General features: G+C 37.3%; 3 protein-coding genes and 1 pseudogene across 4 annotated transcripts; 2 read left to right on the top strand and 2 right to left on the bottom strand.

Moving 5' to 3' along the window:
- Positions 1-5,715: 5,715 nt before the first annotated feature.
- On the bottom strand, positions 5,716-7,266 carry LOC149049619 (uncharacterized). Its single transcript, XM_089197181.1, has 3 exons — positions 6,716-7,266; positions 6,607-6,635; positions 5,716-6,197 (listed from the first exon to the last, which is right to left on the bottom strand). Exons 1-3 carry the CDS (start codon positions 6,736-6,738, stop codon positions 5,905-5,907), a joined length of 345 nt encoding a protein of 114 aa, XP_089053307.1. The 5' UTR covers positions 6,739-7,266; the 3' UTR covers positions 5,716-5,904.
- A 10,678-nt stretch (positions 7,267-17,944) lies between these two features.
- Positions 17,945-19,705, top strand: LOC113666162 (angiopoietin-related protein 7). The gene is made up of 3 exons (XM_027181922.2): positions 17,945-18,172; positions 18,478-18,861; positions 19,280-19,705. The coding sequence occupies exons 1-3, from the start codon at positions 18,046-18,048 to the stop codon at positions 19,573-19,575; spliced, it is 807 nt and encodes a 268-aa protein (XP_027037723.2). The 5' UTR covers positions 17,945-18,045; the 3' UTR covers positions 19,576-19,705.
- Positions 19,706-29,205: 9,500 nt separating this feature from the next.
- Positions 29,206-49,330, top strand: LOC113666164 (uncharacterized). 2 transcript variants are annotated; one of them, XM_027181925.2, is made up of 7 exons: positions 29,206-31,698; positions 44,272-44,420; positions 44,566-44,889; positions 45,419-45,706; positions 46,736-47,017; positions 47,861-48,000; positions 48,459-49,330. In XM_027181925.2, exons 2-7 carry the CDS (start codon positions 44,306-44,308, stop codon positions 48,633-48,635), a joined length of 1,326 nt encoding a protein of 441 aa, XP_027037726.2. In that variant the 5' UTR covers positions 29,206-31,698; positions 44,272-44,305; the 3' UTR covers positions 48,636-49,330. The 2 variants fall into 2 exon arrangements, with proteins under 2 accessions (XP_027037726.2, XP_027037725.2); XM_027181924.2 differs by lacking the exon at positions 29,206-31,698 and adding an exon at positions 35,156-35,260.
- Positions 49,331-50,867: 1,537 nt separating this feature from the next.
- On the bottom strand, positions 50,868-53,280 carry LOC149049618 (uncharacterized; annotated as a pseudogene).
- Between the last annotated feature and the right edge of the window lie 12,884 nt (positions 53,281-66,164).

The raw sequence follows: 66,164 nt of genomic DNA, 5'->3' as shown, positions 1-66,164 counted from the left end.
CAAAACCATGTTTGTATTCATCCCAGGTGCGGTTGATATCAACAGAGCCATACAATAAGTACATTTGTGTCAGCCTATGTGTGTCGCACCATCTTTTAGAGGGCAGTAATTAAAAACAAAGTTCTCTGAAGGGACAGAACGCAAGGAGATGTTATCCAATCCGATCAAATTTAAAGAGCTCACTATTCCCAAGAAAGGATATCAGGAATGTTTTCTGCCTATAGGAGGAATTCCAAGGTGCAAGGTGATAATTGTTGGGGTGACATTTTAGAGCAACTGTAGCAAATGCTACGGTGGCCCAGAGAGGACATGGCACTTTTTTTTTTTTTTTAATCGCGCGATAAACCTCATTTATTGATTCATACACAATGTAATCAGAAATATTAGATAATCCACACTTGTTCTCAGACACTTACAGCCATCTCCGCAAGTGTCTCTCAAGATTTCGCAAAATCAAGGTTTACTGTACTGGGCCCAGCTGTTCGAAGGCTGGTTAGCGCTAACCCAAGGTTAACTTTTAATCCGGGTTTCTTTATTCCTTTGTGGAGAAGCCCTCTCGGAATAATTTTCTCTCTTCCATTTTTTTTTTAGCATAACATAATCAAATTCTTCACAAAAGGAAGAACACTAAATTTCTTGTTTACGCCTTAAGATTTCACACTAAACCTGGGTTTACTTAACCCAGCTTTGAACAACCCAGCCCTGATTCGTGTCGTAGTGCTGTAGAAGAACTGCAAAGTATTTCTCAATGATCTTTTCACGAAAATAAAACGAACTATTGACCTCAAAACATACCTCCTCAAACTGTGGCAGCAATTGTAGTCCACGGAAACAACGTGCGTGACAGTCGATTATGTGAGACCTAACAATTTATCGCGCGACAGTTTAACATTTATCGGGCGATAGATTCCATTTATTGCGCAATATTTTGATTTTACCACGCGATAAAAAAAAAAAAAAAAAAAAAAAAGAAAAAAATGGCATGTCCTCTAGGGGCCATCGTAAAATGCCCACATATCTCAAGAACTTTGCGCAGAGAAAGTTGCAATGAATCCCAAATTAATCATTTATTCAAAACTCTGGTTCCGCCAAATCTTCTATACGCTTTAGCTGTTTAAGGTGCCTCGGAATCTGACCTCTCCTCATATTTATTTCGTAATTGCTTTTAAATTATCCAGGGGCGTCCAGGAGTCTAAATGAAAATACCTTTGAAATATTGATGACATTCCCTTGGTATCTTCTTATTTTATCTTTCATCTAAAAGTTGGAAAGTCACAATCTTTCTTCAATTGTTTTATTTCTTACTTATTCGAGAGGACATAACCACTAATTAAACCATGGAAAGTTAGGAGTTAATTTCTCCGCACGCAGAGCAAGGTAAATCTGTAAATACGAATTTGACAAAATGTCTAATTTTTCTTATGGAAGTGATTCGAGTTAAATTGAAACTTCCCTTTAACTCATAAGTTCAGCTTTTTTTTTATTACACGTCTTTGGTCTGTTAAGTGAAAAAATAGGCAGTCTGGGACTGCTGTTATTACTAAGACTAATGTAGCAAAATATCATACTTAAATTCAAATGACTACATGAAGAGCGACAGTTTATCATAAACTGTTCTACTGGACTTAACTTTTGTCACAGTACTAGGAAAAAAAGTACAGATTAATCAGATTAATTCATGGGCACATAGTGGAATGAAAATTATCTGCAAGTGTTCAGCTCAATGTCCGTTAGGATGCAGATAGCCTACATGACAGGTGCTAGAAAGGGAGAGGTAAGTAAATGGGTGCGCGCAAAGACAGGAAGCGTGATGGGAGGGCGGGGAAAAGCTTCCTTTCCTTTTCCCTCTCGCTCCCCTCGCTTCACGCGCGCGATCTTTTTCTCCCTTCCCTTTCCCTTTCTACCGCCTGCTATGCAGGCTAGGATACGAATGTTTCAAGTTTTCTACTTGTGGTTTTGATTGTTAAATTATATACCAGTTTGATTGGTTTTCATTAACTCATGAAACACAGTCTATTAGCTAATCTGTAACAATCAAATTACGACAAAACAGTATAATAGAAAAACAGTGTACTGTGGAAAGTGTAATCATTTAGTGTATTCCTAGGGTTAATGAAAACCACACTGTAACATGCCTATTTTAACAGAGCTAATACACAGTGACATAACATAATTTTATTTCAACAAAGCCTACGACATACTTTAACATAGGTAACATAAGTACAACAGGAACTGGTGAATAACATGAACTAACAATGATCCTTTAGTTACAGCATGAATTGCTGAATAACATGCATTGATTGATTTGGGTTTCTCAAGTTAATGGAACCACACCATAAAATGCTCATTTTAACAGAATTAACACAACATATTTCAACATAGGTAACATATGTAGTTACAGAAGGAATTGCTGAATAATATTCACTGACTGATCAACGATCATTTGTCTCTTTCCTGCATATAGGAGAAGTTTTTCAAGTTCTTCATGAGAAATATTATTTATGTTAGTATCATTGTTGATTGACACTAAGAAACTTTGCAAGCCATCATTGAGGCATGTGAATGCTTCAAGTTTACCAGTTGTTGTTTTGACATACTAGTTTGTTATTACATGCTGATTTTAACATAGAAGTTTTACAGCGTTCACATGTAACTATATCTTTGTCAGCTACTACTTGAACTGTAGTATTACAGACAATACAGGGCCCGGTTGTTCAAAACTGCGATTAAACTAATCACCGATTAGGCCTAATCGGCGATTAAATTTCTTAATCGTGGTTAGTTAATCGTTGGTTAAAAAACGGTTGTTCAAAGGGAGATTACTCGGTCGATTTACTAATCCGCGATTAAGCATAAAATGAATTTAATTAATTAATTATAATTTATTTTGTGCCAGTTTACGTCATAAAATTGCCGGAAATTTATTTTTGTCAATATGGCTTCTCCAGCGAAGAAAGTGCGGAAAGCAAACTTTTCACCCGCTGAAATTTCCGTTTTAACGGAAAAATTTGAAGAAAATATGGACATTCTTTAAAATGAATTTACCAACAGTATAACAAATGCAAAAAAAAACAAGATTTGGGAGGAAATCTCGGAGGCGGTAAACGCCGTCGGTGTGACAGCAAGATCAACGCAGGAAGTACGAGACAAGTGGAAAAACCTCCAGAGTCACGCAAAAAGAGAATTCAGTTCCTTTAAAAGTGAACAGAAGAAGACAGGTGGTGGCCCTGCTCCCCCGAACCCATCAGAAGCCAGTTTAAAAATAATAAACATGTTCAGTGACACACCGTCATTTACTGGGTTACAGGGGTTTGAAACAGATAAGTTTATAAATGGAAACATTATTGTAATATCTCTGAATGTCCATACCTTGCATAAAATGTATACTTCGCTAACAAACACAAAGCAAAGTGAAAATTAACGGACTTTAGACTTTTGCTTCTTTCTTATTTTCTTTAACATGTACTCCCATGTAAACAAAAAAACAAATGGCGTTGAAGCGCAAAGCAATGAGGACTTGTTGGAGAGCGGAGAGAGGATGATTGCGGTTGGTTTTACGACGAAGATTATCTGCCAAAAGGTCGGTAATATACTCTATAGACTCCTTTCCAAAGCGATACCTTGCTCTTAATTCTTGGTCTGTATATCCGTCTATCGTGAAACCGATGCTCCTAAACTCTCTTTGCTTCCTTTTTCTTCGCCCATCAACACCAACACAACCATACAACAAGTCAGCCATGTTGTGATTTTTATTTTTTAATCTGCCGATTAAGGATTTAATCCACATAGCGAGCAGGGTTAGATTTAACCCTTGGTTTGATCGAAGGTTAGGAATAATCGGGCTTTGAACAACAGAAATTAATCGGCGACTTAAATTTAATCGGCGACTTAAATTTAATCGGCGATTAGCCTATTTAATCGTGGATTAGCGCTAATCGCAGTTTTGAACAACCGGGCCCAGGGCCCGGTTGTTCAAAACCGCGATTAAACTAATCACCGATTAAGCCTAATCGGCGATTAAATTTCTTAATCGTGGGTTAGTTAATCGTTGGTTAAAAAACAGTTGTTCAAAGGGAGATTACTCGGTCGATTTACTAATCCGCGATTAAGCATAAAATGAATTATATTAATTAATTATAATTTATTTTGTGCCAGTTTACGTCATAAAATTGCCGGAAATTTATTTTTGTCAATATGGCTTCTCCAGCGAAGAAAGTGCGGAAAGCAAACTTTTCACCCGCTGAAATTTCCGTTTTAACGGAAAAATTTGAAGAAAATATGGACATTCTTCAAAGTAAATTTACCAACAGTATAACAAATGCAAAAAAAAACAAGATTTGGGAGGAAATCTCGGAGGCGGTAAACGCCGTCGGTGTGACAGCAAGATCAACGCAGGAAGTACGAGACAAGTGGAAAAACCTCCAGAGTCACGCAAAAAGAGAATTCAGTTCCTTTAAAAGTGAACAGAAGAAGACAGGTGGTGGCCCTGCTCCCCCGAACCCATCAGAAGCCAGTTTAAAAATAATAAACATGTTCAGTGACACACCGTCATTTACTGGGTTACAGGGGTTTGAAACAGGTGAGTTTGTAAATGGAAACATTATTGTAATACCTCTGAATGTCCATACCTTGCATAAAATGTATACTTCGCTAACAAACACAAAGCAAAGTGAAAATTAACGGACTTTAGACTTTTGTTTCTTTCTTATTTCTTTTACATGTACTCCCATGTAAACAAAAAAACAAATGGCGCCCGAAAAGTCTGCCTTGCTCTTAATTCTTGGTCTGTATATCCATCTATCGTGAAACCGATGCTCCTAAACTCTCTTTGCTTCCTTTTTCTTCGCCCATCAACACCAACACAACAAGTCAGCCATGTTGTGATTTTTATTTTTTAATCTGCCGATTAAGGATTTAATCCACCTAGCGAGCAGGGTTAGATTTAACCCTTGGTTTGATCGAAGGTTAGGAATAATCGGGCTTTGAACAACAGAAACTAATCGGCGACTTAAATTTAATCGGCGATTAGCCTATTTAATCGTGGATTAGCGCTAATCGCAGTTTTGAACAACCGGGCCCAGGATGTTGCCTGTTTAACATGTTCTCCTAGACACTGTCCTTCTACAATATTATCTTTTATCTCTTTTGATGTTAGATTAATGTCATCAATGTCGTCTTGAAGCTCAACAGTGGAAGACTAATCGGCATTCAAACACTTGGTATCATCAAAAATTTTTACTGCGACACGTTTAAAGAGATATGACTTTCCTTAATCAACTTTCTGAATCATATCTTCCCATAGTGCAAGCTTGATGCTTTCAGTATGATCAGCAACAGTGCAATCAACGTGAATATGAAGACGATCTTCGTAGTAATGAACACTACTTAAGCAGTAGTGAAAAGAAGGCCTGAAAAAAATTCAGGCCTGTATGGGACTTGAACCCATGACCTCTGTGATACCGGTTCAGTGCTCTACCAAATGAGCCAACAAGCCAACTGGGAGCTGGTCGCTATGTTGGTTCCAAATAAACTCGTGAAGTGGTGAATAAACGGCTGTGAATATATGAAGGTCATATACTTGAACTGCGGATAAAGACGTGAATATGAAAGCGATCTTCGCAGTAATGAACACTACTCTTACACCACTCTTTTCACTACTGCTTAAGTAGTGTTCATTACTGCGAAGATCACTTTCATATTCATGTCTTTATATCCGCAGTTTAAATATATGACTTTCATATATTCACAGCCAATGCAATCAACTTTCATCAATCTTTGGCCATTGAATATGACAGGTTTACTTTCTTCATTTTTGAACATAACTTTAGCACGTACATCCACAGTTTTGAAGGGGTCAGTTGAAAAGGCTTTTATTGTAATTAAAGAAAAGGAAACATCTAGGTTTTAGGTGAAATCAGTATCTGTAGGTGCTACCTTTGCCATTTTTGTTATTTTAAATTCTTTGCAGTTATTATTATAAAAACGTGAGCTAGGTAGTCTTTTTAAACCTGAAATTTTGATGGGGGATTTCTGTTGTTTTGCTTGCTGTAGACTGGTTTGCTGTTTTGGATCGTAACATACTGCTCGGATCTTGTCAGCTTGTCCTGTTTGGATTGTGCAGTTAAAGAAGGGTACTCTTGATTTTTTTCCTGTCTTTACTGGAGAGAGACCATGTACATAGCCTTTGAATTCTATATCTGAAAATAATTGCAAATAACAGCTAATACTCAACTACATAATAAATACAAACAGCATTGAACTTGTGGACTAGTATATAATCATATATAGATAATGTTATAAATGTACATGTAGGTCAGGTATTTTGTTATTTAAAGCTAAAGAGCTTGGAAAGCTAAAGTTTCAGTAAATTAAAACACACTGTTCATGTGTCAGGTTTTAAAACTCCATTCTAAAATGTTATGGCATGGAGTGACTTCCTTCATCCATTATCAAAAGGATTATTTAGTAATAGTTATAAACAACGAAACTACACAAAGGATTTCAAGGATTTCTTACACATATGAATGAAAACTTCTCTTATAAAAATTTTTGATCACATTGCCTGTGAAGGCATTTTAACTTAAGTTGGCATAAATATATATTCACCTTCTGCAACGTTTTTACTTGGAGATTTCCTATTGAAAATAAAGAGAGAGAGATAGATTTTAGTTAAGTATACATGAAAACACATAATTTATCCTCTATACATACTTACCCTAGTGAGGCTGAATTGGCCATGTTGTGAACAACTCTGAAATAAATTGTAAATACAATAATTATTCTAATTTTTCCTTAATAGTGCTTTGACAAGCTTTATTGATGCAATACTGGATATGTTTATTCAATTATGCAATTATGTTATTTGCTTCAAAGCAGTTTCTTAAAGCCCAAATTGCTTTGTGGTCTGAAAAATAGGTTTCTAATATTTGAAAGCGTGCTTGTGCCTCTGGTAAGTTAGTGTATATATGGTCAATACAAGTATTACTGTCAGTGTTACTACAGAAAACTAACTGCCTATAGCCATTGTCTCTTATGAACAAGTTGTAAAGTGGTGTACGCCGTGAATCACTGAGCCAGTTTACATTGAAGGCGCCCATAAATATGTTAAATTGAGTTGGTAGAGAGTTAAATGTCTCTTCGATAGCACCAGATGCTTCTCTTATTGATACTGAAGGTGATCTGTAGACTGCTACAATTGTTACATGAGGGATCATCATGAATCTCAAAATAGTTATTTCTACAATATTTCTATTAGAGCAATATGGATACTCGTGATAATAGTCAGCTCGACTATACACTGCTATGCCTCCATATGGTCGTGCATTTTGTGAATGTCTTGAAGAATTATCATTTCTAAACAATGTGTATTCTTCATCTTTTATATTAAATACAAACTGTCACTGACAAATTGAGAACACATTGTATGTGAAAAAATATTTACATCAGTATTTGAATAATTGAAATCTTTACGAAAATCTTCTATGTGTCTATGTTATGATCTTGCATTAGGGAAACATGCTTTAAAACTAATCTGAGACACATTATAAACTGGAGTTACTGAAAGAGACAACTTCCCTTCACCTCTTAAACGATCCATTTCTGTTTGGACATCACAACTAACAGCTATTTAATTTCACATAGATCAGTAATAAAAAGGCCATCTATAGTAGTAACCCTACTAAGACCAACATAATGTATATGTGGTATTGCCCTTCTAGTGTCAAAGTTTACTACAATTATAGTTTCAGTGTCACCTTGTCATCTATGAATAGCATGTACCGTTCTTGGTAAGAAGAACATCTTCCAGGTAAGTCCCTTCTAGTGTCAAACTTTACTACAACTATAGTTTCAGTGTCACCTTGTGATCTATGAGTAGTTCTAGCAGCAGCAGGTCTAAGTGCAAATTGTTTTCTAACCACTTGTAGCGATCTATTTCTACCTACCAGGTGTCCATGAAGGTTCAATACCCTGGACATGCAACTTTCTTTTATCATGTCTGGTTTTCTCTCCAACTTCAGCACGGTTAAACTGTACCCATATCATACTAAAAGGTTTGCCTGACTGATGTATTTGTATTGATTTGATAACATTAGTAGCACCATTCGTCATACCATCATCTGTTCTAGTATTGAGAGATCTTAGTCCTTTCTCCCACTGCTAACCTTGGATGGAATGTAACTGTTCAGTTTTCTTGGGGTCACTTGGCATTTGTTTCAATATTCTGTCTTTGAACTCCAGTGACCGAGCAATAATTACACCCTCTTGAGCCTTAATAAAGTACTTTTGACCTGACAGTGCAATATGAACCTCGTTATTAAGCTCATTTACTTTGTTATTCTGAACAAACAAGTGTGGTGCATCTCTAGGGTAGTTAGCACTACTTGGTAAAATAAGCCTTTTTTTCAATTACATAATGTCTTTGTTAGTATGATTACCTTCTCTTAACCTGTTTAACATTTCGGCAAATAGTTTACTCTGTCTTTGCCTCATTATTTGATTCAGTTCAAACATTTTGAAAAGCTCTTGCCAGACATTAGGGGCAAGGATACCATATTCATTACTTTCTATATGTTTGAATATATAACCATCCATTACAGGCTACAGTTGAAATAAATCTCCAATAGCAACGATGCTAACACCACCAAAGGGTACTGAGCTACCTTTCATATCTTTTAGTCTGTTGTTGAACTGTACATTGAACATAGTGTTATCAACCATAGATATTTCATCTATTAATATAAACTTAACACCGCCAAGTTTACATCTTAGTGTATTAAGTCTACTTGAGTTCAGAGGCTTGAAGATCTTTAATGACTGACATGCTGTTATGGCCAGAGCGCGATGAATGGTATTGCCTTTAACATTTATATGCTGCTTTACCAGTAGATGCCAACATCTATACTTTCAATTCTGAAAAGTTATCGCCAGCCCTACTATTGTAATACTTAAGTGCTGCTTGATACAAGGCCTTGGTAACATGTGATTCACCTACACCTGCACCTCCACTAAGGACACAGTAGAATGGTTCATTCCACATTTTGATTAAATGCAAGACATATTAGAAGAATTCCTTTTGTTCTTTATTTAACATCTGTACAAGGTGTCTGTATTAACCTTGTAATTCATTTATCAGCAATGTTTCAGTGTTCAGATCAGCTGATGGTATACCTAAATCATCTGATAAATTATAGCTTTCATTAAAGTCAGGATGCAAGTCCTGGTTACCTTCAGCTACATCTTGTTGTACAAGATATTGTGTACATGGTACAATAGTATCACATGTGTCTTCAATTCTACTCATCTCCTGTTGTATTTCACTGAAATCTTCATTACATATAGCATAATGCTTCACTTGTTCATTGATTGCATAACATAACAGCAGGTACCGTTCTTGGTAAGAAGAGCATCTTCCAGGTAAGTCGGTTTCTTCATTTCTCCATGGTGTAAGCAGCATTGTAAGTTCATGGTAATTTTTTTCTGGTTCAGTTTCCTTATTCAATCATACACTCCTTATTATTCTCGCTTTAGTTCTTCTTTTAGTTTTGCCAGAAGTAGGTAACTTGCTATGCTCATTATCATCATTCTGATTATCATCAATGAAAGCCTCCAATGGTAGACCATCTACATTCACTTCATTTGTTTGTTTCACATATGCTTTTTACTACAATCATACCAAGCCACCCAGTTTGCCAATGTTAGGTTTTCTAATTTTGTTGGGCTTTTACAATACCGCTCTAACAATCCACTGATACAGATTTCTTTGCATTCATCATTCATGTCTTCAATTTCATTCATTGGTTTCAAAAGCTCTACCCTCTCATCAGGGGGTGACGTATAAATACTATAAATACTATATGTACTATAAATACTATAAATACTATATGTCGAGATGCTTTTCTCATAGGCAATTGTAATACGATGTACACTGCTTTGTGTGTACTGATCTACACATTATTAACAAATTTACTATTGATATCTCTTATTTGTTGTCTAATGCTATTATTCCTTTTTTTTTGCCTTAGCACAAGCTTCCCTCAAAAGTTCACTCATTCCCTTCTGACCCTTTGATATGTAATTGACTATGTACACAGCACATGCATATACATCTAGTATATACTGGATATCCATGTTGGCCCGCTATGCACTAAGACAAGCAGGGTTGTAATTGTTTATTCGTAATTCATTTGGATTTCTTTTTAAAAATACAGTAGGAGTGTTAAGAGATGACCTTATGGCACGTTAATATTTTTCTTCTGTCACACTGATGTTGATGAGTAACTGATCAAAGGAGATGTCTTCTCCTTCTTTCATATTATTTAGATACCTTTTAATAGTCTGCCAATTACCTTTGTGCATTTTAAATTCATTATCAGCTGGATCTTCATCTAGAGGATAGAGTATCATGGCGTGTTTCATTGGCGGCTGTGGACAGTTGAACCTACATTGAGTTTTGGTATTCTTACGGCATATATGTGAATGTCTATTCTATTAATGGTTCGGATGCGTTGCCAGCTGTTTTATCAAATGAAGGTTATTATTTCTCCACACGCAAGGCTTTTCCAGTTCTTTTATATCTTCCGTATTTTCCTTTGAGGTTTGGTGTTGAAGTATTTTCCCGCACGCAAACAGCCTTAAGTTAGTAAATACTAATTTGACAAAATGCCTAATTGTACCTAAATAAGTTATTCGAAGTAATTTTAAATTTTCCCTCAGACGCTTATGTTTGCCTTTTCGATTAAGAAGTCTTTGGTCTCTTAAGTGATAAAAACGAGTGGGTTGATTTAAATGGCCGAACTCGTGTTCGAGGAAGTCTATTCTGCATTGACCTTGGTGACGAAAATAAGTATGTCTGCAGATCCATTTCAGGCAAACTACCTGGTAGAGTCAGTGTTGCTAAGGATCAGAAATCTCTGACGATCTTGTTGAAGGATTGACCAGACCTCATTCTGGATACTGTTGCCCGAATAATAAGCATCGTGCTTATAAGAACTATCAATGTGCACGAAAGTTTTAGGGTTACTTTTTAGGGTTACTTTTTAGGGTTCGATTCCGCTTTCGAGGAAGCACTTAAGTGTCTATCGGAATTTAACATGCCTCTTGCATTAAAATCGGAAAAAAAAAGAAGCAATTTCTACACAGGTTTTGGAAAGGATCAACTCGCTGTGTTGCCTACTGGCTTTGGGAAAAGCCTGAAACTTTAGATGTTGGTTCGTATAAAAGAAATCATAAAGAGAAATCTTCGAGCATAGTTGTCCTTTGTCCGCTTCAACGTATTGTTTATGATAAAGTGGAAGAAGCATCTTCGATCGGATTAACGGTAGTTACGGTCACGGACTGTCGTGTGGAGGACATAGAGAGCGGCAAATATCAACTCATATTTGCGTCAGCAAAGAACGCTTTGGTGAAGCCATTTTTTCTGTTGATGAAAAAAAAGCCACATCATTTCACCAGAGTATGCCGGTTTGCATCAAACAGATTATGGCGCGTAAACCTTCGAGTGCTGTTGTTAGTGCTTTAAGTATCGTATAGTATCGTGCCTTCAAAGGCACCTGAATCATCAAGGTCGACTGCGTAGACAACGCTGTTTTTCTCACCCAATGTGTACAGCTCAGCATAGTTCTTTGCTGAAGTTAAAAACTTGTTAGAAGTTTCATGAGCTGAGTTAGTCATGCACGTTCTGCGAAAAAAAAAAAAAAACGGGGTTAGGGGAGAGGAGACGAAATAAAATCCTGCTTTAGCCGGCGTTTTTTTTTAAGATCAAGAGCACTGATGGGTCGTTAATCCCCCTTAGGAGGTTATCATAAATCAAACAATACATTCCTAGTTTTATGTACGGAGGACGCCCATGGCAATGTTATTCTATTTTAACAGTCATATTTTGGCGAATCAATCTGACTGATATTATCTTTAAACGATTTAATTCACAATAAATTGTGATCGCCTGAAAAGTGGATCCAAAACGGGTGGCCTTGTCAAACGAGTTGTTAATCCTCTAACCGCATCGAGACATGTCTGACCCTCAAAACCGGTCAGAGTTCTAAATTAAAAAAATAACAAATATTGCCTCAAAACAGTCTTATATTGATCTTTATCGAATGGATATATGTAAGGTTTGTTACGCTTACATATGAGTAGAAAATTGAAGTCGCATCTGCCCAGATCCTTGACTCAGTAACATACAATACGGCGTCGCAAAAGGCAACTGAACAAAATTCGCAAAACTGAACCGAAATTTGTTTGTTTCATGCCAGGCAAAGCATTGAAAAAAACATCGGAAATGTATGATCATAACTAGGCAGCTTGTGCATTCTAAAAAAGTGTTACTTCACGGGAAATTTAACAACTCTTCCCTTAAAGTTTTCGCTCATGATAGAATGATCGCAATCGATACGAAGCCCACGCAAAGACATCTAAGTGTCTCGCGGCACGTTTCATGTGCGCATGTTGATTCGACTTTTCTGGTGATAAGTTACGAAATGAGCAATGTTCCTCTCATTGTGCTTCATTGGTTTGTGGGGATTTCATTATCTAACATCTCTCCTTTAACCACAAGTGGCACATTTAGTACAATTACGCGAGTGGGTGTGTGTTCTGTCGTCGCAAATTAAAGAACATTTACCTGCGACGTTCAAATTCTCATGTTAAGTCCTGCTGATGCAATACGGATTGTGGTTTCCAGCTTCCTAATTAACAATAATGACACGAATCAAATTTTATGAATAAAAGAAAGAGAAGGGATAAAACAAACAATTGAGTCGAGAGGTTACATGAAAAGTAGGCAGAACTTACTTTTCTCTCTTGATCACCCCCTTCTGGTAATCCCCTTGAAGGTTGGCGATCACGAACATGTATTTCTCCGTACTCAGAATACCTTAATGTTGTAAATTCTAGTTTGACGAAATATCCGGTTTTTCTTATTTTTCCTAACATTGCTTTTTTCAATGTTATCTCATTTGCCATAACATGAAACTACGACAATTTGTAAACAAAAGACAGATTAATAGCGAGGAAATCTAAGAAAAGCAATTAAGGGTTATAAGCTTAGATTCCCTGATTTCTTTCAATCCAAAAACATGAATCATTATCTCACCCTCGCAACCTCATTGTGACATGATTCGCTTTTTCTCAGACTTTGACGAATTTACCGTCCATGCAGCTGGCAATGAAAGCATTTAGTCCTAAAGGATATCATAGGATACCACTAGGCACAGCAACAAACCCAAATTATGCGTCAGAGTTCTTTTGATTCTTTTTTTAACTTTATTGTGACGGAGAATCATTTGTTTTTAAAGACTTAAACGACTAGCCAGCTCATCGAAAGCACAATATCACCTTTTATAACCCCTATAAAGTTAAATTTCCAATATTTTCTGAAGCGGAAAATGCGACCAAACGACATAAGTAAAGGCAGATACAAATATGTTCAGTAATTAACTAGGAATTCTTTCCATAAACGAGTTTTAAACTCAAGCTAAACGTATTACTCAGAAATGCTTTCTTCTATATTCTGTTGCCCGAGTCACGCACATCTTCTCTAAAGACCTCTTGAGCAATGTGCATATCAGTGATAAATTCCTCTTCCATCTGCAAGTTTGTGTGCTTATATTTACTTGAACCATGTTACGACAAAATCGATACGAAAAAGATCAAGAAATATTTAGGATTGCTAAGGTATGTGCATATATAAAGTTTAATTTCCTTTACTTCCTCAGGAAAGAAATACGATATTGCGCTATATAACACATTTAATCACTTGCTTTCTAAGTTAAATAAATAATAATAATAATAATAATAATAAAAGATTTATACCGCGCCAGTATCCTACTGTTCAAAGGCGCCTACAAGAAAAAAAAACTTGAAAATTAACACTTAAGACAGCTAATATTAATTATAATAATAATAATAATAATAATAATAATAATAATAATAATAAAAGATTTATACCACGCCAGTATCCTACTGTTCAACGGCGCAATAAATAAAGCGATTAAAACAAATGTATCGTCCCTTTCTCTTAAAAGGTGGAGGTCCATTTCCTGAGCACGAAAAGTTAAGTCATGCGAAAGTTTATTAGCGACATTTCAGAGTAAACGGGATAAAGTAGTATCAAAAAGGCCTAAAAAACATTCTGGCTCATAGGTTCAAATCCCTTACAGGCCTGAAATTTTTTCAGACTTTATTTTCACTACTTTTTTTAAACAGCAAAAAACACTAGAACACTACTTAAAAGTAGTGTTTAGTACGGCGAAGATGCTTCCAAGTTCATTTCTAAAACCGCAGTTCGCATATATGATTTCGTATATTTACAGTCATTTAACAGACGGAGTTTTGCTTTAGGACCAAACAGTATATTAGCTGTATACCTAATTTCTCCGAGAAATTAAGAAAAAAAAAAAAACAGAAACTAAATAAATAAAAATAAAATGGTATACTATCTACAGTACATAAAGTACTATACTACGGAATCACTAATTAAAATCCACATTTCCTCACAAATCTGAAAGGATTATAATTCAGTCTCAAGGATCATTTGGATGTGGTTGACGATTAGTCTGAGGTTAACTCGCAATACAAGAAACGAAATAAAGATCCTGGGACTTCACTGCGAAAAACCGCATAAAAAACTGAGTAACAGCGCAACACCTTAAATCCCAATGCCCCGGTTAACAGTTAAGGTGGATAAGACTGTTATGGTTACGAGCCATTTATCAGAGCTTCAAAATATCAACGGCTTAGCGTATACTAGGCTGACTCTACATGTCTTGTTGCACGTACCCGAGTAACCTAGTTGTCTACATTTTTGGTAATCAATAACGTTTGCTGATGACACCAGCATCGATTTTGCAGATAATTTACCATAAACTCCTACAAACATGTCGAACAAACTAACAGAGGACCTAAGGTCATTAACGTCCTTGAATGATTTCAGAACTAAAATATGCCAAATTTCATCCGAACATCAATGCATTTGTTACTTATGTAGATAGTAGTTAATGTACTGTATATAATATACGATTTTATTTTTATTTTCTGTTTTTTATTCTTTCTTTCTCGAATCTAAAGTACTAGATTTTATATCGATTGATGAAGGGCAAGCACAACAGGTACCACAAAAGAAAAAAGAAAAAAAAAATGAACTTTAACTACGCCATGATTGCTTGTACCTCTTGCAGAAAGTTTACGCCACCACCTGGCAATGTTCTTAGTGATCCTGATCATGTGTCTCGTAAGTCTATGTGAAAAATAGTAGTCATAGCACTCATCGAGCAATGTCAATCTTTTAGGCGTTTGAGCACAAAGTGCGCTCATTTTTTCCCTGAAGAAAAAAATAGATAAGGGAGTTAAATAGAGCTGTTCTGAGCTTTTTGAGGAGATACATTTCACATAAGAACCAAAAAAAAAAAACAACAACAAAACCAAAAACAAAATCAAAAACAACAACAACGATAAAATTGGTCAGAAATTTAACTCTCGACGCAAGACTTTGTGTCTCCGGCTGCTTGGAAGAGTAAATGATACTTGCCTAAAGGGTAGATATTACTTTTTCGGAATACCGTCTAAATACCTAGGGTAACACATTGAAACAGGTACCAGGTGCTTTGTATGCCTCTTTGTGCCTTTTTTCGCCGGGAAAACTGTCCTAAATGCAGCTTCGTGAGTCATGCGCCGTAAACGCTTCGATTTTGATCATGCGTAGATTTTTTTTTCTTCGCGAATTATTTTAGCCACGAATATATTTTGCTAAGACGTTTGATGGGTTGGAAGGCAGAGAAAAGGAACAAAGGGGACTAGCTGGTGAACTGTATAAGACCATAAGAGGCAGCGAAGCCTTGTTTTATTAAAGACATCTTCACAAGGCAACCAGTTTTGTCAGTCACTTTGCCTTCATCCCAGCTTTATCATTATAAGCTACTAGTGTGTATCTAAGGTGATTCCTTGTTGATATTCTAGTTTTCCACATGAAATCTAAATAATTAGACGTTAATATCGTTAATACCTTGGTGTTAACGTTAGAAACGACACAAACGTGTTAAATCAACCCTGAACCAGCCATGACGTCCTCTTAAAACTTTTACATTTTTTCACTTCCTTTAGGTAACTAAATGAAACTATAAAAAGTTAAGATTTTCTATTTCATCGTTTGTCGTGCAGTGAAAACAAGAGATTTGGTGAAAAACATTAATAGAGCCGGATTCCTGCTTTGATGTGACCTCTTAATTGGAAGCTAATCATTTCTTTTACAGCGGAGATTATCTTGAGGATTTTTATATTTTACTTGTCGTACATTAGCCTTACACTCTTAAAAAAAAAGGTAAAACAACACACACATATAAAAAATTAATATTATTGTAACCTTTTCTCACTGATACTCAAAGAAAGCATCACGAAATGAGAACTTTCGACTGAGTCAGAAAGCAACAGGTTCGCGACTCACCTTGCTTTCCATTTTCATTAATCACATACAGGAGATAGTTTGTAAAAGTCTATCTTGTGAAAAGTCTCAAAGATTTCGAAGAGGAATCATCACCATTACTGATAGAATTAAAGCAAAGATCGATGAGTGCTAGCCTCCAGTCTTGATCCTCTTTTCGCCCTCCGGGCAGGATTATTTACATTTTTCGAACAACCACACGGAAATATTTGTTAGTAAGGCAGGGTAAATAAGAAAAGGAAGGAAACGATCAAATGAGTGGCAACCAATTATCTTTTTAATACTTGCTTGTTTTGAACTTTCTATGGGACAGAATGGGGGTTACGTTTATGTTAATTAGCATTGCTTCCATTGTAAAGTTGTCACGATATTGAACTACCTCTATCAAAGGCACAACTACCTAGAAACTAATTAAATTTCAAGTTCATAGAGCTCTCATGGTCGGCAAGATTGTCGAAAAATTATGGTTGACGTTTCTCTTTTATTGGCTAAGTGCTGCTAATGTAAAGCACTCCAGTAATAGAGCACATTGGCTGAAGAAATGTGTTATAATAAGTGAAAAACCTCTCGCAAAGAACGAAATATCGAAATTTTTTATTGATTAAGTTTGATAATATGGCGTCTATTCCAGAGGCAATCTTTTTTTTCTATTATATTGAATAAAAAACTTCCCAGTTCATTTTCATAAATATGTGCATCGAGAGATTTCATAGAAGAGACAGGGGTTTCGTTTATTTTTCTTGTGAGATTCTCCCGTAGATTAAACAGTCTTTTCCTGAACCAATTAATAGAAATTCTGTCTTCGCCAAATTCAACAAAACGTTATTGGCTACAAGCCATAACGAAATATTCCTTTGATCTGTGAGTTACTGTATTTCGTTTATTTCTTTGACAATACTAAATTATCTGCAAAATTGATGCCGGTATCATCAGCAAACGTTATTGATTACCAAAAATGGAGACAACTAAGTAACTCGGGTATGTGCAACAAGACACTTAGGGTCAGCCTAGTATACGCTAAGCCGTTGACATTTTGAAGCTCTGATAAATGGCTCGTAACCATAACAGTCTTATCCACTTAAACTGTTAACCGGGGCATTGGGATTTGAGGTGTTGCGCTGTTACTCAGTTTTTTTATGCGGTTTTTCGCAGTGAGGTCTCAGTACCTTTATTACGTTTCTTGTATTGCGAGTTAACCTGAGACTAATCGTCAACCACATCCAAATGATCCTTGAGACTGATTTATAATCCTTTCAGATTTGTGAGGAAATGTGGATTTTAATTAGTGATTCCGTACTTTGTCGAGTATATTCAAACTGCTACGTGTCACTGACCCAGTCATAAATTCTTAATTCAATTTTTTTCCCACGGAGTTTATTGTGATCGCCTTATTGATCACTAAAAAAAGATATGTAAGTTATTTATTTGTTCAATTTCCTTTTTTCGTGAGACACGGCAATGACCCAAAAATTCCAGAAGAGGATAAGAAACCGCTTGAAAAGATATAAATACAAGATTATGACCTTGCAGTTTCTGCTGTTGTTTGTACATGTTGTGTTCCTTTACAACCTGTATCTTTATAAAGTACCTGGCTTGAGCCAGTGCATCCCATAATGAAGTCCTTACAAATAGCTTATTATTTGCTGCTCGTGACTCTTTTTGCGTTGTTTCAAAAATTAGTAACAAGGAGTATCGCTCCGATGGACCACAAAAATAGACCTGGAAACTGCTTGAAACAAGGTAAGAGAGTAAGGCAGTGGCTTTTTATAGAGAGAAAACTTTTTTCTTTTGTGAAAACGTTTAATGCCCTTGCTACTCATGAGAAAAAAGAGGTTTATTCGCAAATTCCGTGATTTATCATATATCTTATTTTTCTAAACCTCAGAGACCGGAACGGGAATTTAAAACACACTTTCTTATCTCCGCCCGTTTACTTTCCCTCCCCCCTCACTTCTCTCCCTTTCACGCTTTGCCTGTTATTTTCAAAATACTATAATGAACCTCTCGTCACTTTACCTTTACACAACACATTTTAATTTCAACAGCTAAGGATTGTGCTGAGCTGTACAAATGCGGAGAAAGAATCAGCGGCGTTTACTCAATAGACCCTGATGGTTCAGGTCCCTTTAAAGTGTACTGTGACCAGACAACAGCAGGTGGGGGATGGACGGTGTTTCAGAGGAGACTGGATGGTTGCTTGGATTTTAACCGCGATTGGGCTGACTACAAGCATGGCTTCGGTAATTTTCTTATTGGTGAATATTGGCTCGGATTGGACAAGATTTATCGTCTGACGCAAAATGAGACGGAAAACAGACTTCGAGTAGATCTGGGAAGAGTTAAGAACAAAGCGGTCTACGCTGAATATTCGTGGTTCAAGATCGGAGAGGAGAAAGCCATGTACCAGCTAAACCTTGGAAACATTGCAAGTAAGTCAATTAGCTTCCTTAAGGCAATTATGTCAACTGCAGCCATGACAACATCCTCAATAACTAGCATTTACGACTCATGCATGTCTCCCAAACGACTTTGTTGCGCTTTTTTATTTAACAAGAGCTTCATACTTCAGCATTCGTCGAGATACGAACTAATTGGGAAGTTTATAGAGCACGAAAGATGCGTAAGAGGCGCTCGATTCGAAGTCGAACGCAACTCGAGCTTCATCATCGATATCGTCACCCTTATGATTAAGTGGTATTTATTGTTATTATTGTTATCGTCGTCTTCTTCATCATAATTATTATTATGTTATTATTATTTTACTATTGTTATTGTTATTATCATTATTATTATTATTATTATTATTATCACTATCAATATCATCGTTGTTGTTGTTATTGTTGGCAGATGCGACTGTCCATGACTCTCTTGAGTATCATAATGGCTCGTCGTTTGGTACCCGGGATAAAGTTAATGAACACTGTGTCCATAACATATCGGGAGGCTGGTGGTACGTCAATAGTACTGAGTGTCCTGTGTTGTCAAATCTCAATGGTGCTCATCAGCATTGTGGAAAGGAAAACAAGACCACTGCCAGGGTCTGGGCCAAGAAAAAGATCCATTGGGGTAATTTAGCTGTCACTGCAAGAGAAAGCGCTCCAATGACATCTGAAATGAAAATTAAGCCTGTGGACTTTCCTTAACTATTTCCTTCATACATGTATTGATCCACTTATATCTAGTCGATTACTTCATGAACAAAATGCGATCATTAGACTAATTGTTTATGTTAGTTTCAAGGTAAAATCTAGCAATAAAATGTTTAGAACACAATCCGTTTAGTTATTTGCTTTGTGTAACTTGTGTTGATTGCACCAGATTTTACGAGAAATATTTGTGTATCACAGGGTCCGGCGTCTGTGTAAACTGCTTGCGTGGAAAGCTGGCAGGATGAGTGCGAAACGGTTTATTAAACTAATTGCATTCAATTTGCCGTTTTTGATAAAGAAAAGCGTGCTATTTTTGTACTAGTTTTGCTTTTGTATGTTTGGCTTTATGGTAGAATTAGTTAGATGGAACCTCTACAAGGGTATGATTTTAAGAGCGAATAAGCCAGATGATGTACAATTTTATGATTGCTCTGAGGCCATAACTAACACGAAGCTTAAAATCTGAAAAGAGCTGGGTATAGAGTCAAATCTGGATGACCAGAGCTGTTTCGGAAGTGGGCTGCATGACGAACGGATGGATCGACTTGAGATTAAATACATAACAATCGAGATTGACAGTTACACGGAAAACGAAAACGGAAAAAGAGGGATGTAAGGAGAACTGCACCAGTGCAAATCCCTATCAAGGGAATTTACCTCGTTCAGAGAAGGCAGTGTCCGGTATTGCGGACGTGCTCTGTCTGTGCTTTAGCGGGTCAGATATCAAGATTATGATCCTTGATCCTGCAGATCACTATACCAAAACGAGTTCGATTGAGTTCAATTGATCGGGCGTTACATAAAATCTTAATTGTTTGTTGTTGTTGTCGTTGTTTTTTTTTGATAACTGTGAAGACAAGTTCTTGTCAAAGCGGAAAATTTCGCCAGATAAGATTACTTTTGCGTGGGTATTATTTCATGCTTCATTCTTTCTTGCCGATCATACATGAAGATAGTAGTTACATCCTCTTCATAAGACGTTTGACTAATGATTGCCATAAAAATAACAGTATTATTTCCTCTAAGCACACTCGTTAATTGCACCAAAATTTAAGTTTCAAGTGCACGTTTGCCTCTGGAAACACTCAAGATCTAATTGGCACGAATATTCTGTAATTCAGTTAAGATTTGGGTAAATATTTCACTGATAACCGTCCCCACGAACGAAAACTAGTTCTTTCCCACTTTAAAAGTTCCCTTTTATAAATTTCATCTCCTTTTCTTTATGGTTGAACTTTAATAAATCGATTGTTTGCCTGGTGTTATATGTTTAATGTGAAAGCAACGCTGCGTCTATCCACAACACGAGATCGAACAAAGGAAATCTGTTGGTTTGAAGCGATGTAATTTTTAAAATCAACGATCCTTTTTAAAACAAAAAATTCCACTACTGCACAAAAAACAGTTTATTTTCTTTGTGTGATAATCTGCTTCCAATACTAACTGTCACAATAGCACTTCTCCTCTTAACTTTTCACCCTAACTAAATCTAGCGGTCTTCAGGAGATTCTACAGAGAATATCTAAGAATTTTTAAAACACGGTGTATCACAGAGCGAGTTGAGTTATTGAAACTTTATGTGAATATAAGCAAAAAAATTGTGTCAAACAGGTCGACTCCGCATTACTCGTGTCCAGGTTGTGCATGAAAAAACACGGCGAATAGTTAAAACCGATAAATGTCAGCAGATTGATAAGCTATAGGTGGGAACATAAGTACAATTGTAAGACTTATATTAAGCGTATAGAAGCACTGAAGTTATAATTAGTTAGGGCCTTGTTAAATTGTTTCAAAAAGGAAGTTCTTGATTGGTTAGAAGTTTTTATGGTCTCTCCCATTTGTAGCCTTTACTATCGGGTCATTTACTGCTGGTATAAGTACAAATACCTTACTGGCTGATAATGATAAATATAATACAAACAAAAAATAAGCCAAAACAAACTTGTCCTTAACCAAGAGAATCTTATGATATCTTGCTTTAACAAATAAAACTTTTCATCTTTTCAATGGAAATAAGAATATGTCTTGTTAGAATCAGGCAAGTTTGTATATATTACGCAATGATTCGTGAAGGATTGAGAAGAAAACCCGAAGCGGTCCGGTGTTTTCCATGACAGTATGAAAGGTTACAAAGTTACATATACTGAAACGTAGGTGATTGACGGTAGTGGATGGTGGACGGTAGACGATGGACGGTAGAAGGTAGACGGTAGACGGTAGACGGTAGACGGTGGACGGTAGACGGTAGACGGTAGACGGTAGACGATTGTTTTTGTATGGGACATGAACTGTCACACAATTGTGTGAGTGTTGCATAAATTTTCTTTCACGGTGTGTTCTATTACTACAGTCAACCTATATTTTATTGAGCGGTCACCCGTTGGGAATGGCGGGGTGACCGCTAATACAGATTGACCGCTTAATGCAGGTTTCACTGAAGGGGGGTGCCATGAAAAACGATATTAAATGTAATTTTTGCCATAATGGACTACTAGATGTATCAAAAACTTGCAGATAAGAATACTTCCAACATGGATTCCAGGATGTAAACACAGATGAGTTTTATTTTAGTGGCTTCACGGATGCTCCATATGGTTTTCAAAATGAAAAGCAATTTAGGACTGCATCTGCCTACTGTTGCATATTATAAATCATGGCAGTAAAAAAATAATGAGCTATATAGTATCCATACCAAAATAGTGAACAGATTTTGTACACTGGTCAATTGTCAGGCCGGGAACAGGGCAGGTACATGTATTAAATGAAGCCTCGCCGCTCAGTGCGCTCTGCTTACCTGGCGCAGAAGGTATACCTGCCAAAGGTTTAAGGTTCGGTTCTTCTCCTGTCTCCTTTTTCTTTTTTTTTTCCTTTCACTTTTTTGGAAAAGGTTCGAAGACGTAGCACTTATAAAAGAACGTTCAGGCTATTGAAAAACCAGAAAAAAAAAAAAAAAAGATTGCGTAAACATTTTGAATTCCGTTATAATAATAATATAATAGACTCCATCGTCTACCGTCTACCTTCTTCCGTCCACCGTCTACAGTCTAACGTTTATTGTCTATCATCTAATTTCTATCGTCTGTGTTTTAGTAAATGCCGATGGGAGTAAATTTTCGGTGGCGAAAAATAAACTTCATCGTGAGTTCCAGAAGACGTCGGTGGTCAAAATATTTAAAAGGGTTACTTGCGAAAAGCCAGAATGCTTGTCAACTTGAGTAGTTCTGAGGTTCCCGCTTGCTTCTCAGCGCTCAAGCTTCTAGCGAGTTAATTAAAAGACCATGTTAATTTTTCAAATTTATCGACGACATTTCCCAGAACAAATCAGACGTAATTCATGTTAAAGCACCGTCAGTTTTTGCTCGCTCTTTTAGGATTCGTTTTGATTTGTTTCAAACGATCTATATATATTTTCTTCACAATTCAGCATAAGACTTTCTGTCTCTCTATCTTAAAAAATGTTGAAATTAGCAGTTAATCAATTCCCAGCACACCCAAGATATGCAATTCCGTGTCTGAAACAAGCCTTTCTGACGTCTACAATGATTCGTGGGGGATAATTTCCTATTAAACGTGGCTGCTTATCCCCTTACAGTTAACGAGAATGTTGGCACGCTTAACTATTTTTAGCCACGAAGCTTCTGTTTCGCCTTTCAAATTTGCTCTCTAATCAGCAGTGGCGAAATAACGGCTTACTTGACTTAAAAACGGCAACAAATTCCAACATTCATATCAAGGTGCTCAAACGAGCCATGAGCAACTTTATAAAACAGAGAATTATTTATTTCTTGGTCTGGTTTTAGTCTGTGTAAGTTGGTTGTCGAGTAAAGCTACCACACAAATTAGAATACTTTATAATTGCCTGACCCTTGTACTAAGTTGCAATGGTTGTCATACTGCTGTCGCAGACTAGACCCACTATTCTGAGTTCCAAGCCATATCGCTAAGCCAGTAACTATGGGAACTGCTGGCTTCTATCGTAGAAATTTAGTTGATACCTCAACATAAGCAACAAGTGGTCCTGTAAGTTTCTATTGTTTGTGACTTGAGTAATCGTCAAAAGTCAATTAAACGACCATCAGTTGACAGACGGAGTACGGTACTGTTTTTAAACCGCATCCTTTTACTAGTAAACCGTGTATATAGTTAAAATTATTGGTCGGTTTTTGATAACAGTTTTTTTTTCCAAAACGTCAGTTACCGTTATCCACAAAACTCCCTTTGCGGACTCCTCTTATTCGGATGAACAGATTGTATCATTATGAATTCTACATTTAATCATAATAAAATCATTATCTCTTAACTATTCTTTGGCCGTACTAGAATCGGCTACCAGTCAACACCGTTGTAACTCTGACCTTCAGACAAACGAGGTCGAAGTGGCTATGTCTGTTCATGATGCGTCTTGTATCGAATGTTATTCTTAACAGCCATTTTACCTGTGAATCTGGTGGCGAAAACGGAAAAGCTAGGTTACCTTTTGTCCTCTTGCAATGGCAAAAATTGGTAAAATGAATCAACTTTTCTTACCTGTATGAACATACTGGTTACATAACCTAATGGTTCAGTTCCCTTTCATGTACATTATGACCAAACAAAGCCAAAGACTGGTGGAGGGTGGAAAGTGACCCAAGAGAGACTGAAAGGCTCAATTATTGAATCCGGCCTTAGACAGTTTCATCAAAACATGGCGGTAGGCTACTTTTGCATTTTAGTCCTGCATTTTTGTCTCTCATATTTTTAACCATCGGGATCCATATCACTTGAAAGAGCACGCAAATAGCTTTGCGTTAAGGACAGTTTAAATGCCTTCGGTTGAAATTTGTGGGGGCCGTCATGGCTTCTGCCAGATATCGATTTTCTATTCCTAAAGGTCCTTTTTTTTCTTTTTAGATCATGGATAATGATATCTCCTTCTTGAAAACAGTCTGTCAGTGAGACTGACAAAAGGTTATTATAAAATGTCTGAGCTTTCGGCTCAATATGATATCGACAAGGACTCTGAGGAAATTCATCCCAAATTATTTCTGCTCAGCATGCGACGACTACGTTGCTACTTTATTGAGTCTAAGAAAACTCGGATCATAAAAAGGTATAATGAGCTCAAAACGATCTTTTTTGAGGATGTTATCTCATCAATCGCTATCTTCCACGACGTGTCTTTTCAACGTCTCACCGGAAAAGGATCGAATTTGATAACAAAAAGTGCTAGTAGAGAAAAGGTACATGTAGCACATAGCAGGGAGCGAAGAGAAATGTCTGACGAAAAGAATATTTTTAATACAGTAATACAGAAATAGATAAGTCAATGAGGTCTTTTTTGAAATTTGTTTTCAATTCTGTTTTCCTTTCCCTTGCATTACAACACGACCGCTAAGATAAAGCTAGAAAGAAAAGGGATAGTCCCAATCCTCTCTCGGCCACATAAGTTTGTTTTGGTATTTTCCAGTAAATGGTATGGAAAAAATTGTCTATGGCCCAGACCGTTTTTTTTCAATTGCACCTGGGGTGGTTAAAAACATGATGATTCAGAGATTTCTGGAGGTTTGGCTCATACTCTGCGAAAAATGAAAAAGAAAACAGGTTTTCGATTGAACTGGGAGTAACCAATGACGAACCTGTCTACGCTGTGTATGCATGGTTTGGGTTTGGGGACGAGAATATTACATACCGGCTGAACCTAAGAAATATTCCTAGTAAATCTCTTCTCTCAGCCTATTATCATTATAGTGTCCGTGGCATTGTGATTGGCTACCCAATCCCATCTTAGGCCCTTCTGGTCCTCACTGGATAACCCGCCTGATCCCGCCCAAGGAAAATAATTGCGGGGTGCGGACTTACATGGTCCGTAAATTTTTGGAACATTTCCTACAAAAACCGGAAAATGTAAACAATTTAAACACAGTGATATGAAAGCATGGAGGCGGTTTTGTCTGACGGAAAAAGAGACAAGATAAGTTAATGTGAGCCTGTGAGCAAGAAATGAATTTGCCTTCGTCGAAATGTGTCAAAAACATAAAGAAAACTTATTAAATCCCTCAATCTTTCAAATTGTCAAATAAAACGTGCACGTGCCATCACGGCTAGCTTTCTTTCACAGCGAGCTCAAATATAAACAAGTCATTCTTGAAATATTTTCCATTATTAATCCATTATTGACCATTAACGGATATTAGCCTTGTTCTTTAAAGAAATTCTGCCAATATCCAGCGACGATTGATTAATACCGCATATATCACAGCATGAAATTATAAATTTACGAATCCGTAAAGATGCCGTAAAGTAAGCGTTAAGATCCTCTTTACGCGTCTTTACGAACTTCTTTACACTCTCGCAAAGAATGTCTTTATGCATTGAAAACAATAGTATGTAAAGATCACGGAGAGAGACTAAAAACGTTATCTTTACTTGCCTTGCAAAAAGTTGTATAGAGAATATTTACGATAATTTACGGCGACTGTAAAGCGATCAGAAAGGCGATCTTTACGCGTTATTAAACTATCGTAACTGGGCAATATTTACAGGCCCATTTGCCATTCTTCAGTTGTCTGATTTTTTTGGCAACATTCCCTTTGCTAATCAGACTATAACAAGTGTGAGCTCGTGACAATATCAAAGAGATGCGCTATTTTAACGCCTATTGCCAAAAGTCGTATCGAGAACGTTTGCGATATTTTACGCTTCTATAAAACGATGCCGTACATGCCTTTCAAGGAGTGACCCATATATAACAATACGTGTTTTATACATTGAAATTTATTTTATTGTCATAACTCTTTAACTTGATTTTGTAATTTTCACAGTAACGTAGCTAGAGGTTTATATACACTGGATAAGAACTGAAAAATGCAAATATTGTAAATAAAAATATTTTTACATAGATTTACAAAATGTGTCATTGGTTTCGCACAGCTTGTAGGCACATGGACCTTTGAGTTACCTTTCTTTGATTTCGTTTCCTTGCTGTCCGAGTTGTTCTCGGCGACAAGTTTACGCAAAGAGTCCACTTCTCTCTCGTGAACACGATCCTTTATCAAACAGTACCGAACATGTCTGAAGAATCGTCCGAATTGAAGAAGTGATGTAGTGTCAACAACTGAGTTGAAAAAGTAAATTAGCCACCGTAAAGAGTTAAAAGGCTGATTTTTCGAGCGTTAGCCCTTCATCAGAGCGATTGACGAAGAGCTAACGCTCGAAGGGTCAGCCTTTTCACTCTTTGCGGTGGCTAATTTACGTTTTCAACTCAGTTGTTAACACTAAATTACCTGTTATACTCTCCTGCCGATCTGCGGCAGCCTATGTATTTTCGTCCCCAGGGACTCCATTTTATGGAAAAAAAATCAAACATGATTGTCTCATCACAACGACTCCCTGTTCACGGGTTTCAAGGCGCGTTAAAAAAAAAGGTAGTTTATTTAGCATAGTTATGCGAACAGAAAGTTTAGAACCGTTGTAAAGACAGAATACAAATGCGGAAAGAGAATTAAATTTACGTAAAGACTAGTTGTGCGAAGGAAAAGTTAAAGGTCGTTGAGGAACACTAAAGATTCGTAAAGAGAATTAACGGCGCGTAAAGATTGATTTTGCGTAAAGAATGTTAAAGAATGTTAAAGGCTCGTAAAGGACAGTGAGTAAAGATGCATAAAGAATATTAAAGACGCGTAAAGTGTTAAAGCGAAACGGGTCAAAATACTTCGGTAATTCTACTGAAGATGGATGAGCCATAATTATTTCACTTCTTTGAGTATTTCTCAAAATAGAAAGTGGTTTATTTCATCCATCTTGATCTTTATCCTTTACGAACATTTAATATCCTTTACGCAGTCTTTACGCTTTCTCTGCAATTACGCATCTTTACGTAACGCGGAACTTGTCCGTAAAGAAGAGGCTTTATATTTACGTTTCTTTACGCAAGAGTTAGAGATGCGTAAATTTGCGATTTCATGCTGTGATATTTATCGTCATTGATTTTATTACCCGCACACGCAGACTATCATGAGGGTCTGAATGAGGTTAACCGACTGACGACAAAGGGCGAATAATATAACCGACGATCTACAAAACACGGAGAAAAATTGCCAACTAGCAACAGTAAAACACTGGCCTATGACAGAATTATCGATATTCGTTTTCAGAAAGAAGAGCTTTATAGCTTAGGGGGGTAAATACTTTAAATTCAAGACTCAGTTAATTATAGAATTTCGTGTCAGCGTACTGTACTTTATGGTCGGGGAGGAGTGCGGGATCATTACAGATCAACCAGAACAGCGTCTAGAACTCGAGCCCATGAGACCTCCTGCTATATTGTTTTACGGCGAGCTGTTTACGGTATTCCATGGTGCTTCCATGAGTGAAATTTTCGTAAAAGGTGAATTGGTCGTAATTGAACGTCACCGCAACCGGGTTCCAGTGGTTACCCAACCTCAAGAACATACGTAAGAACATCCCTCAAAACTAAGCGCACTTAAGAGCAATATTTGAGGAGCCACCTTGTCATCATTACGTAGAGTATCCTGATTAGAGTTTGAATTTGAAGACCGTACATTTGGGACTTGGGAAGAGACCCTAGTGATGGGAAACGCAATGACACACGCTGAGGAGGCTAATGGTAAGGTGAAAATGCGCGGTAACGTCAAACATCAATGGTGTTCATCCGCGTAGCGGAACAGAAACTCCCTTGAGCTACATCGACTGGGACTTTTTAGGAAGCACTCCTAGCACAAGCGCTCCTGAAAACACTGAATTGACCAGCGGATTTCAATTAAAACAACCATATGGGTAATTCAGTTAAAAAATTAACCAGAAAGATAATAATACGAGCTATGATAAATAGCATAGACACTGATCTATTAGCTGAGCGAAGGTGAATTAAAGAAAATGAACAAACAAACAAAGATTTACAATTGTAGAAATACTGCCTTCCGAGAGGGATCATTTTTGTTTTGTTTTTATTTATCTTATTTTTGAACACGACCTAACACGAAAACAAGGCGTAATTGAGCTACAATTATGGCAGTGTTTATCGAAGAAAATTAGTCTTTATTACTTGAATACGAACTCCGATTTATTTCTCATTTACGAATGGTTTTATTTTCATACCTCCCCATGGTAAAAAGATCTAAATAAAACAAATATCACAGTTAGATTATATTTGGTAGGCACGACAGTATTCCTTTTTGTCTCCTAATGTGTAAATCATTCGTGGGTTGTCTCATAATTGTTTAGGGCTACATAAAAACAGACACTTGATTTGGAGTTGAAACAAACGTCCTTTTAAGAGTACAGTTTGTGAATGTAACTCTGGTCATTGAGGAAAATAAGTAAATTTACAGTTGGAATAACTACATGTAGGAAAAAAGCTTGATAAGAGTTACTTATATCTGTATGATTTGATGAGGTCTGCAGCAAAGACCTAAATTATCTCAGTTTGTGGCCCACTATTTATTTTCGCACGGTGATTTTATGTACCTTAATATGGTGCAGAATCGGTGGTCAGCTGCTGCCTTTTTCGTAATTTTTTCGTCGAAAAAATACCCTGATAACAGTTTAGAGAATTATCTGACTGTTTCAGAAAGTAACTAAATTCTCGTTTATACTACACACTGCTATATGTTTCAGTTCAGCGCAACTGCTCAACAACATTTCTGACAACAGTCACGCAACTAAGTTACAAGCTAAGAGAAGAGCGAGGATCCTTTGTTACAGTCAAATGATACAACTGTTCTAAAAGTGTTAAGGGCGTAAACTCAATGTAAAGAATGTTTAACCACAAAAGCTACCAATTTCAGCCTTAATGATAAATTGAATTAAACCCGATAAGTGAAAACTGTTAGAGAAGGATAGGACAAAACTTTAGAAATCGTCGAGAGAAGAAACATTTTCAATTAAATGACTGTGCATATTTTTTCCAGGAATAAAATCCTTGCTTTACTTTCCTTGGGTGGTATGAACATTAACGGCAAGTACAGGAGACCTAAACTCGTATAAATTTGCATGCATTGCGAATTATCAATATCAGAAAAAGTTCTTAAGCATTTTTTTACGAGGGGGAAATTACAAGACAACAGAGCTTCACACAAGCACAATATAAGTTAATAAAGGATTTTTTTGTTTGTTTTTTTTTTTGTTAGTATTTCGCGTTTTCTATAAAATTCAATAAGCTCTTATGCTAAGCAATACCAGAAAGGCACCTCATACTACTGATTGACGGAATGTTCAAATTATGAGTCTGGGTTGCTTTAACCGAAGTTATTGTTTAAGCGGTGTTGGTCGCGCATGCACTATGATCTTTTCGTAACAAAATATTACTGAATGAAATTTATGCCAATGATCTCGAAAATTTTCATTGCTTTTAGAACTCCAGAAATATTAATGTAATCAAAATGTCCTCAGCCGTTGTCTTTTTTAGATCGAGAGAAACAATCAGCTATTTAAAATTGTTTGTTAACCGCATCCGGCGTCACTCGGGATTCAGATTTAGGGGGGTTGTTGATCTCAAAATTTATTTTAAAAAATGAAAAAAAAAACCTTTCTCCACGCTACCCTTTGGATAACTCGACGTAGGGTTACTTATCTACTGAGCGCTTCTCGACAAGGATTAGTGTTCAGCCTCTTAACGAATTCCTCGATCCTTTATACCGTACGTAGACAAAAATGAGTGTCTGCTTCCGAATGTTCGGTTTAAAAAAAATCTAGACCTCTTTCAAAACAGTACAGATTCCTCGAGAAAATATTTTTGTAGTCTCTTCAGAGTTCATGTTTTTAGCACTTTCCTGTTCAAGTGAACTCGAAAGACCTGTGTACTTTACTTTCAGCTTTACGTTGAGATGAATCATAAAGTATTCGGTTCTATCAGTCAACTCGAGAAGTTTGTGACCTTTGCACACTACATTCTTTAGTTATGCAGATAATTAGTTGGGAAAAGACATGAATGCATATTTTAATGCTTTGAATACTGCCAAGGAAAACTAATTAGGACATTTTGATGACGCAAACAGGAAAGGGTGGTTTGATTATGAAAAGACTAGGAAGACCAACTTAAGAAGATGTGGCTGACAGAAGGAATTTAGCTGAAGTGATTCTCAGAGTTGAGTCTCGTTCAATATAACAGCTGAACCTTATAATATTTTCCACGTCAATAGACATGATAGTGTTATTAATGATCACTTGGTTCGGCCAACTCATCACAATATATAAAATGGCCCTTCTATCTCTGTTTTTAAATCTAGACTGAATGATTCGCTCCTTTCCTTTTTTTATTCAAGAACGTATAGTTTGCTGATGTTTTTGCAGGATGTTTTTGGTGTGTCTGCTTACTTCAACTCATTTTTTTGTCTTTTTTTATCTTAATTATGTTCCGTTAATAGTAATCCACGCATAATAACTGCGTTTGTAGTCTTAGACAAAGGGTAGCATGCTATGAATACCCCATGGTTTCCAAATGAACTCCCCCGCCAGGAAAATAAATAGGATACATTTACATATAAAAGATGTAAATGTTGATACTATTTTATGGCAAATAAATCTATCAATCATCAAAAAAACATTTTTTTTTTCATATAGCGGAAGTGATATCGCTCAAGTTACGCTTAATCCACATCTTTTTTTAAAATCCTTTCTCTGGACTTTTTGGTAATTCTGTTATGAAACATTTAGTTAATAAGGAATAATTTAGCTATTTGCTCAACTATTTTTACCAGTTAGATTAGATTCAAAATAAAAACACCATTTATTTGGGTTTTAGCAATCACAAGGACTGTCTTGATTAATTGTGACTGGCTTATCCAACATCCATTAGCGGACGAGCTTGGTCGATATGTGTGGCCTTAGGCCCACACTAAATATTTTTTTGTTTGGATTTGACATTTGAAAAGTAATTGTTTGATCGGAAGCACTAAGTACGTTAAAGTTCATTTGAGACATTATTTTGGCCAATATGCTTACTCGTGCCTGCTGATAGTGAATATGAAAAGAGTCACTTTACAGTTTGCAGTAAGAGAGTCGAATATAGTTTCTCCGAGAGAGTTGACCAGAGTTATAGAGAGTAAGTAAGAGTCGGTCAGAGGTGATCAGTCAGTCAAAGTGGTTACAGAGAAGCAAAGTGGGAAAAGTAAACTTGCTGTAAGTAAAGCTGTATATGATAACAGATGTTTTGAGGGGAAGACCACATCAGTCACAACAGCCGAGTTTTACGGCGCTTTCATCCTCAGCAATATTCGTCTTCCTGTGAATTTCGCTGTCGTCAATTCATAAATCATATGTCTAGAGCAGTTTGTTTTCTCAAGGTGAAAAATTTGCTTGTCTTCATGAGCCACAATTTGGACGGATTTCTCTGAACATTTACTTTCGAATCTCTATTAAGACTAAAAAACTACCTGCAAGAGTGTTGAATTCCCTCTTCAATGATTTAATTTCCTATCAAATGTGGCCCGGTTTATTCAACAATCATGCCGCTTATCGCGATATACCAGTTAATGAGCAGTGCTATGTTTGATTATCTTGTGCCGCTAGCTTCTTATTTCATTCTTCATATCTGCTTAGTGGTAGCTAAATAATGGCTTACTTTACGTAAAAAACGGCAATCAATTTAAACATTCATATGATGGTGTGCAAGTATACAGCTGGGGTAATCAAGCAATGGGCAATTCTGCAAAACAGAGATTTATTCATTTCTTTGGTCTGTTTTTAGGCTGCGTAGGGAATTGCCCTTTTGCCCGTGCAACAAAATACGTAGATAAATCTATCGGATGAATAGAAATATTTCCTTCAAAAGTCATACTAATTTAAGTTTTTGAAAGTATGTAAAAGACCTGAACATGTGATATAAATGCTAGATATTGTGTTTCCAAGGTATTAAGACCTATTAAATTTTCTAGCGCTTTATATCAATATGTTTATCATACCAGAGAGCTTTTCACGCAAAGCTTTCCGGCTAGTTTAGATTAACGAATAGTTAATCTAATTGTTTGGACCCGTGTGATATATTGTTGTCGGCAAACTGTAACTTCTATTCTGGGATCCGAGCGATATATACTGATAAGCCAGGAACTGTGGGGACCGCTGTCGTCTGTTGTGGAAGTTTATCGTTGTTAAGTCTGTCCGGGTGGATTAAGAAGATATTTCAACAAAAGCACCAACTTGTCCTGAAAGTTTCTCTCGGTTGTGGTTCAGTAATTTTCCTAAGGATATTGAATAACCATTGTTGATAGAAGGGAGCATTGGAATTCTCGATTTTGCGGTTTGGCTATTTTTTAGATCGGTTTTTCGGTTTTTGCGTCAAAAACGTTCGGTTTTTCGGTTTTGGTGTTCATTGCTGTTAACGGATGTTCCGTTTTTTGGCATTTAGTTTTCGGTTTTCAAGAAAAATACTAACGGGTTTTCGGATTTGATATCCGATGCGGTTTTCGGTTTTTCCTATTTGACCTATTTTGGTTCCAGTTCCTCTTCGATCTGAGCGGCAATTCTGCGCCTCCACTGATCTCGAACAGCCGCTAAGCGCAGATGTTATTTTGAGGAATGCGTGACAAACCAATTGAAATATCGTAGGGATTCTTAGGGGGTTCACGCGTCTCTAATGACGCCCAAAACTTTGACCATCCGTAGGAGTACACGCGTCTTGAATGACGCCCAAGACTTTGACCTTACAGTGTGGAGCATTTAGGTCAAGGTCGATCATTTTGCGTCTTCCAACGTGCCAAACGCACTGGCAACAGAAGAAGGTTAATTGTGGATTGTGTTACGTTTTTTTACGGAGGTTGGAAAGGCGGCGAGAATTTCAGGAAGAAAAACAAGATTAGATGTAAAATAAAAATTGCAATCCTATAGAGAAATCTACCGGAATTTTTTCGGTTTTGCGGTTTCTAATGGGCCCCAATGCCCCCTCTTGATAGACTGAGGACTTACTGTTTTTGAACCGCTTCTTTGAGTCAATAATTCCGTATATAAGTAAAATTATTTATCGGTTTTCCAGACCATTTTTTTTTAGGGTTATCAAAAAGGCAGTCAATGTTACCCCTTGAGGACTTCTCTTATCCGGATGGTCGTTTTATATCATTATGGGTGGTCGAATTGGGCCCATTTCGGAAACAGCACTTAGCGGCGTGAACAATTTGTTTCGCCCTCTGAATCTAATCTAATCTTCTAATCGTCATTTCTAGATTATTCTCACTAGAATTGGCTATCAGTCAACACCGTTGTTAATCTGACCTTCGGACTAACGAGGATGAAGTGGCTATGTGTATGAAATACATCTTATATTATATGCTATTCTCAACAGCCTCTTTGCATGTGAATATGAAGGCGAACATGGAAAAGCGAGGTTGATTTTTTGTCCTCCAACAATTCCCGTTTGTTCGCTTCAATGGCGCAAGTAAATGTGTTCTTTCTTCTACCGAAAAGCTAAAGTCAAATGAGACACAATTCAATTACAAGCGAGTTAGATGCGACGTTTACTCACTTGATCGCTTTGGTATCCGTAGTAGTTAAAATGTCCAAAGGCTTACCCAAGATTTAATTTAAATAGAACTCAGAACTTCACTCAACGTTTTACAACAAACAAACTGTTTTGGAGACTTGAGATATTAATGATTATAATAAAGTTTGGATATAACGCGCTTTGTCATTGCTTGAAAGAGCAGGCTCTATCAGAGTACAAAGCATGGAGCAGAGCTAAAGCTGTCACGCCATCTGCCAAATTGTACTATGTCCGACCTTCTCCAGGACCGCCCTAGAGCTTTTTGTCTTAAACTAAAAGTGAAATTTCGGAACAAGCGAGCCCGCAAGTAGCAACAGAAAAATTAAGGGGTTTGTAGACATGCCAAGGGCCGTAATTTACGTCATTATAACTTGAGCAGAGTTCCTCAAATCCTGAAAGAGAAAAGGAAATAGACAGTCCGAGTTTTGAAGGTTTTCACGCTCAGTAAGATTGCAAGCTTACGTCCGATAACAAAAATCTAACACTCATAAAGTAGATACAGATTCTTGTTAAAAAACAAAATAACAAACAAGCAACAAAAAAAAAAAAAAAAAGACAGAACAAAGCAGGAATGATGAAAAATATTGGCAAACTGGCATAACTGTTAAAATTCATAGCAATCATGAAGGTGCCCGCGTCTCGTGTTTCTCTTTACACTTTTTTTTTTCGTGTTGTAACCGCTTCATGCATGCTTTACAACAGAACAGAGCACAGTCAAGGCTTCTCTATTTGTTAAATGAAAGGTGTGTTTATCAATTTAATTTGAAATCAATTCAAATACCTCACTTTTTAAGTATCTTGAGTAACTTTCTACTAATTGTATGTATTTATAAGCCATAGTTAGCGGCTATACGGGAGGCCAATGACCATAAAGGCTTGGCCGGACACACGAACAGGAACAGGCGAAGTTGTGATAAAATTGAAAATTATTTGTGCAAGGTGAGAAAGGTGGGCCACGGATATAGCTCCCTGTCAACGGGAAGGATGGGAGAATACCGCCGTCTCACACACTGTGCTAAACAAACTTAAAATACTTTCTTACAGGGATTTTAATAACAGGGGTAAACTTCGCCTTTGACTACCTCACGCTTCAATTGGATTAGCTGAAATCACGTGGGTTTTGTTTAAAATAAAAAAGAAGTTGAAAAAAATTAAAAGCTAATGAACATCCCTGGATCACTGAAGTATTTTCCGCGGGTAGTCGCTAAAGTAAGTTTTATACTCTTTATCCTCTATTGTACCTTTAGTTATCGAATGAATTTTCCAATTTTCACCGTCGAGGAGCGCTGTTTAACAACGCTATGATCCTTTGCATATAAAAGACAATGTCAAATTAAGAATCGATTGCACATTAATCTAATAATTTAGAATCGTTTGTACATTTTTCTTAGTTTCACGTTACGTGCATGCCAACATACTTAACTCAAAGTTTTGCCAAATGTATACTGTATGCGTATCAACCTGAAAGCCTAACTAATCAGGTTATGATAGAAAGACAGTTTAAGCGAGTTTTCCGTTTACGAAGTGTTAGGGGCCGGCAAGGCGTGAAACGACCGAAGGTTCTTCTGTTGAATTTATCGGGTATCGGATACCGCAGCACCAGCATCAAGGCTGCCTAGTCATTCACAAAATATCAATCAACAAAAGAGCGTCAAGCTTTTTCGATATTTTGATTGGTTGTCTAGATATCGACATGTAAAGTCGGAGAAGCTAAAAATATTACGTCAGTTTTGAAACTCTTTACGGCAGCCAATTTACGTTTTGAACAAAGACAGACAAAGAGACAGAGACTTTAACAATCCACGAGCCTTTTCGTGTCATTCACCAGGCGTAAATTTAGGATTCGTAAAAGGAGAAGCGCTACGCTGCTTAGGAAAGAATTCGTTACGCTCCTCGTTTAATAATACCGAGTTTTAAAATACGCTTAAATAATAGAGGATACCCTGAGGAAAGTTTTGAGAAACGTATCAAAGCGGGTTGCTTGAAAAGATAGAAAATAGCCCACAAAAGAAAATATTCCCTTTTATGACACAATCTCATCTGGCTTAACTTTGCCAAACCTCAACAACACACAGATAGGGAAATTAATGACGCCCTGATAATCAGATCACAAGGGAAATCCATTAAAAGCTATCCTGTAAAGAGCTTAAAGGCTTGTTTAAGGTAAAGTGACGCGCTTGGGTGGGGGTAACCCGTCTGTCCGTATAATCCCTTATTTTATCTTGATCACGTTTACACGATAGGTGGGGTAACCCGCTCAGGTGGTTTGCCTTGTCAACCGAGGTCGCAATTTACCAAGTAATCATTTAAGGTGGGTTACCCCGCTTAGCTAGGGTCGCGTTCATGTCACATTTACAAGAGAGCCGGCAACCCAATCCCGGGATCCCGAGGCTGTAAGATTGCATGTAAACGCGGGCTATCTTTCGACAACGGCTAGGCAGGTTACCCAACCTTCACGTAAACAGATCCTTACTTTGACGGCAGAAAATTCAAAATCGTTAGCAAATGGTTGGAGTTGTACAGGCCAATTTAACGTTCAACTCCCTTTTTCATTCCAGCTCACCTAGCGTGTCGTTTTGCGCAATGAAGAGTTCATATACCTCAAGAATAATCAGTTAGCCACATGATCCGACGCCATTGTCCGGCTCGGGGTTTATTGATGAGCGAGAGCTCATTTTTAAAATTTTTTCTTAATATATATATATATATATATATTTTTTTTTTATCAAATACAATCGTTAATAACGAATTCCGATATTTATCGTTGTTAACTCTATTCTTGCCATAGATTTGCGTCGATATTTTAGTTTTTTCTCGAGACTTGTAAATCAGAATCAATGAAAAGTAATTTGGCAATAAGGCAGTTTCACTGCTCTTCTTTCAATATCAGGCGTTCATTACATAATCGGCAGATAGTTGTTTCCGGGAATAGGCGAACTCGAATGATCGTAAAAAGTCGCATTGAAAATTTTAATCTTCTTTACCAATTTTCGATGATTTGACAACATGATATTCCTTTAGGGGGTCAACCCTGAGAGCCAAGAGGATTTGATTTACCGTGGCTGTCACTAAGGTTATAGTTTTAGTCTGATTAAATTTCGACTCGCAATTGGTCGTGCGTAAAGAAAAGTAGCAGCATCTGGTACATACCATTACTAAGAAAAAGTCGATTTGAAAAAACAGAGTCATTTGCAATTACAGAATGTAATTCCATATGAATCCTTCTAATCACAACTAGTTAGAGATCGAATTTTACGGAATTTTCCAAGATTGTTGTTCTCTGGGCGAGCGTGGTGAAAACCATGCGAAGCTAAGTAAAATACAAGCAAACGAAGCGAATATGCGAAATATATTGTGCTCACAAAGAAGTTATCTAGCTCGAACGGGATCACGCCAACACCTGTACCTCTTCTTATGATATGGTGTGTTCTGGATCACTTATGGATTTTTTGTCAATGGTGTTTGACATCAATTGTTCCGTATGCTACCAGAATTTTTAAGAATACCTTGTTACTGCATTTAAAGGCTCACCAAGTCAGGTTAAATCACACGAATTTTTTTGTATTTGATTAAAACTTATCCACAAAGCCCCCTAGGCCAAAATAACTCTCAACGAGCATGATTTTCTTTAATAGTAATTACGAAGAAAGGTCACTTGTGCGTGTCGCTGGCTTAAGTTTTCCGCTAATTTAAGACTACAGCCAGATTTCCGCAAAAAAATATTTATCCTTGTCTGAAGGGTGGAATTAGGTTAATTAGTTTAAGGTAATCCAAACTAAACCAATTTCCTCTCTCTCTCAATTCCAATATTTGTTCCTTAGCGAGAACAGATATGAACTCGGCCTCATTGCTGGAAAGCGCTTTGTCATAAAGCCGAGTTGAATGTTTTTTCTTTTTTTTTTTTTCCATCCTGCGACAGTCCTTTTTTAGAACCGTTTTTCATCGTCTTCGGCCACCATTCAACAATGTCGATAGCCCAACTGTCCAATTTTGATCATGATTAAATTTTCTTTCAGAATATTATATACTTAGAACCTGCTTTCATAAGCATATGATCTGATGCCGGAAATAACATGGCAAGATTAACCTTCTCCTATGAGGATGGCTAAAATTGTCCAAATCAAGTCATGGCCGGTTTACCCTGTCCAAACATTCGAAATGTAACTTACATTACATGGACTTAGAAAAAAAAGGCCAAATTACAGCATCTGAATCATTTTAAGGCATGCATAATTGCTCCCGAATTTAAACCAAGCAATTGATTATCATATTTTTTGGTCTTTACCAACCTTTTGAGTCTGACGTATGCGCGATGTTTTGACTAATGAGCACACAGGATGGTGTAACGGTGGACGAAGAGAAGCTTTCGCGGCGCAAAGTCAGCACAGGCAATGTGTGTAAGACGCTCAAAACGCATACAAAATATGCTCGCATCGTTTGTGGTAGACCCACACTTAAATATGTCGAGTGTTTTCGGTACGGGTCGTTCCGTGAACCTTATGAGATATCTCTTTATCGTGAAAGAATTCGTTAATGTATATGAAAGGTAAAATATCGTGCCAGTCGATATTTAAAATTGTTTTCTCATAACAAACTGATGTGTTCTTGCAAGAATGAGGCCCGTGTAGCAAATTGTTGCAATTATAAATTAAATAGAGACATAGAAAAAAATCCTGGCCCTCCAACATATGTTGACCCTAACAAAATAGTAGTAGCCCCATACAGTCAAGGTAAAGAGTTAGTTTTGAATAGAGTGCAGGACAACAATGTGTTGCAATGAATTTGTGTTCTTTGATTTATCATGACACACAAGGGATCAGCTCAGCAAATGATCTTATACAAATAATGAATATTGGAAATCAGCTTTATTCAAGTTTGTCACAATTAGCCAGACAGGCATACTTAATGCAGTAAGAATTACCGACAGCATTAAATGTGTTTGATACTGATTATCAACTGGAATCGCTCATATTTGAAAGCTACACCAATGTTAGCAGTAGGGTGTATTACTGTAATAGTAATATGGGGTTCAAAATATTTGATTCTCATGTTAGAGATTTGTATGGTAGAGGGCAGCCTAAAGGTACATGTGTTGTTCTCGAAGTACTGTCTCCTGATAGTTAGTGCATTATTTTCAGAGTCGTTTCAGAGAGTTGAAACGAGAGGAGTACAAATTGAGAATATTCAAAATAGGATGGTTTCTCAAAACAGTCTGAATGAAACCATGAACTTCAATCTAAGTTGTGCTGTAGCTCTACACTCTCTTTGCTACCCTATAATAAAATCATGTAATTACTGGAATTACAACTCATCCTTAACCACCATTGTTGACAAGGGCAAAAAGACGTATCGTAAATCAAGCTTAGCACACAACCAGCAATCACCTGTTAATCTTCCGAGAACTGTAGATGTTTATGAAACAAAAGTAAATTGGGATAATTTGTTTAAGAGAGAAGGACTATTAACTGATTCACTTCAAAGCAAGTCAATTCGTGAGAATGAAATAATACATAATAATGAATGCACAAAGTTTTTGATATAATTTTCCTTATGCTGCATTAGTTGTACCTTTAAACCCACAAAAAGATGAAAGTATATGTATTCCCCCCTACTTTATTTAGCAAATAGAGAAGCCTTGACTGTGCTCTGTTCTGTTATAAAGCACGCAGGAAGCGGCTAGAGCACGAAAGAAGTGTAGGGAGAAACACGAGACGTAGTCGAGTGTTTCTTCCCACTTCTTGAGTGCTCTAGCCCACGTATCTGCCCACGTTTTAATAACGTAAATAACGGCGCCTGGTATGTTTACAAACCTTTCTTTGGTTCTTCTGTTACTACTTGCCGGCTCGCTTGTTCCGAAATTTCACTTTCAATTATCGGAAAAAAGCTAAAAAGAAGTCCCGGAAAAGGTCGAACATGGTACAATTTGGCAGATGGCGTGACAGCTTTAGCTCAGTTCTATGCTCTATACTCTCATAGAGCACGCTCTTTCATCCAATGGCAGCGCGCGTTATATCCGAACTTTATTATAAAATGAAAGAGACAATTCCCCTATTCAGTACACTAAAAACATAAATGGAAGTACTTGACTTGTTGATGCCATTAGAAAAATACTGGAGAAATATAATACTCTAGTGCAATACAGAATACTGTTTGCTACATGTTCGTGTAAAGTATTTGACAGAAAGGACAGAAAAAAAATTGATGACTAAACATTATAGAAAAAAAAAAAAACAATACTGTAAAGCAATGGAGCCAGCAGAGAAAAAATATCATTGGAGAAAAAACAATTTAGGGATATGAAATATAAACAGGAGATGCAGAAAAACTTTCCCAAAAATACAAAACATTAGATACTGGGTAATCAGTATCTTCAGGATGCACTAGCCTTGACTAAATGCATTGAAGATCACCCTCTGTTTGTGAAGCAGTTCTGAATCTATTTAATAACTCTGTGAATGGTTGGTCATCCTTTTGTCTCATATTTTTAGTCAACTCTATCATCTTGAAAAGTAGCCAGGAATGGCACAAATTGTAAACATTATTTTTATATTTTTCAAAGACGAATTTCCTTCAAATTGGTGGAAGTTAATTCAAATCACCTACTGTAATAATGCTAAGTCCCGGAAATAGGCATGCAGTTGTTTGATGTTGACAATATTTATCTTAGTTTTTGATGGATGTGCAGTAGCAAAGTATTTGATACCATGGAGAGTTCATTAATTGTTATCAGTTTTAAATCTGACAGTGTCATTCTCATATGTGATTTCTTTTGGTCTGACATTGGTGTTATATTGTCAACTGATTTTTTGGGGATAGCATACCAAGAGAAAAAAACAGTTACAGGATAAACCAATAATTAAGTAACCCTAAGCAAATGCAAGCACAAAAAAAAGTTTATTTCCAACAGAAAGCCCGGGTGAACGCAAATATGCGTTTATTTGAATCAATGAATCGAATTAAATCAATCAGCCATTACACTTTAACTGTTCCCACGGCTATTGCTTTTCATCAGTACGTTAACAATTGAAGCAATTCATAGCATTAGGTTTGTGCTTTATATAAATATTTTAAGTTTATTCGAAAGTTAAGTGTAAACTGTAACAAGCTTGGTTATCGTTTATGCGCGGCCCAGCACTTCCAGCCTGATTACATTCGATGCCAAAACTCAATCTCGCCCCCACGCTGTGCTCACCACATTGCTTTACGCCAATTAACGCGCCTTTTGTGCATCTGTTTCCGACCAGAATAATTAGTTACAAGAACTTGGTGCTAGATCAAGATAGCAGTTTCATGTAAATCACATCGGGGTGTGGAAGGGTTTAAGTTGTCGATTCGGTTAGTCCCTTTGCCCGTCCGCTATCATTCAGCAATAGTATGACTTATCAGTCCCTGTATTCTTGGAGCGAGTCATCACTAAAGTAAGATTTCATCATTCTCTTGTGTTGATACCTTTTTCGGTGAGGTCAAATTTAAGGAGGGAAGTACTGCTTATGATAATTGCGATTTATATCGTTATGCTGGATAACGGAGAAATAAAAAGTTATTCAAAACCTAAATGCAAAAGATGAAAAAGAACTTAAAACTCCTAAACTATCATATACGTTGTACATCAATAAATGAACAATTGGGAGTTTAAGAAAACCACGATGGAAACGGCAACGGGAACGTCATTGGACAAGAGGTTTGATGGGCAGAACAATAGCTGTGCACGTGCCTTTGTAAATTTCTTTGCGTCCTCTGAAAAAACATAAAATGATCAAAATTTGCGTTGTCTGGTGAACGTGAAGGAGGACGGCTGATTTTTTTTTAATTTCTATTTCTAATTTATCTCTGTGTTACATATTCAGTGTCGGGATAGATTTTACTGTAACGAACAAACTAGAGACTTTGGAGTATTGCGAGTATCGTAGGTAAAATATAAGTTCGTTTTTTTAACCGACGTTGTCCACGGCGTCGCTTTTAACAAACCACCGCGGCGACGGGAATGAGGATGTGGCAAAGCAAAAGATCTAACGAGCAGAACAATAGCTCAGCATGTGGGTTTGAAAACTGCGGACATTTCTTGACCGTCCCCTGCAAAATGACAACGTGAAATCATCAAAATTTGGGTGGTCCGAGAAAGGAAACGCCGAGGAAAAATGATTTAAGATTTCATTTAGAACTCAACGCCGCTCCCATACGTTATGCTGAGGTTAACTTATGGCGCCTTAAGAGATGGTAGAAACATCCAGTCAGGCGCAAAATTCCAACTAAATATATATATATATATATATATATATATATATATATATATATATATATATATATATATATGCATGCTCACTAGTTTTTCTAGTTTGAGCACTCTGGCATGGCTTAGATGATACCACATATGTGAGATCACTTGGGGTGGCTATATAGCCTTACTTCCATCCTAGCATCAGCACTGCACTGATGAGGCCCAGAAGGCCGAAACAGTATTGTCTGCAGTTAGATATAGCTCTTTGGCATACAAAGCTTTGCTTTCATGTCCAAATTGAGCACTCTACTAGGATGAGTCATTGCTGCTAGCATTATGCATGCTCACTAGTTTTTCTAGTTTGAGCACTCTGGCATGGCTTAGATGATACCACATATGTGAGATCACTTGGGGTGGCTATATAGCCTTACTTCCATCCTAGCATCAGCACTGCACTGATGAGGCCCAGAAGGCCGAAACAGTACTGTCTGCAGTTAGTTATATATATATATATATATATATATATATATATATATATATATATTAATTATTTTATATTATATTTATATTCAGTTGTAAATCGGACGCCTTCCTTGGCGTTGCCGTCCTAACTGCTAAAGGTGCCTATTGTGTAGACAGTGGCTGTTTAGACTCGAACGGGAAGCAAAGTCTTCCTGCTTCGAAGTATGACGTTTTTGAAATTTCTTTTTTTCCAGTTGTAAATAAATTTAATTGACAGTATGAATTGTTCTACACGTAAGCCAAAAAATATATACGCTCAGTTAATGTTAATCACGTAGCCGTTAGTTATCATAGCAGTTAGTAGCAAACGTTTTGTTACCAAGGTTACGCGGACTACCTGCATGACATAGCTTCCATATTTGTACAAGCCGTCACCAAAAATTGATTTTTTTAATTTTTTATTTTTAATATATTTTAAAGTTAACATACTTTTATTCGTGTATGTTAGCATGACTATGCATACTAGAGATTTCTAGAAACGTATATTTACAGGTGTTATCTATAAGAATCATGTCCATCTCAAATTTCCCTCATTTCCTTCATTTTCTGAATACACCATAATTAAAATAGAGATTCAAGTAAGGTAGAAGAGGATTTACTCTATATCGAGCAATGATAAAAAAAAATTAATTGATTCTTTTAAATTCCTTGGATACACAGTTAGTCAACAATGTAACTAACATCTTAAACCTTCGGCGTTTAAATTAGTGAAGAATGAAAGAACCAATAACGATACCAGGTGATATCTGAAGCAGCGACATAACGGCAGTGTCTGTGTCTTTTCCTCAATTTTTCGCGGAAAATCGAAATTGAAAGCAGTCAGAAAGTTGCCGCGGAGAGGCATTGAATTTTAGAATATGAGAATAAAAAGGGAAGGAGAGAGAAAAATTGCAGAATACGCGAATGAAAGGGACAAAAAGAGAGAGAGAGTTTGTAGAAATAATGTCGTAGGAACACGAAGAATGCGTAGAACTGTTGTTGGCAATTATTTCCAGAACTAGAACATTTGCATTTTCTCCGATATGTTGGAATTAATTTAACTAAATATTTGTTAACTATCAGGCGGTTGGTAAACCAAGGGAAGTTGAGATTTTATTGGTATCTGGTGCAGTCAATTTAAAGAAAAGACAAAGGGCACTAGGGAAAATTATAGGAAATTGACGAAAAAAGAGAATTTTTTATGAAAAAGACCATATTAATGAGTTAAAACTCATCGTTGTAAATAGACACCCCACAATAATGGGTTTAGTCATATTCTTGATGTAGTCAATGATTTCATCTTCGTACCCTACTACTCTGCCCTTATCTCAACGACTGATTAAATTTAAAGGAGTTATTTTCCTTATTTCCATGTAAGGTCCTGTCTAAAAACAAAACTTTTAAATGTAGTTCGAAAAGCATTTTCTTAAGGTGGCTGTTCCTACCCTGTCTGACTAATCCTGCTCATTACCTTTTTTCCAATTGACAATCCCATTTGCAGGCCTTCGGATACACCTCGACAACATTTCACGACGATGGGTGGCTTTTGGCTGAGAGAGGCAACAAAGTGGATACTACTATTGAATCTTGCCAGCACTTTATGGAATCCTCCATTTGTCAGAAGCGAAACGTGCAATTCCAAAATCAGAAGTAAGCAATGAAAACCCACGGTACGAAGAGTATGGCCTATTCTTTTAAACTTTTTTTTTCATTCTTGTCCTTCTCGGTTGGAATAGAGATAGAAAACCATATTTTATCAGTATTTTTTCACCAACTAGTTTCCTCTCTTGTACAGTAAGACCCGTTGTCGTCATCTCTCCAAGTCCAGAAAATGTCAGTTTAGCCGTTGGTGCCTCCATAACTCTGACTTGTAAAGCAGAGCCGAGAACTATAGATAGAGGGTACATGGATAGATGGGTCAAGTATATTCAATGGTACAACCCAAATGGTACAGAAGTTGGAGCAAAATGCCAGCAGCCTTCAAGCATCTTCGCATATAAAAGAAAATTCAGCTGCCCATTGGTTTTTAAAAATCTGACAGAAGATGAATTTGGCCACTATATTTGCCAAGCGGGCAATCATTATAGAAAACACTGCACAAGGCAATCATTTACAATAGGTACGTATTTCATCATAACTCGTTTATTCATTTGTCTTTTTTTGTTCCTTTTTTTGTTTGTTTGTTCGTTAGTTTTTTTTTTATTTCCCACTTACATAATGCGTGACGGTAAACACCTTACGTTCTTGTTTGGGAAAGGTGGATATCGTAAGCGGATTTTTCTACTTACAGACACTTTTTTCAATTTCTTTTCTTGCCTCCCAGTTTCTCGTAAACGGACGCGGACACTTTTGAAATTGAAAATGTGATTTTTCTTTTGTTTACACTCCCTCGTAAGCGACACCCAATGGGTAATTTATTACTCTAGGCAAACAAAATTGTCCTGACTTTGGAAATCAACAAAATGTGAGTTTCAATTGACAGAGCAACAGAACAGTTGGGATCGGGTTTGTTAAATCTCCATTTGTCCGCGGGAAAGCAAGCTATCGGAGGCAGACAGTTCTAATAACGGGCACTTTTTCCAATTCCCGAAGATGTCCTCTTACGAGGGAGTTGACTGTATTTATATTAGTGCGCACTTTCCCTCCAGGCTCTGCACCGGTTTTTTTGGAGGTTCCAAGGAATCAAAGTGTTTACATAGATTCCAATGTCACTTTCGATTGCAATGCTACTGGTCTTCCTAAGCCAAACATCTCATGGATCAAGAACGATGATTTTAATACCTTGCAATCCAATTCAAGCGCAAAGGACAAGAATAGCATCCACAGTGAGCTCTTCATAACGAAAGCGAAGAAGAAGGATTTTGGCGGATATAAATGCGTGGCAATTAACAGCATTGGAAAAAAGGTATCATTATCGGCCTTCTTAAGCCAGAAAGGTGAGAAGAAAAACTTTCCATTTACAGCTCCTCACAACTTTGAGCTATTTAGCGACGGTTGAGCGTCCTGTGCGAGATGTTAAGTCTTAATTACATCAGTTGAACCCTGCTGGGAAAACATCTCACCTAGCTAAACAACTTTCCGACTTGACCTCCATTTATCTTGACTCAGATTAGACCCCATTTTTAATATCTGATCTGCAGTAAGCGACTTACTCTTTAAGCAGCCTCATAGGCTTGGCATTTTTTGTGTCGAAGTCGAGAAGCTTGACCGTGAAGAGGAATGTAATCGAAATGCAACTAAAATTTATAGCTTAATACTAAGACTGCGTGCTGATTTTCGTTTTCTATTCAGTTTCCCTTTTTCTGCCTTTTTAGTAAAATCATTATTTTGACCCCAAGAGCGTTTCGGATTTCCCACTTTTTACAAAACTACTCCTTTAACATCCAGTGAGCCGAAGTGTCTTGATCAATTCTACTGTAACTTTTGACTGTGTTGCTAAGGGTCTCCCGAGGTCAACAATCCAGTAGATGAGGGACAATACTTTATATCCCCTTAATACCCAGAGCATGTCTTGTTCAAGAAGACAAAAACAATCGCAGCCAGCTTACAATAACAAAAGAACAGAAGGAAGATTATGGAAAATGTAAGTGCATTGCAAAGAACGTCGTTGGTGAAAAAGAATCAGGAGTCGCTATCCTTATGTGGTGACCCTGTTTAGTTGTGTCTAGGGCCTAACTTCATCCATGTGGAAACACAAAAGAAAATCTTTTTTTTAAAGATCTCCATGACAAGGGCGTGGTTTGTCAAATAGAGCAAATGCATTTGGCTTGTTATTTTGTGCTAACTGCTAAAGTAGTCTCATCGAAACAAGAGCTATGATTACTATTAAGGTTATGCCTCTTGAGTCGACACGAATGGAGAGAGTGTCACATTTGCTCCGCTTGCCCTACTATTACAGATCCTTTCCGAACATAGCATCCATTTCTTCTCACCTTTTAATAGTAATTTTCTTGTTTCAATTACAGAAAAGCGGGAAGACCCAAAAACCAAAAGTAATTCAGTTGGTTCCAACGGAACTTTTAGCCTCACTGCCAGTTGTCATTACAAGCCAAACAATAGCAATGGTTCAAATGTTTCCAAAACCAATTCAAAGGTAAAGGTCGTTGTAACTTCAGATGCCACAAAATGCCACAGTATACTAAGCGTAGAGCTTATAAAGGAGAAGACGAACGAAGATGAAGGCACGTATCAATGCCGAACAGCCGGAAAGAGGGAGTCAAAGTTAGCCTCTTTACACGCAAAGGAAGGCAAGTTCTTGAAATCATAGGAACATTTGTAGTTTTTCTTTCGGAAAATATGTATCGATTTCACTAAAATTTATATACAGGCCGTGTTTAAATTCCGTTCAAAACACTGTGAGTCAACATTTTCAAACTTCCTTTGCTGCAGCTCACACAGTGGGATTGAGTCAGCAAGACTTAAATACATTTTTGTGATCACCTTGCATTAATATTCTTCATGCATGTATGTCGTAATTGACCATCGTAGTAATATTTGCCATCCTAAATTGTACCAATGATTAGTATATTATACCATCCCAGTTTCCTCGAATATGATTGGTGGATGAGCTGCCTTATTTTTTATAACTTCATAGTGTTGTAAGCGGAAAGTTGGTCGGAATCGGACACTGGTAATCAAACAGTTACATCAGCAAATCACATTAAGCAAGCTCAAATAAGTCCACCAAAGACAGAATTGATGACAGTAACCATAGCAATGGCATACCATCCAAAGCTGAGGGTTAAAAAATATTGGAAGTTGTCTTTAGAGCGCTTTAGTGTGTGTCTTTCACAAAATTGTAATGACCAAGTGGTTAACGATTGGAATCAGAAGTCCTTCTTTTAATGAATACATTTAGCTTTCCTCGGAAATTTTTAGTAGTTATAATTAATTGGTAACAGGATGTCATTGTCATGTCAGGATGGATTGGCAAATCGGACTCGCATTTCACGGTCGTCCAATTTGCTCAATCACTCGTATGGCCAGAAACCTAATTGGACTATGCACGGTCCTTTTTTAATCATTACGACGAAAGATGTTGGCCATCAAAGTCTTTAAGTTTTAGTTTGATCTTTTGTCTTATATCACAGAAATAACCGAAACAAAACTGCACGAAAGCTCAACTAGTCAGATTGCGATAGTAATCGCTGCATCTTGTGTGGTGGTAACCTTACTTATCAATGGTGTTTTGGGGCTTTCGTGGTACAAGCGATTTAAAGGTGGAAAAAAGGTAAATATTCGTGGTTTTTAGGTTTTTTTTGTGTGGTTGTTTGTTTTTCCGTTCACGTTTGCTTATTCTTTTTCATTTAAGAAACAAGAATACAGCAAAAGTATGCAAACATAAAAATTGAAAACTTCGCGTCCAGTTTCCCATTATCTTCATTTAAATCTTTAAGGGTGCATCCACAGGTGCGTTTTCATTCGATAAAGAATTCGTTTTGACTCATTTTTGCCTGTCATCAACGTTTCAATTCTTGAGTGGACAGATTGAAACGAAGGCTTTTGGAATTAAACTGTAATGATTTTCAATTTGGGTTTGAAAGCAATGATTTTACTGAAAATATATTTGCTTTTGTTGAGCATACCCGTAATAACTAAGAAAATTCCAAGGCGTTGAAAAAGAATACATTAACATGGTTCCAAAGTTCCTCGTCGGTAATTTGTCTTTTCTCATTTGATAAACGTCAGTCGGAGGGACAGCGAAACGTCACTAGGGTCCATATGAGCAATGGCAGACACCCAACAGTCCTAATTGCGCAGGATATTGAAGAACCCTGGTCGCTTGGAGCAAAGAACATGGGAAGGGTCGACGAAAAGCTCGTGCTGTGTGCAGTGGAGAATCGTTTGGGTGACGTGGAACATTGATGGAACGAATTATAGACGATGCTTGCTGGCCACAGTCTTTTTTTAAATTTGCATTTTATTAGTATTGATGTGGAAAGATTGAATCATCAATTTCTAGTTTTAATCATGTATTTGTAGTTTTAATCATGTATTTGTAGTTTTAATCACGAATGTAATTTCCTATTACTTTTTACTTCTTAGACTTGACTAAGACACAACCACATCAGCTAGACAGTAATTTGTCGTGGATAAATAAGTACCTTCATTAGTATGTAACACTTGTTTTAGTATATTATTTGAGGTGATAAAGGGCCGTAAGACTCTAAAAAGGAAACGTAACATGGGGGCTCAATCTGGCACCTGACCAACTAACTTCACAAAGTTATGTAGGCTCCGGGAATATTTTCACCGACGATAATAAGGGATATGAATCGAGGGGAGAGATATCATTCAATTAGCTTAAGAATGCCTTGTCTGTTGGTCCTACATGAGATTTGAATCTTTTTATGATGTCCTCGGATGTCTGACGTAAGAAAAAATTATTTACTTCTAATCAGACAGTTTCTATCTATTGTTTTGCGAAGTTCATGAATTTTTTTCAAGTCTGAAATTCAGATAAGGTGGTTAAAAGGATGTCAAAGCTATTTTAAAATGATAAAACCTAAGCTAATGTAACTTGAGTCGATTCAAGGTTCAATAAAATTTGCTGGCTCGCAGGTTTGCTTGAGCTTAGTTGAATAAATGGGGTAAAGTTCTAAAGAACCCGTGGTGCTGCGTCGGTGGAGATGTATGACGAGCTAATTTGGTTTTATTAACTGTGTTGATAATGTAAACGGCCACTATAAAAAGTCTCTTAAGCTCCGTTAAAAAAGGCGAGATAGATGATGATAGTTTCAGCCGTTTGAACGAGCGGATGTTAGTGAGCCATAACTTTTTTCTAACCTCATAGCGCGCCATATTTGTGTACAATAACAATTTTTTCAACTATCATTGACTATTATAAACCGTTTTAATGCAAATATCATAACCTATGGGCATAGGGTAAAATGTTGACTAGATCATTGGACCCTTGGACTCTCGGACTATTTTTTGGACTATTTTATGGACCATTTTTAGGACCATATTTTGGAACTTTTTTTTTTGGACTACTTCTCACACCATTAGTTATTAGGAAGAGGTGGAATATATTCTATCAGTACTTAGAAAGGGGTGGTAGGCAAACTGTTGTTACCGAGGGAGGGATGGAGGACGAACTATTAGTACGCAAGGAGGGGTGGGAGGTTGATGTATTAGTAATTGCAATTGATTAATGAAGTTTTCACTGGATCATACAAATTATTTTAAGCGGTTTTCTACTGACTATTTTTATTTCAAATTTTTGCCATGGGCCTTGGCGATTCTTTGTTTTTTCATACGAATGCGAAACCGGCACCTAAACACTAAGCTATGATTGTTATTGAAAATATCACCGATTCCCGTTTCGATACATACATACATATATACATAAGCTTTATTTATCCTCGGATTTCAGTGTAGTTTACAAGCTAGTATCTCCATCCTAATTACTAATTTTAAAATTTACAGCAAGAACAAGGCTTAAAAGAGAAAAAAATAATTCATAATATAATAATATAATAATCATTAATATAATAATATAATGTAATATTAATGTAATATTAACAGAAACCGTGCACTAACAGTTTGCGCTTAAATTCACTATAATCTAGAGTCTTTCTAAAGTGGTCAGGGAGGGAGTTCCAGTACTTAACAGATGAATAGCTAAAAGAATTTAGACCATATGTGGTTGTAAACGGCTTAGGAAGTGATAAAATATTGGTGCCCCTTAGGGAGTAAGCAGTAGATCTTTGCTTGATCAGTTGTTTCAAATAGCACGGATATTTACCAAGATGGAGACAGTTGAATATACAAATCATCATATTTTGTATCCTCCTGTTGGCTAAACCACACACACCTGCCTTGTCTAAAAGATCATCATAGTTCGAGTCCCAGTCCTTTAAAACAAATCTTAAAATACATCTATTTGAGGTGCCCAGTTTAACAGAGTTCTCTGAACTACAAAAGTGCCATATCATTGAACAGTAGTGAAAATGGGGTAACATAAACGTTTTATAAAGGCGAAGCATAATTTCAGTAGAAATAAGTTTGCCAAATCTTTTGAAGACACTGAACTGATTATTATTTTTTTACATACAGAGGATATGTGTTCCTTGAAATTAAGTTCATTATCAAGAATTATTCCAAAAAGTTCCAGGCATCTTGTGGTTGAGAAGGAGAAAGGGTAATCGGTTTTGCCAAGAACCATCCCTTGGTGTTAGCGGGGTTGGCTTTCATCCCTTCAGACATTTCATCAATGTCTTCGAACCATTTGTTTGCTATTTGTACATCATGATTGATCCGCTTTTCCAAGGCTACTGGGTCTACGTCAGATGTGTGCAGTTGGCAGTCATCAGCATAAGTGTTTAGTTTTACAGACTTAATGTGAAAGATGAGGTCATTGAGGAACATGTTGAAAAACATGGGTCCCAGGACGCTGCCTTGAGGCACGCCACGCTTCACGCTCATCCAAACCGAATAAGTATCACCAATTTTCACTCGCTGCATTCTATCCTTCAAGTAGTCACCGATAAGGGCACAGCTGGATTCATGCAAACCATACGCTTTCAGTTTCGCTAGTAACAAAGCATGAGGTACGGTGTCGAAAGCTTTTGACAAATCCATTGATATAACCGCCACGATCTCTTTTTTATCTAGACTACGCCTCCAGTCCTCAGTCAGCCTAAGCAAAGATGTCTCACAACTATGGTACCTTCTGTAGGCAGATATGTATTCGGACAATATGTTTTGGTAAAAGTCGCCCATTTGCGCTGAAAGCAGCCTCTCGAAAACATTATTGAACGCAGGTAAAACGGTCACTGGTCGATAATTGCTTTTGTTCAGTTCATCGTCCTTTTTAAATAAAGGAGTAACCTGACCTAATTTCCAGCGCGACGGATACTGTCCTGTCCTGATCGAGTGATTCATTATTGCAACAATAGGACCAGCAATCGCGTTGGCAGACTCTTTTACCAGTCGCGGTGGTATTCCGTCATGACCACAGGATTTGCGGGAGTTGATTTTGAGTAACAAAGCTTCCACTTGGGTTTTATTAGTATATTGAAAAGCAAATTTGTTTCTCACAGCGAGCTGTTCATTGTTGTTGAAAATCGCCTGAATGCTAGAATGCGCATCCAACTCGTTTCCATTACTCTGTTCAGTAATCTCTGGCACGCCGTCCGCGATGTTGACAAAATAACTATTAAAAAGCTCCGCCATTTGTTTTTTGTCTGTTATCACGACATCGTGTTCTTTTAATATTATGTCATTTGCTTGCGTGCTTTTCCTTGAATGCAAAAATTGGGCGGTATGTGTTCAAAAACTCCCTTGGGTTTTCCGACTCACTTTTCTTGTCGAAGAAAGTTTTAATAGCTTTACGTCTTAGAGAAGTGCAAATGTTCCTTTGTCTCTAGTACAATTCATAATTAGTATCAGTTCTTTCGCGGATGAAACGTTTCCACAAACGGTTTTTCTGGCGAATAGCTTTGCACCATTGTTCCTTCATAAAGGGAACTTGATTTCCCCTTATGCGGACCTGTTTCAAAGGTGCATGCTCACCAAGAATGTCCTCGTATAGACAATCAAACACGTAGAGCTTATCGTCAACGTCGTCAAATATTTCAGCTACTTGGAAAGGAACATTATGCAAATCATGTAGAAAATGCTATTTATCAAAATTTTTGAGGCTTCTTAATTGTATTTTCCGAGATCGTATTCTCGGTTCCGATGCCCTGAGTATGGCAAACACAAGAGAGTGATCACTTATATTAACATGGACTACGCCCGATGACTGTATTTTTCTCAAGTTGTCAGTGAGAAAAAGGTCTAGTAGGGTTTCTGATGTCTTGGTTATACGGGTGGCTTCATGTATTAAATTCTTCAAGTCGCAAATATCAAGTAGGTTTGCCATAACTCTACCATCCCTTGGCGGCTTGTCTGGTAGTAACATATCCGACTTAAAGTCGCCTACGAAAAAGCAGTTACCAGGAAGTATTGTGATCGCCTCAAGTATGGAGGATAGTTCAAATTTCCATGGCGATTATGGGACAGACGCAGATGTTAGAGGTCTATAGATACCGACGATGGTTTTCCACTTCTTAGCTATCCTCACCTTCAGCACAATCGATTCAGTCTTGTACCGTTCACGCTCACATAATCGAAGATTGGGAAGGTCTTTAATGACTTTAAAGCAGAGGTCTGCGCGGATATAGACCAATAAACCACCGCCATGTATGTTTCTGTCAGCCCTACACATTCGATATCCGGTGACCATAAATTGACTATCTGGAAAACTGGAATCCAGCTTCGTTTCAGAAAGTACTAAAATATTAAACTTTCCTTCTAAAAGCCAATACTTGACCTCAAAGAATTTAAAACCTGCAATATGGTCCACATTAACATGTCCGATTTTAATGTTGGTCCAATGTTTCTTAATCAAGGCATCGTATTCACTCCACGTTTCATCGTCGGAACATGATCCAGTAGAACTGTTGGTACTTGTGCTGGAGTTCAAACTCGAGCCCGCAAAAGGTAATTGGCAAAGAGCGTCCATACATGACTCGCAAGTGTGCGATGTACTGCAAGACTACTGCAAAATTAGATATTGCTTAGGGGTCACACCGCCGCATTTAATGTGAGACCACAACGAGCAGCAGTCGCATATGGTTGCACGGTGATTTATAGCAATCGTCCGATCACACTCCTTGCATTTTTTACGAGAACTGTCATGGCGGATGGCTGATTTACAAGTTGAGTCACATTGTCTGTGAGGTGCTGGATGAGGATGAATGTCTCCACTTCTAACCACAGAAAGAGCAACCGGGTTGAAGGAAGCCGTACAGTTCGAATAGTACGCCACTCTTGACTTCTGAAACTTCTTGTGAGGTGAGTTGACAAATTGGCCACCGATCCGTGACCTATGCCTTGGCGAAATTAGATTGAAACTGACCGGGTATGAGTTGAAATACTTGAAAAAATTATCCCCGTAATGCACTTGAGCATTTTTCGAGAGCTTGAGAGAGTATAAGTTGACAGAGAACAAAGCTAACAGCGAAAAACTTAATAAAATTACGGACAAGCTCGAAACACGTCTGACCGCCATAATCACCGCTGGCCATTCGTGATAGTTGATGATACCCAATGATAGTGCTTGATAGTTTGTAATCATACGCGAGTGATCGTTTAAACTGTCATCAACTATCATGACCATTTGAACTGGGCTTTCTAGTATAGAGCGTAAAGTATCTTAAGGCACAATAATATTAGTTATGTTTGGTTGATTATTTTGACACATAACTTTTCGGTTGAATCCAGCGCCTTCTTTAGGGTTAACAAAAAAACCATTCGATTTCTATCAATAAATAAGATGAGGCGCCACTTAAATGTGATCAGACAAATAGTCTTGGGCATGCCTTTCGATCATATGGGCGAGTCTGTCATAAGCTGTCCTTTTCCAAAGAAGTGAACCGTCACATATTTTCTCACGGCCCCGACGTGATTAAGTAGTAGAAGTCGTCCTGATTTAGATCAGCAGTAAACTATATTCTCGTCAGTAGGGAGCCCGGCTATCTTTAAAACAAGGAACGGGGGAATGAGCAATAGGAAATTGGCAATGGGCAGTGGGCAAAGAGGAATCTTTAAAATGGGGAATCTTTAAAAGCGGGGAATCCTAGAAGCGCGAATCTTTAAAATGGGAATCTTTTAAAAGCGGGAATCTTTATAATGGAGAATCTTTAAAAGCAAGAATGATCAAAACGTTGTAAAACGTTGTGCGTCAATATTTAACTACAGAGAAATTCAAGACTCCCCAACACCAACGTAATGACGATAATTAAATGAGAGAAAAGTATGTGACCAGTCTAACATCCTTCCTCCTTGGTCATCCCTCACCAAAAATAGATAGCAATCATAGAATATCTCACATGCAGATGAGTTGAAGAAAACCTACGATTTGCAATCAATAAAGACGACAGGAGCACGAAGTTACAATCTGCGTAGTAGGTGCTGATAAAGTCCTTATTTCATAATGGGAATACATGATAAAATTACAAAAATGTTCTGGAAAGTTCCACTCTAACGTTTCGAAAATTCAATGATATGCTTGTTGGGTTATAAAACCAATATTCCAATGCTGTTTCAACAGTGCTTTCCCGGAATTCGAAGGACAGTCAAGGTAAGGGCCTACAATTTATTATAAATTTCAACCCTCTCCACACTAACCATGAATCCAACTTTACAGAGCTGACAAAAATATTACCTCTACACCTGCTCTAAGTTGTTTTTCTTTTCGCATCAGTGACTCGTCAGTTAAATGTCTGGTTCGTATTTTGTTTCTTAGTCTTTGGCGTGAGACTTAACATGGAATTAATGAGAATGGAGGCATGCCAAATTCTTCGAAATGGCGTAAGCAGTATACTTATAGCCGATTGAGACCTTTCTCTTAAGTAAAAAGGAGATTTCTTTTCAGGCATCGAAGCTAATTACAAACAGACAAGGCCGTCAAAACCTGTCCAAAAAAAACATTGAGTTTATTGACTTTATTGAATATCACTTCCTAGTCAGCTAGCTATTCATAATGCATGCAGTACTGATTATAGGAACACTGGATTTGTCTCCCCGTTTTGTCTAGGTCTTTGATTAAATTCTGGTGAACCTTTGGGGAGCAAAGCTGAACTAACCACAATAGACGAGAGGCACCAAAAAAATATAGAACTCCTCTGCCGTTACGAGAACACTGATGAAAGCACGAGGCTGCAGACCGAGTGGTTTTCTTGTTTTTGAGTGTTTGGAAACCCTGATGAAACCCTATGCACGAGTTTTTTAAATAGCTTCTCGATCGCGCCTCAGGAAATGAAAGAAAATGGAAATATTTACGAATTTTTCACGTAGTAATATTCAAATTAAGAAATCAGTTCATCAGTGTTTGATGCTTTATCTAACTCAAGGGTTTGATATTATATGAAACTCAGGGATAGCGCGTCATTCCGGTGTTTCACCGGGGCTTTCAAACCGCATGCACGTGACGAGATTGGCGTGAATTGCTTGGATGTTCACCTCAGTTATGAATAATTAATAAATTTGAGAAAGCTTAATTCTTAAGAGATGTGATTAAAGGTTGACTCATAGATCACCATCAACAGTCCGCATGCCATTCACCAGCCTAGGTCAGTCCGTATTGCGAAAAAAACTGCCCTCTGTCTTGAGTACCACAAGTCAAGACCTCGGGTCCAATACGGACCTCTCAGCTGGCCAATAACAGTCATTTATTCATCACTTCATGGGTTTGTTCGGAACCGAAATAACGACAAACTCCCAGTTTGTTTGTTAGCTCAGTTGGTAGAGCATTGCATCAATAACGCAGAGGTCATGGGTTCAAATCCCGTACAGTTTTTTAGGCCTTATTTTCATTACTGCTTAAGTAGTGTTCGTGCAAAGATCGGTTTCATATTCACGATGTCAACATTACAGTGAATTATAATCTTCACGCCGAAGGCGATTTATAGCGTTTTTAGCATTGAAGCCGCCAATCCCAGAAGTCTATTTTTAATTTTCTTCTTTATCAAGAAAAAATTTGTCACCACTTTTATGGAAAGTTTCTTTGAACTCCATGCTTATTGTGATAGATTCCTTGATTAAATATGAGGCAGATGTTAAAAAGCCGCCATTTTGAAATTCGTGCTGGTTCTCGTCAACTCCTCAAAAAACTGAATCATTCGAAATTTTTCTTTGTAAGGCAATAAAACCGACGGAAAGAAAAACTTGGTAAGGAAAAAAGCCTTCATAACCCTCTATCATTTTATTTGCTTTAAGTGCATGTCAGCCAAGTGGAAACCCCGAATGTTAAAAACTAACTGCTGGGCGATAATGATCGATGTGCAAAGTTCGCGCTAAAACAGCTTGGCTCCTCTGTAAAATCTGCAAAAAGCACCATTCTATATATTTATTTGATCATGATTATTTTTATTTAAAAAGTCTTGAACTTATGGAAAAAAAAGTCGCATTCGGCGTCACAAAATTTATTCATAAGTCTGGCTAGTTTATATGCCTCATGACGCAGATAAGCTATATCATTTATATGTTTTTGTTTTTTTTTTTTTTTGCGGTCATAAATTTTAAACTTGGGTGGCAATTATGGACATGTGTCTATTGTGGTTGCTGCCAAACCTTGAGAACCATTTTAACACACTCTTACATGTTTAATGGACATCAATGGAGGCCGTAATGGTCTATAAGCATGGCCTTATGCAGTGTCAAATAGGTTGAAATATAGCTGCTAGGTATACTATTGGATCGGAAAAGACCCACATTGTGACATACGTAGGCAAAAACACCTGTTTCCTTTATGTTTATTTAAACGTAAGAAAGTTGAGTATATTCACATTTCGTCTTGTCTGCTGTGGCAAGTAAAAGACTTGAGGTGGGTTGAATGACCTTTTTCTCATCACTACTTTTACTATTTATTAATTTTTTTATTTTAAAATACTTTGTTCTCGTGAAAACTCACCAAAGCTGTCTCTAAGTGCCAAAACTCATGGAGATTCAGCAATTTGAATGATCAGTGAGAAACATCACATTTCATTAAATGAAGAACATCTTGAGCTTTTGCAAGACTTGCTTAAATTATTCCATAGGAAATGACTGTTGTCAAAAATGTAAAATTAAAACAATCAACAACAATCATAAGAAGATAACAAGGTAAGTGAATGAGGTTTTCTCATTTCGTTGACGTTTTTCTCTCCAGTCTTTCATGACAAACTCTCACCTGCTGTTTTCATTAGGTTTTATTTAGACCTTCAATTTACATTCTGGTCAGGTTCCGTAGGCATCAGTTGCGTAGGTAATAAGATATGACATTTTGCACAAGACAATTTCGAAGCCATCTGGTTGTCATTTTTGTTTATTGCATTTTCTTGGTCACAAAATATCGACGTTCTGAAATGAGATCTCATGCTTCTATTCTTTTAAGCTTTTTGGACCAGCCAGAGAAAATAATGGGATTATTTTCGCTCGGTTGACTCATTTGCTAAAATTAATCAATTAATTAATTTTTATTAATAATAATTACAATAATAATAAAAATAATGATGATAATAGCTATCATTATGGTGGTGATAATAAAAGTAATGATAACAAGTCTGATAATAGTAATAATGATAAAGCCACATCCTCAAGAGCAGGTTTAACCCTCTCCCTCGTCTATCATTTTGCACCTCGGCTCATATTCCCAATAGAAGTTTGGTAATAACTTGAAAATTAATCTGTTGATGAAGAGAAACATTTCCATCACCCGCTGGCTGCTTTGGTTTTAAAAAAGACGTTTTGCCTTATGCCATAGCAAACAGACGATTTTACATTTAGGTAAATTTTGCATGAGGAAGTGGACGAACATCCAATGACCAGAATGCTAAATACACGTTGGCTTGGAAACGCTGGCAACTTCTTCATGCTGTTTCTTGTTATTAGTGCTATAAGCAGCCTTTCATCCGAGGAAATAAGCAAAAAATGCAATAGTAAAATTGGTTAATAGGCACTGAATTTTTGTTTCCAAATCTAAAGTTACATACTTGATCCACAAATCAAGTTTTGTAGTGAAGTTATTGGTTAAATCATCGTTATGATTGATTTAGGTTACCTCGAGGACTACGCATTTAATTTTTTTTTTAATTTTCCGTCTAGTGACACATGAAATGAAGACCTTCTCAAGTCTGCCAAACCGCACATTAATAGTAGGTGCAGATATTAACTTGACTTGCATAGCGCGGCCAAGGTATGACGACCGGCTACATCCTAGAAGATGGACCAAGTATATTTAGTGGTTTGATCCCAAGGGTAAACCAGTTGGAGCCAAATGCCTGCAGGGTATATCAAAAGCGAAAAAGCTACGCTGCATATCAATGCTCAAGAGGTTGACTATGGAACAGTTTGGAAACTACACTTGTGAGGCTCACAATCATTATGAGAGTTATTGCAGGCAAAACGTTGTCGAGCTGCAAGGTAGGCAAAACATATAAAGTAATCTCCTCGAGAAGCAATAAAGTAATTGATGACATGAGTTAGATTGTATAATAGGGTGTTGTTTGTGAGCATACATTTGCGTAGAAATTTCATAATAAAGTAAACTGGCAAATGCGGTGCCTGCTTAAAGCTCATTCTAATTTGCCGATTTTTAATCATACTGCCTGGGCACAATAAAGTTTGGCAAATCAGTGATAATTAGAAGAGGAAGAAATTTCATTTTCGAAACAGCATTAAACCTAATGAGTAACACGGAATGATTCATTGCTCACGGAACCCACGAGTTATCTCTTTGCCTACTCTAAAAGCTTTCATCTGTTTATTACTCTAATTAAAAACAGCTGCGCAATCAGCAGGCCTGCAGGAAAATTTTACCAACCACACTGTTCGAAAGACTTGTTTATCTCGCCTGATGGACGCAGAGGTTCCCGTAAATTACGTCGCTCAATTAAGCGGGCACAGAAATTTAAAGAGCCTCCGCAGACCATCAGCGGAAAATGTCCTTCAGTTTAAGCCGCTCCGGCCAAGAAATTACTCAGACATCGACAGTAAGCGTCCACGAGAACACCACTTTGCCGGCGAATCTTCCCAAAGATGTCAGTAAATCAGGAGTTTTCTCAGGCGCTTGCATCGGGAAAATTGAAGGCTGCACCTTCACGTTCAACATTGCCCGTGAAAAAGAAGAAAGCCCAAAGTTCGCGAAGCCCAAGAAACAAAGAATCATCATGAGCGATGATTCCGATTCTGATTAGTTAACTGAACTTAATCCGCTTTCTTAGGAAAATACTTTCCTTCGGCTCCTATGACTTTTTTCATTTAAAATTTCATCATTGCAGAGCCATTTAGCTTGAATTGGTTTGCCAAGCTGACAACCAGAACTGTTGTTTGTTAAAAAATGCGCATATGATTTGTCCCTACGCGCCTTTAAATTGACAGGCGTCAAATCGTGACAGATACTTTTAAAAAATGTTTCAGAGTTTTCCTGGAAGCCTTTTAAATCGCCTTTTAATATCATTATGCAGATAAATATGTTTTGATGAAACCTCTCTCTTTCATTTGCATTGCCCTTGTTTTCTCTACCATCTACTCGCTCATAAATTGTTCCGTTTATGGAGAATCTTGCCGTAATTTCAGCCCTTTATCATTAAGGTTCTTTTCGCAACCATTTGTTAGGTTTTAGAAAAAGCATAAAAATGTTATTCACCAGCTAAGGTCGGTCCGTATTGGGAAAAACTGTGCCCTCCAAGACCTCGGACCACCCATCTAGTGAGTAACATATATTTATCTTCCATGGGCTAGCTACTATATCTAAGAGAAGTCAAGGTGCTTTGTTGGTTGGTGCTAATAATCTTTAGATAGAAAACACTAAAGTGTGCACTTTCTAGTGGATAAGTAACATGGATAGAAAGAAGACAGAAGCATGGGCAAAACCGATTGGACATGATAGAACTTCCACAAGGCGTGGGCGTACTATTTAAAGATGTCTTTGCCGTGACGAAGCTCTCTTTATCCCTTTAGCGTTTCCTTAATTACTTACCTTCCCTGCTTTACTTGATCTTTACTCACTGACGGCTTCTCAAATTTTGCTTTCTTTCTTCAAAAAAAATATCAATCGTCATCTGAAATGCTTCCCTGGCACCAGAGATTGTGAAGGATCCTAAGAACCAAGCTGTTAACGCTGGTTTCAACGCAACATTTGAATGCGCCGCCACAGGTCATTCCATGCCGTCTATCACATGGATAAAGAACGATGACGCACTTGCTGCACAGTTTAACAACTGGATTAGAGAAGCTGAGATTTTCCTCGACGACGAGCAAATTCATAGCCAGCTGGTGATAAAGGGTGTAAAGAGGGAAGATAATGGAAAATATTACTGCTTTGCAAATAACAGCGCGGGAGAAAAAGCATCAAAGCCGGCATTCTTGTCCACAAAGTATCTAGGTGAGATATATGCTCTATATTTCTTACCTTGGCATTAAATTTAATTATGAAACGACCATTTCTTTTGGGAAAGCGATGAAAGTACTTGAAAGATATTCTTTCACTTGAATACTGGACATATGTATCACAGAGAGCAGCTCTGGGGAAATAGCTTCCAAATCTCACGTTCCTGTTCATTAAAATTTAGGTGAGGTTGCATGTTGATAATAAGCATTGAATTTATTTTCCTTGAAGGGCAATCATGTAGCAGAACTCAGTATGAGATTTTACTCTAACTAAATTAAAGAAAAACATCATTTTTGCCGACTGAGCAATTAAATGAAAGTTGAAATTTAATATTTCCTCGCTTTCAAAAAAAAATGCGATTATACGTATTTTTGGGACTATTGTATGTTACCCAATTGCAATCTGAATTCTTTAACTTAATATCTGTAGCAAGGTGATTAGACTGGCAGAGTATTATCAGTATTCTTCGCTTTCTTTGCATTAGAGGTACAACACAACGTAAGCAACTTATGAATAATTATCACCTTTGTTTATTATTTTATGCTCGGTAATGCATGCACACCTGCGAAAGCCGCGTTGCCGAATGAGATAAGAACGCTGAAACAGGCTGGACGACATCCCAACATTGCCAACCTAATTGGAACACGGGTTTAAGGAGGTGAGGTTTATTTCGACTATCCAAATAACATTCTTATTAATCTACGCAAAAAATAAGAGTTTATTTATGTGATGAAGTTTACTGGGCTGGGTATTTAGGGTGCAAGAAAACTCGATCTCGCAGAGATTCTAAAGACGAACATCTCCATGGAACTGTACCCTATGAAAATTATCGAGGAGGCGAACGGTCAAAAGGATATCTTGGTCAATTTTCAGAATTCTACAAAAAAGCTTTGAGACGAGCAAAACTCAGCAAATATATGGATTTGCGGTGTTTTCAAGATGTTAGTGGATGAAAGTTAGAGAGATGCCTCCGGGTTTGAGGCAATCTGCGACTTCATTGGAGTATATGCTATGCAATGATATGCCTTTTTGCCCCGATTAACGCCTGAATTTTGAGAATTCTTTCTACAAATTATAAAATTTCGATATGCAAAAATTAATTAAGGTCGAAGAGTCTCCTCTGGTAACGCTGCAATGGAAAATATTTCAGGTGAAGTTACCATCTTTTGTCCGTACACTGACTGAATACAGCATGTAATTTGGAGCAAGAGCGAATTCCGTGAGCTTTCTTAATGCATTCGCTTCGCGCCCAAGAAATCTTTGAAATATACTCATATGAAATACCACTTATCATTAGAAAGACTGACCAACCTTGAATTACTTAATTTTCCCGCGAAACGCTTAAATAATCCGAAACCTCCATAATGCCACGCGAACATTACACAACGTGTAATCAGAATATTAATTTCAGACAAATTTGTTCCCATGTCAATCAAACGTCAGCGAGTACATACTTAACTGAAAGTAAGTCATCAATCGTTGCTTTTTGGCTCTCAAGGTTTTTTTTTCGCCCATTCATAGGTGGTCGTTTGGCATACTAGTTTGGGAAATGGCAACTTATGGTAGGTCACTAAATATTTGATGAAATAGAAATGTCAATATAAAAGTGAGCGCTGACGATGGGAAAAGGGTCGGAAATGCGCACAAATTCACATCGGTTGAAGAATTCCAAAATACTTTGTTTTATAGTCTGTGAGAGGTTTTTTGTATGTTATTCGACAAGTAATGGATCAAAAGGGATTATTTTAATAAGTTGAAACATTCCAGGAACAACATTATTAGGTCTCCTTTGCAATTTTGAGCTCACTGGCTGTATGTCAACAGATGTGTTAGAGGGAGAGACAGGTTAAAACTCTATAATCAATTAAGGTCAAGTTACCATATCCTGCGCTTAAAGTCATAGGATCTTGGTCACAATCATATAATTATAGAATCTGTAAAATCGTGTAGAATTTACAAACTATGCTGTTAAAGAAAGATCTTATCCGTTTCGTTGAGAGATACAAAGAAGCAAATAAATACTGATTTCCCCCACCAGGAATCAAGATCCAGCCCTCTGATTTTGTGTATAATTGAAATAATCATTGCAGAAATAATTGAACTCATCATTGCCGAAAAGTTGTTCCTTTTTAAAATTGTTTTTCCGATCTGCAAGCGAAGTATCGTACCGTTATTTCACTCTTTTTGCATTTATCCTGATTTTGATTGTGCAATTGTTTTTGGAACAAAATTTTTTTCTTAAAGTTTCCAAAATTGTATAACATTCCACTAAGAAATGCACCGCTTTGGTATTTGGTTCGGGGAACAGATAATATCTAAAGAAAAAAATACACGAGTATACTTTCAGGAGAAATGGAGGTTTCTGTGTTCATTACCCTTCAATTAATTTTGAAAACGTGCAGCTCGCCTAGTAATCTGTCGGTATGTATCAGTTTCTTGTAAATTGACGTCCGTAACGAGTTCTCGTTACGGCTTCACGCTCCGCTGTCTATGAAAGGAAGCGTACCATCTTCTTGGAATTCTCTGGTAAACTGCATGTCACTGTTTTTTCCTTTAAGGTGGTGAGGGAATACGTCGATTTCGTCGTGTCCTAGGGCGGTGAAAGTATCCTCAACGTAGCATAGCCAAAGCGATATCTTCTGTCGGCAAGTCGAAAGGGAGCGTTCCTCGAAGTTATGCATCACATTTTCTACTACAACAACAGAAACTGGAGATCCCAGAGCTACATCGTGCAACTTGTTTGTGGTGTTTACTGTTGTACTGCAAATAAGTTGACGTTAGCCAAAGGGTCATTAAGTCCTCTGTCGGTTGCGTTAGAGGGTCGGCAGATCGTGAGATTGCAGTGTCAATACATTCTAGTGCCAGTTGAAGTGGAATACATGTGAAAAGCGATTTCACATTAAATGACACTAGTTTGTAGTCTATACAGGTATCTGTACAGTCTTGTTGGCGTTAATGAAGTCGTCCGTGGATGGTAGTTTACGTCTGGACCTGCCGATCAACGGTTTTAGTATTGTTATCAGGTACTTGGAAAAATGGTTTCAGTCTTTTATAAGGGACGGGAAGAGATGTTCCTTACTCAGCTGTCGTCCGATTCACTTCGTCTCTGTTCTATGTTGCGTAGCAACAAGTTCTCTTTTGCGTACCAACAAGATGACTGAATGTGCCTGTACTGGACATCAATTGGAAATGACACGACTGCTTCGCAACAAAGAACAGAGACGAAGCAAACTGGACGAAAACTGGGTAATGGCTGAACTTACAATAATAAATCCTTGAAACTTTCAATACTCGAGAATCTCTAAATTTCGAGGAAATAAGTTATGAATCGTTAAAAAACAGCGATCAGATATATAAAGCTTTGATAACTCTGGGACCATTATCTCAAAAGTATGGGATAAAAATCAACTTTCAAATATCGGAGGATTCCTTTTGTCAAAGCTTTCGAATTCAGGTTCCATTGTCCGAGCCCGGAAGTAACAACCCACAAAATGATTCCCCTTCTCGTCTACGTCCGGAAATACTACCGGCCAGTACTTGTACGAGAATGTAATTTTTAGAATATCCTTATCGAGGAGCGTTCTAATCAATGTGGTGAAGTTTTATTCAAATGTCTCAATGCTTACAGCAAATCCCTCAGTGGCGCGCGAGTCATTTGGAGTTTTTTCTTTAGTGAAAAAAATTGGGCTCCTATATTTTTTGTTTACTTTATTCGGATTATAAGCACAAACAGAAAGCTCACTATTAACGGTCAAACAATACGACGTAGATATTAACCCATATTATTATTTCCAAGCTTGGAGTTCGTAATGATGTAATGACGAATGATTTGAAAAGATATCGTTTTCATCAAATAACAAGGAAAAATCTTGGGTACCTCTTTCTAAATTGTGTATCCGTTGGTAAAACAAAGTTTTATGTTTTGTGCAAACAAATATCATATACATACACAAACAAATTGACCGAACGGTGTCCACATAATGCAGGTTTGTCTGGAGCAAATTTACCGAAGTTGTCTTTTCAGAGCATAAACCGAAAATACCTTGGAACAGAAACCTCTGAACTGTAAGGTAAGATTTCGCATTTTTTTTTTTCAGTTCTTGTAATTTCCCTATCATTTTTTGAATTGCACGTGATAGTTAGCGCAGGAAGGAACAATGCGAAAAACTGGTCAGTTCATAATATTGAAAAAGAGAGATAAAAACAAACCAATAAAAACAAGCTTGTTACGATTTCGTGAGAGCCAGTCGGATTTCTTTCATCATCAGATATTTTTTTTTCTGATGATTGATCTGCTAGATACTTTAATTGAAAGTCTGGCTAGATTTTGGTTGAAAGGCAACATGTTAATTAATATTAATAGGCAACATATTAAATATAGCAATCGGTAGTCAATCAAAATTCGTGTTCATATCTTCAGTCTTTTAAAAAACACGCAAATAGCTATTTCGATCTCTTTCTTTCACCGGCACTCATTTTCTCAGTTTCTGTGTTCACCAATAAAATGTTCCCCTGTTGCTGTTGGTTCCCTTATACTGATATGTTTTTTAGTCCTAGAAACGGTTTTTGTGATGTTGTCATCTATATACGATTTTTTATCTACGGTATCTGGAAGAGACGTGTACTTTATCTATACGTTGGGCTCTAATACACAAGATATAAAGACTTCCAAGGACTTGTAAGAACGACACAGTACCACTGAGTCCCGATGCTAGTTTAATGTAATATGTAGCAACATCCGATACGAATAGAATCTTCTAAATAGAAGATATGCCGTGAACTTGCGTAAAAGAACACTTTTCATCCGTTTACTTGCTCCTTTCGAGAAGAGTCCATCAAGGTATAAACGTTTTTTTAGAAGGACAGAATAACTTTACCTTTTGATCTCCCAAGTCAGTGAACGCTATCCCGTCTTCAAATTTACAGTCTTCTGATTTCTTTACAAGACTCTGATTTGTTCTTTAGAAGTAGGTAAACCTCTAAGCTTGAAAAGTTGCAAACATAAAGGCCATCGTCTAGAGCGACTGCTGAAAGTAAGCTCTTTTTGTGGGAAATTCCATCGATATGACATTCGATATTCTAGTCGGGTAGGTCGCGAGTTTGACTCCGGTACCAGCAATGCCAACTCTATTGTAATGTGATTTCACCTGTTTAATTCCTCTCTCGACATCGTCTGCACAAAGAATGTTTTCACTTGCAGCACAGATTGAAGTTGGCTTTTCTGAAGGAGGGCGAACCTGGACAGGCTTCAAGTTTCCGAATTTAGCGACTCAATTTTGTAGATGGGTGTTCAGTCGTTTTCGTAGAACGGATACTGTGCCATCAAGCGGTAAAATGAAACGAGGTAGCTGAGACAACGGATCAGCTCGATTTTTTAAGCTTCCTGGCTTGACAATTACCTTGCCTTCAAGGTCATTGAAGCGAATCAAAGATGAAGCACGTTCTGCGATAAAACAACAACACCATTGATGAAA

This window comes from Pocillopora damicornis, chromosome 2, assembly GCF_964200805.1.
Source record: "Pocillopora damicornis chromosome 2, jaPocDami1.2, whole genome shotgun sequence".
In the NCBI taxonomy this organism is placed as follows: Eukaryota; Metazoa; Cnidaria; class Anthozoa; order Scleractinia; family Pocilloporidae; genus Pocillopora; species Pocillopora damicornis.
The sequence above is the reverse complement of the archived record's forward strand: the minus strand, read 5'-3'. Positions and strand labels throughout refer to the sequence as shown.

Excerpts from the sequence above, each read along its gene's own strand:
- LOC149049619 (XM_089197181.1), bottom strand. The coding sequence starts at position 6,738 with ATGGCCAATTCAGCCTCACTAGG. Across the intron at positions 6,636-6,715 it reads GCCAATTCAGCCTCACTAGG|GAAATCTCCAAGTAAAAACG; the intron begins GTAAGTATGTAT and ends TATTTTCAATAG. Across the intron at positions 6,198-6,606 it reads AAGTAAAAACGTTGCAGAAG|ATATAGAATTCAAAGGCTAT; the intron begins GTGAATATATAT and ends AATTATTTTCAG.
- LOC113666162 (XM_027181922.2), top strand. The coding sequence starts at position 18,046 with ATGAAGTCCTTACAAATAGCTTATTATTTGCTGCTCGTGACTCTTTTT. Across the intron at positions 18,173-18,477 it reads TGGAAACTGCTTGAAACAAG|CTAAGGATTGTGCTGAGCTG; the intron begins GTAAGAGAGTAA and ends TAATTTCAACAG. Across the intron at positions 18,862-19,279 it reads AAACCTTGGAAACATTGCAA|ATGCGACTGTCCATGACTCT; the intron begins GTAAGTCAATTA and ends TATTGTTGGCAG.
- LOC113666164 (XM_027181925.2), top strand. The coding sequence starts at position 44,306 with ATGGGTGGCTTTTGGCTGAGAGAGGCAACAAAGTGGATACTACTATTG. Across the intron at positions 44,890-45,418 it reads AAGGCAATCATTTACAATAG|GCTCTGCACCGGTTTTTTTG; the intron begins GTACGTATTTCA and ends CTTTCCCTCCAG. Across the intron at positions 45,707-46,735 it reads GGCCTTCTTAAGCCAGAAAG|AAAAGCGGGAAGACCCAAAA; the intron begins GTGAGAAGAAAA and ends TTTCAATTACAG.